Source organism: Aplidium turbinatum, chromosome 6, assembly GCF_918807975.1.
Source record: "Aplidium turbinatum chromosome 6, kaAplTurb1.1, whole genome shotgun sequence".
In the NCBI taxonomy this organism is placed as follows: domain Eukaryota; kingdom Metazoa; phylum Chordata; class Ascidiacea; order Aplousobranchia; family Polyclinidae; genus Aplidium; species Aplidium turbinatum.
In genome coordinates this window covers 18506450-18578538 of record NC_137477.1, presented here as the reverse complement: position 1 = coordinate 18578538, position 72089 = coordinate 18506450, and the positions used below count along the sequence as shown (strand labels likewise).

At 39.1% G+C, this 72089-nt stretch overlaps 2 protein-coding genes across 3 annotated transcripts in view; both read left to right on the top strand.

Moving 5' to 3' along the window:
* The window catches only part of LOC145772316 (uncharacterized), a 10838-nt gene extending 4752 nt beyond the window's left edge, over positions 1 to 6086 (top strand). The window contains exons 7-13 of the mRNA XM_082584194.1: positions 874 to 1532; positions 2496 to 2554; positions 3089 to 3153; positions 3310 to 3466; positions 3824 to 3903; positions 4115 to 4248; positions 4851 to 6086. Of these exons, the coding sequence (XP_082440320.1) occupies positions 874 to 1532; positions 2496 to 2554; positions 3089 to 3153; positions 3310 to 3466; positions 3824 to 3903; positions 4115 to 4248; positions 4851 to 4949 (1253 nt within the window). The 3' untranslated portion in view covers positions 4950 to 6086. The remainder of the gene's footprint in view (positions 1 to 873; positions 1533 to 2495; positions 2555 to 3088; positions 3154 to 3309; positions 3467 to 3823; positions 3904 to 4114; positions 4249 to 4850) is intronic.
* A 12822-nt stretch (positions 6087 to 18908) lies between these two features.
* Positions 18909 to 54528, top strand: LOC145771885 (uncharacterized). 2 transcript variants are annotated; one of them, XM_082583637.1, is made up of 19 exons: positions 18909 to 19384; positions 19923 to 20015; positions 25654 to 25805; positions 26119 to 26344; positions 26608 to 26747; positions 27850 to 28015; positions 28770 to 29014; positions 30335 to 30495; positions 30722 to 30807; positions 31114 to 31241; positions 32231 to 32297; positions 32657 to 32756; positions 32900 to 32946; positions 36087 to 36189; positions 41030 to 41169; positions 42871 to 43013; positions 43334 to 43493; positions 52607 to 52690; positions 53367 to 54528. In XM_082583637.1, exons 1-19 carry the CDS (start codon positions 18931 to 18933, stop codon positions 53603 to 53605), a joined length of 2934 nt encoding a protein of 977 aa, XP_082439763.1. In that variant the 5' UTR covers positions 18909 to 18930; the 3' UTR covers positions 53606 to 54528. The 2 variants fall into 2 exon arrangements, with proteins under 2 accessions (XP_082439763.1, XP_082439762.1); XM_082583636.1 differs by having other exon boundaries at positions 32900 to 32967.
* Positions 54529 to 72089: the final 17561 nt, after the last annotated feature.

The window sequence follows — 72089 nt, the reverse complement described above, 5'->3', positions numbered from 1 at the left end:
CAAATTTAATCTCCAGTACTTGAAGATTTAGATTAAGTGAACAGATAGGCAAGAAACTAATCTCCTTGCCCACTTTTGAACGTGTCACTAAGCGTTTTTCTGATAACACATGAGCATACTCTCTATAGGTGTCGAACCGCTACATAGTCCACATTTTGAAATAACTTATCTTGTAGTTTGCTGTGTATTCTTATCGGAGCGTTTTTCCTAGCAGTCAGAACAAGGTTGATTACCCACTGGAACAGCGAGCATTGGTATTGGCTAGTCATATCGGTGCAGCCTCTACGCCAGCCATTAAAACTATACAACCAACTTACTTGACCTTACGTTTTTCTGCAGCCGGTTGAAGCAAGAATTAACAGCGATACCCGCTTGTTTATATTTTACAGTGTACCTGTTGTATGTTTGTATTTAAATTTGATTTTTGTTACTGTTTTGAAAAGTCTGATTGTTTGTAAAAACATTTTGTACTTTAAGCCTAGCTTGAAAAGAAGTTAAATCTAGTTTATTTTTTTTTGTTGATTTGACGTGGTGGAAATTGCAAGTAAATGATAAGACACTCATAGACATTGAATGATGTCATAAATGGGAAAAGTTTCAGTTCGTGCATTTCACCTTTTTGCTTTCAAGAATTACATTTTGCAGAAGTGTAAAACCTTAATCGCCACACTAACCTAAACCTCTGCTTATTTAGTTATCATTATTTAAAAAAAATTCTTCTGTTGAATAAGACAAACTAAAAATATCACCTTTCCCGGTCAACGTAGGTTATTATCAGACGTTGGATCAATGTAAAACAAGCTAAGCTTGCTGGCTGCTGTGTGGCTTTGGTCAGCATGTTCACAATTATCGATTGTAATTTGTTGTCTCCAGACTTTCCAGAACCATCTGTTTCAACAGTCACTTCATTCAACGACACTGCCTCCACAGCGGTCAACCCTGATCCCACTGTTGCCACCGAAGCCCTGATCGACGAAACCACCGCAGTTGCGGAGAACACAACAGTCGTGTTTCCCTCGACAACGTTTGATACTATTGGGACCACCAATGACGCAGTGAGCGGCACTTCTATTGTTGGAAGTAGCACACTTTCCGTTGTGACCAACAGCACTTCTGGTTCAGATATCACAGCTTCGACTGATACTGAAATCCCTGCTGAAGATAATTTCACGTCCATATCCACCACTAATAGTGGACTTACAGAAGCAATGAGTGTAGCCTCTGAGATTGTTGCCACATCTGTTACAAATAGCACTTCCTCACTTCCTACTACCAGCTCTGCTCAACCAACCACCGATCTTGTGTCGAGTGCGTCTATTTTGACAGAAACAGGATTTTTCACTTGTGTCGATGTTTGTCCTGTTGACGCCATTCCTACGTGGGTGTGGATAGTTATCAGCATTCTCGCTCTTGTTTGTGTGATCTTGTTGATTGTCCTCATCATCTGTTGCATCCGGTTTAGAAAAGAAAAAGGAGCTTATAAAGTTCAAAGTTATAGAAAAGAAAAAAGAGCTTATAAAGTTCAAAGAAACGTGAGTGATGAACATCAAAGCAGAGTCGTTAATTTACAAAACTATCGTCGTGTTTTGAAGGCAAACGAAAAAAAGATGATACAGTAGTTAACTTTGCTTGCCCAGTGTTTTTTAAGTTTTTTGTTAGTGGAAATACCTTAGAAGTTTTTTAACGTAAGCATAATACCTTAAGTATGGCCTAGCCCTAGCGGCACAACGCATCAAATCAGTCGTTTTTAGACGTCTCTAGACGTTGGATCAATGTAAAAACAAATAATTTGCTGTCTGGGAATGTTACTAGCGATCACATGCTTGTACTGCAACTGCTTGATTAAACAGTTTGGTGAATACGATTTTTCTTGTGTATTTAAGATCGGCCCTTTCTCTAGTTCCTTTTCACAGCACAATAGGCTGTCGCTTGATACCAACAAAAAACTTCTCTTTAGAATTTGATTACAGACGCTGAAGCCCAACCAGCGTACGTACTCATCCACTCGCCACAAAGCAATTTGTTTGCTGCGCACGGTTGCACGAAACGTCTGGTACCATTACACCGAGATTGTGAAAACCAGGGCTGTAGAGTCGGGCGAAAAATATACGACTCCAACTCCTCAATTTATAACTGTCCAACTCCGGTTTCAATGTTGTCAATTTATTTAGGGTTGCTTGATTTCTTTTCATTTAATTTCACTTGAGTTGTGATCGAAATTAAAATGGCGACTTTTACAAAAACTGACAAGAACGAACACTTCTACTTTCTGGTAAAGTTTCGAGTGCAATACGGGAAAACAAGAAACAATATTTGAATAAAAAAATATCTTTATCGTCGGAGTCGGTCTTTTTTCAACGACTCCGACTACGGACACGCCCCACCGACTCCACAACTCTGCTGGTGAAAACACTGAAATCCCTTAAAAATGTCTGAAATTGCGCTTCATTATTATAAAACGTTATATCAACATTAATATACAAATTGCTTTACAGCCCCACCCTGATAGTGTTGACTCTCCCATTGTTCTCAACACTCCTTCCCCTAGCCCAGAGTAAGTTTGTTGTTGAAACAAGGAAGAATCTGATGACTGCTGTAGTGGATTGTTGTATTCTCTTGTAATATAACGTAATAATTCCTATCTTTAACTAAAAATTCATTTAGGCAATGCAGTGGTGCTCGAACGTCTGCCCTCGATAGCTCAGTTAGTTAAGCGCCTGACATGGTGCAATAATAAACGAAAAGATCAAGTAGCGCTGGTTCGACTTGCGCTCAAGCTGCGCATTTTAAGGACAGAAATCCATTCAGCACGCACTTAGTGGATGGAATAATTCGCAGGCAACAAACTTTACGCTCGCGGAAACTTTATTCTGCCAATCTTCTTAACCAGGCCAGGGTCAGTGGTTCGAAAATTCTACAAGTATGCAAAACTGTCAGGATTGAGCTCTGCATTCTCAGTCCGAAGATAAAGATTTCCACAATCAATTAATTCTGTTGTTCTGCACTGCGTTCATTTGCTTAGTTACCTGTAAAAATCTCTCGTGGCATCTTCAGTTTTCTATTCTATATTCTTTCCATCTGTTTGCAGGTTTCTAAACATCGAAAATGGCACGACACCTGTGCAGAACGAACCACCAGTAGCGACAAGGGAATGTAAGCTTCCTTGGCATCGTCTGTTTAGTTTGAAGGATATCACTGGAGCTTGATGCGGCATAAACTAAAATTTTCAATTTAACTCGTAAACATATCCACAAAACAATTGTGTGTAAGTGATAGGCTATCAAGTTTAAACGAATCTATTGCTTTCAGTGGCACCCACAGCGGAACCTAGGGAAAATGTTATCCATTTGGATCATCTTCCCCCTCTTCAAAGCCCGCCTAGACTCATAGAGGACTTTGCAGCAGCTCAAAACAGCATAGACGAGGCCTTCAACCCTCACCCATCTTTGTTTGATCATCTGCCTGGGTTGGTTATAATGAACTGAATCTTTAAAGTATTTTACACTGATTGACAGCGTTTTTAAAACTATAATGTGACACAGTAGCTACTTGTACTTGTTTAAAAATAAGTGGTTTTAATCAAAACCCTAAAAGTAACTTGTTGTTGTGACGAGTGCTCGACCTGTTTAAGATTATAATGTGTAACGTTGTCCATGTATAGTTAAAAGTTTATGAAGCAAAACTGATGCGCGTTTTTATCCTTTCAGGGTCATCAAGGTTTTGTTTCATTACTTATATAAGAAAGTAGTGAGGAGAATTCCCGAAAATATTTTCTTCCTTCCCAAATCGTTAGTTGATGATTCTATTAAAACATTTTCTACAGGCATTTTTCCTCAGGTGATGGAATTGAGTCGCCTAGTACGCCAAGTGATCGTGCGTTATCATTGCACCTGCCTCTTCAAGGTAGGCCTACTACAATTTTTTTTTAAATATTGGCGCTTATTATTGTGCACTACAATCAGAGCAAATGTTTATATCAGAGCTGTGGAGAAGGAGTCGGAGGATTTTTTCGTGTTCAGAGTCGGTCAGTTATAAATCGAGGAGTCGGAATCGTATATTTTTCCCCCGATTCCACTGTTTTGTCCACTCTCAATTTATTTTTCTCTACTTTCAGAGAGGCCGATTGACGACACAAGGAACACAATACATTCTTTGCTAAATGACGCTTACAGCTGGGCCAGACCGAATGCGACTGAATCTATGTTTGATCCAGCCTTAAACACAACAAGCCTACAGAATGGCCTGAGGGTTAGTATGTTGCTCTTCTGCATATCTTATGAAACATCCTTAATTCTCAATGTTTTTGTTTTAAAGCGCAAAAATTATTTGTGAAAAAATCCTCTGTGAAAATAATGTTTAAGAGTTACTTTTCCAAAGAAACTTGGTGTAGCAGAGGTATGACATTGCTTATTGAAGTTTTCTTTAAAGCGGAATTCCATAGCATTTTGAAACATTGCCCTTAAAGCTGTGTTTGGTGCCATTGAACAAGTATCCCATCTAGCAAATTAATCCTTTCATTATCGACTCAATATATGCAGACATGGTACAATAAAGATGATAAAGCGGGATATGGTTTGTAGACGTGATGAAAACTTAACATCTTCAGGGTTCATTGAATCTAAAAACGTCCACTTTTCCTTTTTATTATAATCTACAGTAGCCCAGGGTTTCCACATTAATATATCTTAGAATATAGACGCTGGGCATCTCACAATTCATTGATTTCTCTCTTATTATTTTTTTGTCAAATATATAAAGGTCCAATTTTCATGTTTTTTTACGATTTTATCTCAATTATTACCATTGTTAACAGTATTTGTTACTGATAATAATTACTCGCTTTCATGTAGGAACCTGGCTACTCTACCATGCCAGCGACTCACGGTCGCAACTCAACTCCATATCATTCGCGTTTACCTCAATCAAGTCATCGGTTTAGTCCAAGATGATTTATCATGTTTCGAAATCGAATTTTTGATATCTCTTTGAATTAATCTGGTTTTGCTGCAATTTATTTTAGATTTTAATCAGTTTCAAGAGTATTCTGACTAATCGTGTCAATTGAATGTCTTCAATCATTATGACTATCATCGATAAGTACCACCTTGGAAATCTGCGAAGACTTTCTTATGAATTTTTTTTCGTACATATTTTATATTGCTTCAGTTTTGCGGCACTCCCTTTTGTTATTAACCGTAGTCTATCAAATCTATAGCTTTCATATTCTAAACTCGTAGCTTTGACTCGTTTTCTTTTAAGCTGCACTTTTGATTGATATCTGCACCTATTTCTTCGATTTTTACTTCACTTTATATGCGCATACGTTTGTTTCATGGAGCTAAGCTTCCATTCATCCCTGATTAACACAAAACATTTTACCTTTGTCAATAAAATGTGATGATTATTGCTTTTTTGCTTTTATATTGCAAAACATGCCTAGTCCTGCTCATGCATAAATTCTCTCGTCATCTATACTACTTCGAGATAAGTTCCACTGTGTCCACTGTGGATGCATTTTTGAAATGCTGAATTATGAAACTACTAGTGCTTGATATTCATATCTGGATTTATTATCATTTTGCACTCAACGAATGATACATTCACTTCAGTTTTGATGATTTCTTTGTCGATCAATTTTGCTTTACGCTTTTCCCATTATAGCCTACATATTGCAGTTTTTAACTATTTGTTGGTAAGTTGCCTGAGATTTTGTATTCTTGTTTTTTTTATGGTATAGGCTATATGTCTATTCTGCTATATTATCCTGTAGCGCCGTTTTGTTTGCAGCCTGAGTATGTGTTGATTAGCGATAATCACAGAGCTTGTTTACACTGCAAATATACGATAACTTTTGCAAGCTAATCTGATTGATTGTATCCATTGACAATAACAACTACTGCAAAATGTGCTGAAAAAGATTTTACTTCGGTGTCAAAACGGAATTTTTATAATATACCTGCTTATACGTTTCGTCATTACGTCATCAATCAACGGTTTAATTGTAGGATCTTAGACAGTCGTACGATGGCGCTAGGCCACTACAGCCAAGAACATCGCTCTGTGCAAGAAATTTGCAGTTACTCCTTGTCCACCTTGTGCACTTTGGTTTAATTTCCTGTCAAGACCTGCTCAAGATGGAAAAAAATAAAAGTATAGCCAACCAATCATGTTTCTATTGCGTAAACCGCTGAGACTAAATTGTTGGCTAGTAGCCTAATAAAAGTAAGGCTAAAGAAATTACTGAACCAAATAAAATCGCAAAGATGTTTGTACCGGTATTGAAAATAATAAACCATATTGATATTATTAGTCAGCTCTAAAACCAAAACATAATGGTAAGTAGGCTATTTCTCTTCAGAAAAAGAGAAGTTTCATATTTAAAAATTGTGTTCATTCTATCACTCTACAAACTGAGCTTGCTGTAACCAAAATTCGGAGACTGGACATTCTTACAAAGTTGTTCTCACCAAAGTCTTTACCAAATGTTTTTTCTGCGAGCGAAATATCTTTGGACACTGAACGGGCGGGTTCACTTGAAGATCTCTGATGTAGCCCACAGCCCAGCAGTCAATGAAAGTTTAGGTTGAGTGAGAAGATATATTGGATTTCAGTTCAGTTGTTTTTATTTCTGACCATCACAGCAAAAACAATACACGCCAACATAACAAAGGTCGAGAAAAAGATAGAAGCGACAAAACACGAACGTTAAAACGCGCTTGAGACCGAAGTAAGTTATTAAGTTGAACGAAATTTGGCACAACACCTTCAGAAAAATTTAAGATAGAAAGGGAAATAAAAAAACAAAATGTTACAAACAAAAATAAAAAAACAGCGAATAATATTAGGTAGCTTTAGCTGTTATTTTCAATAATTGTATAAATAAATATTTGTTATGAAGATTGGTCATGGTGCGTTATCAAGAGTGCGATGGTCATGAGGGGAACACATCTTGATGGGTTTAGCTCATAGCAAAGAAAAGCAAGGCAAAGAAAACTCCACAAAGAAATCCTTCCATGGGCAAAGCCATTTCCAGCGCAACGCACCAGGCCTTGCACGACTAACAAAATAGTTACAGCTTGACACGAAAAAATCACAAATAAAACAAACAAGCAAAAACAACATCATCATCTTGCGGAAATCCATTATACCCAGGGAAGTTATGTCTTGCAGATATCAAGCATGCTTTGATATAAAGTTACGATAAAGCGATAATTATAAGATCCCAGCCAGCTAAACTCGTCACCTCTACACCGATCCAACGTCAGCAAACGTTGAATCAATGCAAAAACGACAAGCCCCGCTAACCGGGGTAGACCATCAGTGGCATGTCACAGTAATATGAGAAACTTGGGTTACCGTATGTTTTACGCGTTAAATAAAAAAGTAATCCAATTCGACATATTGCAGAAAAAAAATAGGAACCGATCAAACAACAAAGATTTGTCAGTTGAGACAAAGGTGGTCTGGAACAAAGGCCATCATGAATTGATATTGCTTGAATGTGTTTCGCTTTTCTCACCTTACCTGGCTTACTTTATTAGACGTTCTGTACCATTATCAAGAATTTACATAACAGTTGGTGGCCTCACTGACCTGTATCGTGCCTGTTACCGAAAAAATATGACGAGAAAAGGAATGCGGAGCTCTCCATTCAACAATATTTTGTAATGGAGTAATCCTTGAGATATGGATAACGTTGACAACGATTTAGCTACAAAAAATGAAATTTCCGACAAAACAGTTAAACCATGCTTCGAAATGAAATTTTTTAGTCCAAAAATTAATATTGCAAGTGATTCTTTTAAGTAGATTATGTAGGCTATGACCGGAAACAGAAGGATGACTATTTTAGAAAGACTTTCTCAATTAAAAACAAATTTCATTTTATTGCACATATTTACCAGCGTGGTTAACGCTATACGTAAATTCCATTACAATAAGCCTGCCTTAATTGCATTTTAATGCTAGTGATTGTTTTTTTGCTGTTTTGACGTCCTTTAAAATTACATCACCTGCTCACCGCTAAAAAATAAGCAGCCGACGTGAGATGTCGGTAACCACGATATCAGGTCAATTACCAGTGACATCTCAATTATAGCAACGACACCGCCAACCAATCAGAACATGTTTCAGTGGCTACCGTACAGTTGTGTCTTGTGACCCTTCTAGCACTCAGCCAGAGAGTTATCCTTAGCCTACTTTGAACTTTGTTTGGAAGCCTAATTATAGAAGAAAAAGAGTTAAGACAAAGGTGGGAATTAAGCTGAATTCATCAATTAATCAAGAATTAATTACGCTGCCGACGGGGAATTGTTCACATTTTTTTCTCTAACGGTTTGCGCAGCTCAAAGCGTATCATTTTGTTCGTCGTCGTCGTGTGAGCCTCTGGGGCCGAGGGTCTATCCTTTTTTGTTTGTGTAATGACCTTACGAACAACGCAACTTCTGGTTGGTTGGCAGTGTCATTGTTTAAGTAGGCTAACATGTTTAAGTGACTAGGCTATACCTGAGATGCCGACGGCGATCTTAGCGGTTGCTCTCTGGGTACGAAAGCTCACAGTCTACAAGTGACTTCTGGGATTTCACTGTTTTGTTTGTCTTCACGATTGGGACACTCGTTCGCAAAAGTACAATGAGAGGATTCAGTAATAAGATACTGGGAGATAGTGGTGTGAAGACATAAGCTTTCTTCTATAATTCCAATCAAACACCCTTTCAAACAATCAATTTCATTTTCAACACAAAAATTTAAGAATACAAACTTCTTTAATTCAAAGGGCTTTTTACATTTGTTCTCCTATATTATATGTCATCCTATTAGCAAAGCTACTGTTAAATGATTTCTTTTGTTTTCTCAAATAGAACTTTCATTATTGTTTTGTTGAAATCTTATGTTACAAATTCTTTAAACTTTTGTTTACAAAGGCGTTACAATCTCAACCGTTAGGTCTGTGTTGCTCGCAGAGAATAACGTTCAAACTTTCGTGAGCTTGTATAGCGTCTTCACAGGGATAGATTTCGTAAATTTGATAAAGCCTTACCCGTACCGTAGGCTACATTCAGAAGATCCAACCTAATATGTGATGACAAACTAGAAAGCAATTCAGTAGCATACGTAGGCTGAAAAAAATTATTTCAAGATGGAAATGAATGGAAGAAAGTCTTCATAAGTTAGAAACTCTGCATAGACTACTAGAATGAGGCACGACTGATCATTTTATCGTTTGTACAAACTATGTCGGCCTCGCATAAAGTTTCGCAGATTTGTTTCAAGGCATTTTTTTTAATATAAAACATGCATTACAAATTGAATTTGCGCATGTCATAAATTCTAAATTGTGGTCACCAAGCCGGCCAGAATTTCTCCCCAGTTCAGGAATGTAGTTTCTTCTTTTAAGCTCAGCTATTCATCATAAACATTTCATTTCTCTCTAAATTGACATTGGCTCTTTCAGTTAATTATATTAACTTGTATTTGTTATTAGTGGACGGCCTTATCTACAATCTTGGTTTTGTGATTTATTTGTAGCTTGTCGTGCCAATATCAGAACCAGATAAATGTTGTTACAAGAAGGGCCAAAAGGGCAGCAGTTGGTGAGGAAGTGTTTCAATGCTTGATTGCATATTAAGCTACAACCTACAGTTACACCTTAGATCGAAAGTCGTCTTCCAATGAAGGACGTTGCTATTATTTCTCACGACTTTGCAGCGGGCCCTGTTTGAGCAACACTACTCTCTTCTCTCAAAGGTGGGAACTTGTAGAAGACTATTGAAAGGACCTGGAATAGCAGGATGTTGTTTAATTATTTTGCATCGAACTCAGATGTCCTTTGTTTTAATAACCGCGCTAGTATGTTCTAATGGGCCAACTTTGACAAAGCTCTTCCGTGTCTTAAGCCTTGCCTGAAAAGGTTTATGTTCAAAAAGAGGGTGGTGTTTGTCGGATATTTGTTTTATTGTTTCTTTTTTTACAATTTTGGTAAAGAGGTCACTTTCTTCAACCACAGACATATACAACCAATTTCTTTTTGTTTCTTTTTTGGACCGACTTCTCTTCGGATGTAAGGTGATGTAGTAGTATTATAGGGCCTAATAGATTATAGAGGTCTGTAACTTAATTGGTGTTGCACAGAGGGGGGCAGTTATAATTCTACATGCATCGTTCAGTTCTGAGTCAATCACCTCTGTGTGGCTTGATCTGGACCATACCGGAGTTTAGCATATTGCGGTTAAACAGCATAGAGACAGTGCTGTTTGCTTTAGTGTGTGCTTGTCTACTCCCCAGTTTGAGTTTCCTAGGTTTTGTGGTTAAACGTTACGAGATGATGAGAAAAATTCTTGCATTTCTTTTTTTGTATATGAAGTGACGCTTAGTGGTTTTAGAAATTTTAGGTTGCATGGAAAAAGGGAAAGCAATTTTCATGCCCAACTGCAACACCTAAGTGTCACGTTACAGTTATATGCTTATTGCTTACTACGCCAAACAGCACTTTCAAGTGTCTGTCTGATACTCTCGCTAGTCAACCGCTCAGCCAGATTGTGATACAAAATTTCGAACTGTAAGCGTCTATTACTTTTCAGCCAATCTTAGGAGGAGGTGCGAGAACTGGTTGGTAATTTCAAGGTAGTGCCGACAAGGCAAAAGGTTAAGAACCACAGCTCTAGAAGCTTTGAATCACTGACGCAGGCACGGTAACCGAAATTGACAAAGTAAAGTTTCAGCTTGTTGTTGAAGTGTTGTCTGCGAATTAATTCATCCACTTGGGACCGCTGAATAGAGCGCTGCTTGATCTAGAAGTTTCTTTGTTCATAAAGTCAGGCACTTTAACCAACAGAGCTATCGGGGAGGCTTATCAATGTTAAAATTATGAATTTTTGGTGCTTTCTGCATTCAGATATTTTTGTACTGTTTCGTTTCAAATGCATAACGAAAAGAATGGGTTCGAACTTAATTATGACAATTCGGCGTTACCGGTATCGAACCTTTTACCAGCACTACCAAACACATCGGCTAACGTGTCTGCAGCGATTTTTAAATAAAGTTTTTGTTTTATAATTAATAATCGTTAGGCCTACGAAAAGTAAAGTTATGCTTCAGCATCTTGATAGTGAAGTGAACTTAATACACTTGTACAACAACCTGGATTAGGCTTTATTTTAATAAAGCCTAATCCAGGTTGTTATACAAGTGTATTAAGTTCACTTCAATTTATTAAAATAAAAGCTATGCACAAGTTTCTGCAACCTCAAGTGTTTGGAGTTGATACAAACTCACCGGAAGCTTCAAAGCTTTAAGTTTCGCCGCCAGGAGCATAACGTAGCCTACGCTTCGGCATTACGTTGGGCATCATAAACCGACCGAGCTTTTTCAAAGACTCTTTTTAGTTCCAAGACATTGTCTTCAAGAAGACTTTGTCGGATGTAACTTGAAGTAATTCCAGCGATAAAGGCGTCTCGAATGGCTGCTTCTTTGTTTTGAGCTGCAGAAACTTCATTAAAGTTGCAGTCAGCGCTGAGCTGTTTTAGTCTTTGAAGAAAACTTTCCAGGGGTTCGTCCACTTTTTGCTTGCATGTGTTAAGTCGGTGTCGCGCAAAATTCGTTGATAGGTTTATTGTAAAGGGTGTCCAACTGAGCAATGGCGTTATCGTAAATGTCACTTTTGCTGATGTGCGCATAAACATGCGACTCAAGTAGATTTACTAGAGTGTCAAGCTTGGCTTGTGCATCTGCACCCTCAATCCTTGCGATATAATTTTGAAACGTTCGTTTCCAATGCTGCCACTGTCTCGAAGCTTCCGGGGAGTTTGTATCAACTCCAAACACTTAAGGTTGCAGAAACTTATGCATAGCTTTTATTTTAATAAATTGAAGTGAACTTAATACACTTGTATAACAACCTGGATTAGGCTTTATTAAAATAAAAAGCAACTACATCTGCAAATGAAAAGAATACATAAATAACTCTTTCCTACAGTACACAACGCTGCAGCAACAGAACTGAACGAATGAATTGTCGAAGAAAGCGTAGGACCAAAGCGTGTAGAAAACAAGGCAATAATTAAAACTGAATAGAATGCTTGAGGAACAGAGCGCCATGCTCAGAAACACACGACACATAGTTGTAGATAGCAACGGTTTATTGATCTGTCTTGTTTTCAACAGGAAGTGCTTATGAATAAGCAAATTGGATCTTGTGCTTGGTTGAGTAGAAGATCGTATGACACCTTGAGCAAGACATCACCAAAAAGGAAAAAAGATGATGGGTCAGTCCAAAAGAATTCTTCTTGTTCTCTTTCTATTGCGGTGCTTCAGTCAAGCACAGGGACAAGGTGAGAGAAGTTGTAAAATGAAACGAGTCAATCGATGTTGACTCTTTGTTTTGCAAGATTAGTGACGTCACGCCATACAAGAACACGGCAGAATATGTTGCTATTTTGGAAAATTCTAAGAGTTTTAATTATTACAATCATAGTCATGACAAACCTATCATTTTCTCATTCCTAGAAGCATGCAAAAAAGCAGTATTTGCACTTGGAGATATTTTTGGCGTATTTAGCTGGAGATTGGATAGCTATGTAAATGTTGAGCACAATTTACGCAATAATAATGTAAAATATGTAAGATTTTCCAACTGTATCCTGGAGGTAGTCTCATCATGCAATCGTTAGGTTTTTTGCATTGTAAGACCTCTCGCCAATAATCATACTTTACCTGTAAATTAAAAATTGGTGTAAAACAACACAAACTAAAATCTACATGTGCACATCAGATGAACAGCTTACAACGTATAATAATCCATAAAAAATACTTGATATTTTAAATTGACATGCAATTGCGCCAAAAGAGATATACAAAATGATGATGCTACCTTCAGGGTGCAGTTGGAAAATATTACACATTTCACTATTATTGCGCAAAGTGTGCTCGATCTCGATCCTGATACCCGATCTCCAACTAAACACCCCAAAACTATGTCTAGCAGCAAACATTGCTTTTTAGATGCTTCTGGAATTGAAAAAAGAAAATGAAAGGTTTGTCATGGCTATGATTGTAACAATTAGGACTCTTAGAAATTTTTCGAAATAGTAACATATTCGGCTGTGTTCTAGGTCAGTGCTTTCCAATCTTTTTCAGTTCGCGATCCACTTTTAATGCAAGTTTTGTTGTGCGACCCACAATGAGATAAGACATCTTTATTATGGCATCTATACTACTGGCGTATGTACTAAAATAGTCAATGCTACACTACACATTTAATTGTTACATATTTGTTACATTGTTGCATAATTGTTACGTAATAATAATGCCCTAATTTCCCGATCTCATAGAAAACAGGGTGCATAATTCATGAAAATGGAAAGTCAACAAATGAAGTCGTCGTCGTGTGAGCCTCTGGGGCCGAGGGTCTATCCTTTTACCGCCCCAGATTCACGATGTTCCCGGACTACACTGGAAGGCTACTAGAGAGCAGCCAGTTTTTGGTTTCATCATCCATGACACGCAGACCTTCCACTCCGTTAGGTGGCTTGAAGATGGAACAGGCATTGATGATGTGGTCTGCGGTCTCTTCTTCGGCACCACATGTACAGGAGGAGGAAGAAGCCATTCCCCATTGGTGCATGTGTGAACGGAAAAGCCGGACGCCAGTACGGAGACGGTTGATGCGCACCCATGCCTGTCTTGGTAGTGTTAGGCCAATGGGGCGTGTGTCGGCGTCGGAGATGAACGAATAGAGTCTGGTGGCGCTTGACTTCCATTCAGAATTCCATTTATGGTCCGCCCAAGTAGCCGCAGAGATGTCTTGTGCATCAGCTTCGTTGATAAGAAGTTGAGCGGCTGGCACAAATGGGTGTCTTGATTTCAGTCGACGGGGTGCTCGTTTGAGAGAGCAGAGATCTTGTGGTAGAGAAGGTGGTTAAAGTAGGGTGGCTCGTTTTTGAACTTTTTTTAAAAATTCTCTCGGGGTAGTGGGGAAATGGTGCCAATGAGTAAGAAAACAATCATAACAAAATTTGAGATTCGTAACAAATTGTCTTCAGCCTCCTCATGGGGCCCAAAAATCGAAAAATAGGGTCAAAAACGCAATTTCTTTCAAAAATATTTTTAGTTTGGGTAGATACAATATTGTTTAGATATATCTAAATAACCCCCCCAAAAAAAATTGAAGTCATTTGAACTATTCCTTCAGCTTCCTCACGGCTTCTGAAAATTTTCATTTTGCTGAAAATTTCGCATTTTTGTTTGTGGTTACATAACTACAAACTTCGTCAGTGACGTAAATTCAAATAAAAGACGTCACTTTTTCCTACCAAATTAACCCAATTTCATTAAAAACTGACGCAACAGCTCAGGGCAGGTCTATAAAGAGAAATACAATGACGTTTTATAGCTGGCAAAATGTCTAACGCAATTATGTATCATGTAACCACCCACAAAAATGCAAAATTTTCAGCAAAATGGAAATTTTCAGAAGCTGTGAGGAAGCTGAAGGAATAGTTGAAATGACTCCAATTTTTTTTCTTATGCTAATTAGATATATCTAAACAATATTGTATCTACCCAAACTAAAAATATTTTTTAAAAAATGCGTTTTTGACCCTATTTTTCGATTTTTGGGCCCCATGAGGAGGCTGAAGACAATTTGTTACGAATCTCAAATTTTGTCATGATTGTTTTCTCACTCATTGGCACCATTTCCCCACTACCCCGAGAGAATTTTTAAAAAAGTTTAAAAACGAGCCACCCTAGTGGTTAGGCTCCACTGCCCGTCGACTGAAGGACAGAGTGGCTTCTTCGCGCCGAAGCTCAGCAGGTTGGATGCCAGCGAGAATGGGGAGATAGTCCAATGGTGTGGGACGCATGAATCCGGTCACTGCACGCAGGGCGCTCTTTATGGCAGTGTCGATGTCATTGCAGTGAGCACTGCGGCACCAAACAGGTGCACAGTACTCTGCTGAAGAGTAGACAAGGGCTAAGGCTGCTATACGCAAAGTGTCAGCTCTCGCCCCCCAGCTAGAGCCTGCCAGGCGCTTGAGTAGCGCAGCGCGGGATGTGAGTTTCTTGCGCAGTGACACAAAATGGTGGCGGTATGTGAGCGATCTGTCCAGTGTCACCCCAAGATATTTTGGTTCTGGGCAGAAGGACAGAGATTTTTCGTTGTTCTGGACGTGTAGCTCACGATCAGCTTCCCGATTGTGGAGGTGGAAAGCTGCTGCCACAGTTTTGGCTTCGCTGAGTTTCAGTCGCCAGTTCTGGAGATAAGCATTGACAAATGAAGTGAAGATAAGAGTAGCGATGGCGAAGACGCAGTACTGTTCAAGACCAAACTGCGGCTTGTGAGATCCATAGTAACGTTGGTATTTTTAGAAAATTTTAACATTCAGTAACATTTAGAAATGCTTTGTGACCCACCAGAAATAGCTTCGCGACCCACCGGTTGGGAAGCACTGTAGATTCTAGGTGGTTGTGGTGGCATTGATCGGGACATTGTGGGTAGTAGATGCTGAAGGTGCACCAATGTTAACGATTGGCAACAGAAGGTGATTGAACTTGATGTTGTATTCTGCTGAGTAACTACTGGGCACAATGTATATTGGGAATCATCCTATCTAACTGATTACATTAACCAGATGTCTTTACGAAATCTAGATGAGTATTCACTGTGCAGTCAGCACTTGAGGCGATCAACCCAAGTTTTCAGGCGACGACTACTACTTGCTGAGATGCCAATAGCAAGAAAGAGGCAGAAATGAAATCTGCAATAACTTAAGAGTAGACAGCAAAAAAGCAAGGACTGTATCTTTATGGCCTAAAATTTAGGGGCTTATACTAATGCTCCAGAGAGCAAGTAGTTGTGACGATGTGTGACGTAGCCTAGTGTCCAGAGTAATCGACCAGAAATTAATCATCGATTCCGAGTTAGAAGTCTATAGGAAACTACAAGTGCATGATGGAACTGAAATGTAAAACGCAAAAAACGAAAATAAAAATATGTGACAATGCTAAGTCACAGTCGGTACAGGTTCATTTATAAATTCATGAGAATGAAATAAAATCTTACTTCAGCTGAACGTTCAAAGAGCAATTATTGTAATGACAATAAGAGAAATAATGAACATCGCCAAAAGTAGATTAGGCCGCCCACCAATGCAGAATATAAATTCACATTTACACTAAGCGATGACCATAAACTTTTTTTGGACTGTTTTATTTTTAGAAACAACAATAGCTCCGCCTGCTGGTATCACTGAAGCCATGACTGACGACACAACTCCTGATGGCATAACTGAAGCAATGACTGAGGACGTAACTGCAGCTGCTCCTGATGGTATAACTAAAGCTATGATTGAGGATACAACTGAAGCTACTCCTGATGGTATAACTGAAGCTATGACTGACAACACAACTGAAACTACACCTGATGATATCACTGAAGCCATGACTGACGATACAACTAAGGCTATGCCTGATAGCGTCACTAAAGCTATAATTGACGACACAACTGAAGCTACCCCTGATGGTATCACTGAAGCTATAATTAACGACACAACTGAAGCTACCTCTGATGGCATCACGAAAGCTATAATTGACGATACAACTGAAGCTACCCCTGATGGTATCACTGAAGCTATGACTGACAACACAACTGAAGCTATCTCTGATGGTATCACTGAAGCTATGACTGAAGACACAAATGAAGGCACGCTTGATGGTATCATTGAAGCTATGACTGACGATGCAACTGAAGCTACACCTGATGGCATCACTGAAGCTATGACTGACGACACCACTGAAGTTACGCCTGGTGGCATCACTGAAGATATGACTGACGATGAAACTGAATCTACCTCTGATGGTATCACTGGAGCTATGACTAAAGACACAACTGAAGGCACGCTTGATGGTATCACTGAAGCTATGACTGACGATGCAACTGAAGCTATTCCTGATGGTATCACTGAAGCTATGACTGACGATACAACTAAAGCTACGCTTGGTATCACTGAAGCTATGACTGACGACACCACTGAAGTTACGCTTGATGGCATCACTGAAGCTATGACTGACGACACAACTGAATCTACACCTGATGGTATCACCGGAGCTATGACTGAAGACACAACTGAAGGCACGCTTCATGGTATCACTGAAGCTATAACTGACGATGCAACTGAAGCTATTCCTGATGGTATCACTGAAGCTATGACTGACGATACAACTAAAGCTACGCCTCGTGGTATCACCGAAGCTATGACTGAAGACCCAACTACAGCTACGCTTGATGATATCACTCAAGCTATGACTGACGATACAACTAAAGCTACGCCTGATGGCATCACTGAAGCTATGACTGACGACACAATTGAAGCTACCCCTGATGGGATCACTGGAGCTATGACTGAAGACACAAATGAAGGCACGCTTGAAGGTATCACTGAAGCTATGACTGACGATGCAACTGAAGCTACACCTGATGGCATCACCGAAGCTATGACTGACGACACAACTGAATCTACCCCTGATGATATCACTGGAGCTATGACTGAAGACACAACTGAAGGCACGCTTGATGGTATCACTGAAGGTATGATTGACGATACAACTGAAGCTACACCTGATGGTATCACTGAAGCTATGACTGAAGATACAACTGAAGGCACGCTTGATGGTATGACTGAAGCCATGACTGACGACACAACTGAAGGCACGCTTGATGGTATCACTGAAGGTATGACTGACGATACAACTGAAGCTACGCCTGATGGTATCTCTGAAGCTATGACTGATGATGCAACTGAAGGTACTCCTGATGGCATCACTGAAGCGGCGACTGATGACACAACTGAAGGTACCCCTGGTGGTATCACTGGAGCTATGACTGATGACACAACTGAAGCTACTCCTGATGATATCACTGAAGCTATGACTGACAACACAACTGAAGGTACTCCTGATAATATCACTGAAGCTATGACTGACAACACAACTGAAGGTACTCCTGATGATATCACTGAAGCTATGACTGACGATACAACTGAAGCTACGCTTGATGGTATTACTGAAGCTATGACTGACAATACAACCGAAACTAAGCCTGATGGTATCACCGAAGCTATGACTGACAACACAACTAAAGCTACGCTTGGTGGTATGTCTGAAGCTATGACTGACGATGCAACTGAAGCTACGCTTGATGGTATTACTGAAGCTATGACTGACAATACAACCGAAACTAAGCCTGATGGTATCACCGAAGCTATGACTGACGACACAACTAAAGCTACCCCTGATGGGATCACTAAAGCTATGACTGAAGACACAACTGAAGGCTCGCTTGATGGTATCACTGAAGCTATGACTGACGATGCAACTAAAGCTACACCTGATGGTATCACTGAAGCCATGACTGACGATACAACTGAAGCTACGCTTGATGGTATCACTAAAGCTATGACTGAAAACTCAACTGAAGGTACTCCTGATGGTATCACTGAAGCTATGACTGACGATACAACTGAAGGTACGCCTCATGGTATCACCGAAGCTATGACTGAGGACACAGCTGAAGCTACGCCTAATGGTATCACTGAAGCTATGACTGAGGACACAACTGAAGCTACTTCTAATGGTATCACTGAAGCTATGACTGACAACACAACTGAAGGTACTCCTGATGATATCACTGAAGCTATGACTGACGATACAACTGAAGGTACGCCTCATGGTATCACTGAAGCTATGACTGAGGACACAGCTGAAGCTACGCCTGATGGTATCACTGAAGCTATGACTGAAGATACAACTGAAGGCACGCTTGATGGTATCACTGAAGCTATGACTGACGATACAACTGAAGCTACGCTTGATGGTATCACCGAAGCTACGACTGAGGACACAGCTGAAGCTACGCCTGATGGTATCAGTGAAGCTATGACTGAAGATACAACTGAAGGCACGCTTGATGGTATCACTGAAGCTATGACTGACGATACAACTGAAGGCACGCTTGATGGTGTCACTGAAGCTATGACTAAAGATACAACTGAAGGCACGCTTGGTGGTATCACTGAAGCCATGACTGACGATACAACTGAAGCTACACCTGATGGTATCACTGAAGCTATGACTGACGATACAACTAAAGCTACGCCGGATGGTATCACTGAAGCTATGACTGACGACACAACCATAGCTTCGCCCGATGGTATCACTAAAGTTATGACTGACGACACTACTAAAGCTACACCTGATGGCATCACTGAAGCTATGACTGACGACACCACTAAAGCTACCCCTGATGGTACCACTGAAGCTATGACTGACAACACAACTGAAGGTACCCTTGATGGTATCACTGAAGCTTTGACTGACGACACAACTGAAGGTACGCCTGATGGTATGAGGTAACTAAAGTATGAAAGTAACATATAGGCACTATGTTTCTCGGCAGCCGATTTGTAGCAAGAATTGACAGCGACAGACACGTGTTTCGCCCATGAGGCTGGGCTCATCAGTATCGCACCGTATTCTGCCGTATTCTGCCGGGAAGAACGTCCCTTTCTTCACAATATAGGCACTATGTTCACTGTGTTTGTGAGGTCGGATTTGTGCAAACTACGCTTGATATGGCATCACCAAAACTACATTTCTTATGACAGTTGAAGGTATGATTGATGTCAGAGGTGGATGTGCTTGGTAGTTTGTGCTTTCGAGGTCTTGCATGATGTAAGCCTATCTATTGGGTGAGCTTCTCATCAGCCTTATAACTTGTATTGTTTCAGAGCTATAGATGCATGGTTTTTTCTAATGTGAATTCTATTAGATTTCAAGATTCACATGCATTACTTTTCTCGAATCTAAAAGGTTAAGCTAAGCCTTTTGTTGTGGCACGAGATCACATTGATAAAATGATTTACTTTCAGATTTTTCCAGCACAACTATACCTTTAACAGAGAACCCAACACCTACTTTACCGGTCGACCTAGTGATAACAACCGGTAATCTTGTCACTATTGGTAAGTCTCATTAGACTACTGGACATGGTCCCAACTCTGCATTTGTATTAATGTGGGTTTGACTATGCTTAGTGTGGGTGATAGTATGTTAATTAATGAGTCTACAGTAGCCTATTTTGTTGGATCTTTGAAAAATGAAACTTTTAAAAGTGATAGGAGATATGCGACTGCTTGACAAATTAATCAATATGTTGTCAGTGGTCACCTGATTCAGTGATCGTGTTACTTTGAAATCTTGCAACTAAGAAATCCGATTACATTATAAATAATACGGTAACCTAATCAAAACTAGTAAAAAGTGAGGTATTGTGAAGAAAGGGGCGTTTTTCCCGGCTATCAGCACAAGGCTGAGCGCTCACCAGTACAGCGAGCAGTTGTGATTAGCTAACCATAACGGTGTAGCTTCCACGCTAGCCATTCAGATCATCCAATCAACTATATGTTTCTCGGCAGCCGAGATCTTGCTTATAGTTGATTGGATGGTCTGAATGGCTAGCGTGGAAGCTACACCGTTATGGACATGGTTAGAAAATCGCAACTGCTCGCTGTACTATAGTGAGTGCTCAGCCTTGTACTAATAGCCGGGAAGAACGCCCCTTTCTTCACAATGTCTTCCCCTGGCGCTTGCTGGTTTTGTTGGCTCTTTTCTTTCCACAAAGAAATGAGTTAAACGGACTGGTAAACCGCCGGTCGAAAACCCTTGTGGCAAGAATACGGTGCAATACTGACGAGCCCAGCCTCATGCACGAGAAAAAAAAGCCTCATGGGCGAAACATGGTGTCCAACGTTAATTCTTGCCACAATCGGCTGTCGAGAAACAAAAAAATGAGGTAGGCCAACTTCAGCATGTTGTAAGCCTAACAGGGAAGACTCAAATAATGTTGTAGTAAATAACCAACTCTGCCACCAATCACTTCATTTTAATGCACAAAAAAACATCCCATAAACCAAATGAAAAAAATTAATAATTTTATTAAACTGGATTTTTCATCCTTATACTGAGGAGAAAAAAATCAATACGACTTATATCGACCTTTTGGGCTGAATGTAGATTGTAAAGAATCAAAGTCAAAAAAATTAGCGCGAATTTTACTTTTGAACTGTCAAACTTAAGCTAAAAATGTGCTAAAATTTTTATCCGTCGCTTTGAAATACTTGCATTGGTGCAGCATTATTTTACATGGAAATGTGTTGTTTTGTTAGTAAATAAATTTTGCTTATAGCAGCCGTAGCCCTTGTCTACTCTTCAGCAGAGTACTTTGCACTTGTTTGGTGTCGCAGTGTTCACTGCCACAACATCGACACTGCCATAAACAGCGCCCTGCGCACAGTAACCGGATGCATGCGTCCTACACCATTGGACAATCTCCCCATTCTCGCTGGCATCCAACCCGCTGAGCTTCGTCGCGAAGAAGCCACTCTGTCCTTCGGTCGACGGGTGGTCACAGCGGTAAACCATAATCTCTTCGTGGGAAAATTGTAACATAAGATTTCCGGATCCGTTCGTCTGTATGTAATGACCGAAAGAAACACTCCTTTGAAAACGTCTATTCAAAATTGTATTTCTGTAAAATTAGCCACCAGGCTGTTGAAATTGGGATGCAACACCGTACAGCACTAAAAACTTGTCACTACGATACAAACTACTTAGATAAAGACGGAATTTTCGTCCAGCTGGCAAGCACTAAGCAAACAGTTAAATATGCGACTAACTTTCAAGCAACCATTTTACGAATGACTAGAATACATTATTGCTATATCTCAAACTCACGTACGCAGTTACTGTGACGTCATCGTGAAACATTGTGAAGCAATTCTCAACAGGTGTGATACAAGTCTTACGAACGATGGTGCAAGCTTGGCTCATTTTTTAGGAAAAATTCCATGACGTAATACGCCAAGATTCAGTAGACCTGAACGGTTTTATATGACGTTTGATTTGGTGAACCATTGTCGGGAACAACGGGCACTGGAGCCTAACCACCTTCTCCACCACAAGATCTCTGCTCTCCCAAACGAGCACCCTGTCGACTGAAATCAAGACACCCATTCGTGCCAGCCGCTCAACTTCTTATCAACGAAGCTGATGTACAAGACATCTCTGCGGCTACTTGGGCGGACCATAAATGGAATTCTGAATGGAAGTCAAGCGCTACCAGACTCTATTCGTTCATCCCCGACGCCGACACACGCCCCATCGGCCTAACACTACCAAGACAGGCATGGGTGCGCATCAACCGTCTGCGTACGGGCGTCCGGCTTTTCCGCTCACACATGCACCAATGGGGAATGGCCTCTTCCTCCTCCTGTGAATGTGGTGCCGAGGAACAGACCGCAGACCATATCATCAATGACTGTTCCATCTTCAAGCCACCTAACGAAGTGGAAGGTCTGCGTGTCATGGATGATGAAACCAAAGACTGGTTGCTCTCTAGTAGCCTTCCAGTGTAGTTCGGAAGCATCGTGAATCTGGGGCGGTAAAAGGATAGACCCTCGGCCCCAGAGGCTCACACGACGACGACGACGAGTAAATAAACTAGTGAAAGCATAATAGCTTATAGTTTTGTCTGCATCACAATTGTAGGCCTATTCACATTTTGCATTTGGTTTTATGTTATTTTCCACGTTGTATTGCTTAAAGCGGCTTTTATCCGCAGATGTTTAACAACACAACAGCATTCCGACACAGATTCGGGGACATAGTGAGTATCCGGACGCGAAGGCGATTTCAGGCTTTGTTGGGAGAAGGGCGATTGTAGCAAACAACTATTTTTGCACAAATAGGTTGCTCGTAACCGTTCCAATGCTATTGTTCTGACAAATTAACTCTTGAAAGCTCTCACTACAATGACAAGGTTACATATCCAATGTACCGTAGGCCCACAAACTAATCATTTGTATAAAAAGTATCCTCAGACCTCAGTCATGTTTTTAATACAAAAAAGAAACCTTAACAATCTCAGAACCGCCTGTTTTGTTTCTTATTATTCCACTTTACACAGAAAAAAACACTGATCACACAAATTTGCTTCAATGGACAATACAAAATACCGTAATGTTTTATAAACCTAGTCTAAATCCACTTGTAAAGTATTTAGATGTGTATTTGCAGATAGCCTACAGAAAACCAGCATGCAAAAGACGTTCATTAGCCTTTCTGTCCCTATTGCACAACTAAAATTCATTACTAACTAGTCTTCAACGTGCAGCCCAACCCCCAACAGCCCTGCTTAAACTTTGAATACTTGCCAAACAGTGACACTACTGTGCGCAGAAGTGCTCTCGCGAGGTCACGTGATTTCGTATCCCGAGCTCACTATATCCCCGCACAGATTCTATTTTTTTCTGTCTTGTAAACTAACTTGCAAACAGTTAAGGATCGTTCTAGACAAGGTGTAGGCTACATCAGGGGTTCTTAACCGGGGGTAAATTTTACCTAGCGAGGGGGTAAATTTAATGCATGGTGAAAATACCGTGAAATTGAGATTGGTGAAATCGAACTACATGGTGAAATCGAGATTTTTCTTCGAGGGCACAAATCCCCGTTGAGTAAGCACTTTAGGGATAACAAATTTATTGGTGCATTGGCTTAGGCTACTTGACAGACATTTTTTCAAGTTTGAACCAGCTCAATATGCAAATGCAAGGAAAAAGTGTTACCATTATAGATGTACATGATAAAATTCAAGGCTTTCAGACAAAATTAGATCTGTGGAGTATAAGAGTTCAAAAAAGGAATTTACGCAAATTTTCCAACATTTGAAGATTAGAAAGTCAGTAGATGTCGCAACGAGATTTCTGACCTCGAAGTCGAAATATGCCAGCACCTTGCCGCCTTAAAACGTAACTTTGATGGTTACTTCGAAGGTGAAAGTTTTAACAGTAGGCTACTGCTCTTTGGATAACTCATCCCTTCGAATCCAAGTTAGAAAGTATTGCTGACAATACAATAATCTTTGCAAAGATGAATTGATTGATCTTCAATAATCAACAACGCTTTGTTCCAAATTCTTATCGTGCAATGGTGACTTCCAAGTTTTGGTGTGGATTAGTTGAAGTGTTTCCTACGCTGACTAAGCGTGCATTTGAAGTTATTATACCTTTTCCAACTACTTATCTGTGTGAAGCAGGGTTCTCTTCATTGTTGACTATAACAAAACATCGATCTCGCTTAGTTCCCAAAGACGACAAGCGAGTAGCTCTTTCAACGACTGTTCCGAGAATCTCCAAAATTGTTCGTGGAAAGTGGAAAGCAAGCACAAAAGTCTCACTGATTGACTGTTGAAATTGTGTGTCAGTCATTAATAAAAGAAAAAAACTTAAACATTCTTGTGTGCTTTTATCATAGTTATTTAGGACATTTGAGTAGACATTACTTTTCACAGGACCCCGTCAAGAACAATCGTGTCTTCGGCAAATAAACAGCTTGTTTTTGATATTTGCCAAGGTAAATCCAGACAAAAAAGGATGTTTTGCATTTCTTCGCATGGTTGACTAGACACGATGACATCACAAGGGGCCACCAAAACGGTGGAGTAAATTTTACTTTTTTCTTTCGGCAACGGGTAAACGAGACAAAAAAGGTTATGAACCCCTGGTGTACACTGTATACACAGTGTAACCTTCATACTTTCTATGATTTATTCAATGTTTAAAACATGCAATGAAGTAACAACACAAGATTTAACATGCTTCGTTTATATAATGAGCTACAGCGTTAAATATTGTACATATGCAGCAGAGGTGTTTAGGAGCCGGAGTCTCGGTTATCGGCTGGAGCCCGAGTACAGTCGGAGTCTGAAATTCTTGGCATAAACAGGAGCCTGACTGGAGCCAAAGTCTGATTTTTTGCCAGTTTATACTTTTGACATGCAAATATTTACGTTGTATTTGTATTACAAACATGCAAAACAAAATAACTAAAATTAGTTTAATATAATTTATTTTCATCGCACGAAATACAATATAATTCCAAAGTCCTGATAAGGACACAAGAACGTTTCGAAAACGTTTGAAGATTTTTTTAATTATGTTGTATTTCTTTGTGTGACAAAGATAAATAATGACCCATTGGTTCCTTTGTTTTCCATGGCTTTATTTTCGAAACAGTAATTTCTTCATTTAAAATATGCTTTTATTCATGACAAGAGATTAAAAGGATGTTTTTGCGTTGGAGTCGGGTTGGAGTTTGCAGTCAATATTCCCGAAATATTTGGAACAGGGGTGATTCGGATTCGGAGTGGAGAAAGAGTCCAGAAAACCTGACTCCGTACATTTTGATCTGTTTATTTGTTATACAAATCATTGTTATACAAGCCATTGATTGTTATATAAGTGTTAGGCTTACATTCTATTTCAACATAGGCTACATCGTATGCATGATTCACCACGAGTGGACAGTAAAATGCTTGATGGTTGCTTGACTGACGCTGAAAAGTGCGTTGAAAAGACATTGTCTATTAGACAACTAGTAAGAATAAGCTGTAATAAAAGCCTAAAAATAAAAACAATTTTACCTGATTCAATGATGTTGTATGATGATTAAATGGCATTATACTTGTTCTGCTGTAAAGCATAGAACATTTAATTCCAAACTGCACAAAATTCATGTTAAAATACTTTCTTGTTGCGTAATTAGAGATCGACAGCAGCTTGACAACTTTCGGTAACTTTGCAAAGGCCATTGCACAAGGTTACGCAAACCTTCTTGTTGCTGCTTCGTCTAACTCCAAAAGACGCAAGAGAACCATAGCAGAGGAAATCGTTGGAAACATCAAATATGTTGTAAACGTAAGAGAACTGAATTTTACTGAGTTAGTTTTTTCTTCTTTTTGAACATACAACCATTTTTCCATTAGCTTAATATCTTGGAGTAACCCCTTCAATTAATGTTGTGTGCAAACCAAAAGCGTATCCAACAGATACCTTTGGAGACAAAACACAAATTAATCCGACCTTGCAAATATACAGTGAACAAAGTTACTTTTTTGTGTTTTAAGGGATGATTGCCCCAATTGCCTCTTTAGATCCGCGACTGGCGTGAGCTCGTTCATTAAAGTTTCCAATGTCTTTTGTTTTTTTAAATCCATAACTTTTCTGACAGGTAACCAGCTTCAACGAGATGGCTAAGACGGTCACGTTTTATGTCGTGGAACAAGACCTAGCAACCGGTAGAGCCATCGTTCCCACAAGTTCGTTTGTTACTGGTTTGTTGATCAATAACAAGGAGGAAGTCGTCCAGTACTTTCGAAACAACAACGTTAATATCACATCTTTCAATGCAACAAACGAAGATGTTTGTCAAACCACAACTGAGCGGATTGCCATGGGTGAGTTTGAATCACAACAACCTGAAAATAGCAACACTGATATTGCACCAATATGAATGAATAAAAAGTTTATAAAGTTACGTTAAAATTTTATTTTGAAATGGTATAGGTGTATACTGTATAGACATTAAGTGTTATTGACTTTTTTTCTTTTCATAAACAATGAATTACAATTAAAGATACTCTGCGCTATTCATTGCTGAACGAATATTCTAACTATCATATAACTTATTTGTTAATCTTGTGATTTTCAAAACATGCAGACTTACGTTTACTGGACGCTGAGTTACAATACGTGAAAACGGATGCGTTTCTTCAGCAAGTGACGGAAGGTTTGCAAATGGTTGCAGGCTCTAATGGTTCGGAATTCTGCCAAACGACTTTTTCAAGCAAAGCTTACGATGTTCGTAATAGAAAAGAAAATTCATTCTCTTTTAGAAAGCAATCTTGTAAATATAGCGTACAATAATTGAAATCAAAGGCATAGTCTTCATCACAGTCATGTAAAAACCTGCTGTTTTATTGATGTGCAAAACGGTAGCAGGGTTGATTTATTTATGTGTTGCTAAAGCTACGTGCTTACAACTATCAAGTTTGACTGTTGTACCATAGCTGTTAAGATATTCACGATGCATCATGTATGCTAGCCAGACTTATCCTCACTAACTGAGTCAATAGTTTTTCTTTGTTTTGTTTTTTAATGAAATTCGTCTTCCTCCACTCTGGCTCAATTGGAGGGATACTAAAGGAAAAACCTGACTTAGCGATTTTCCACGTTCTTTCTGTTTAACATGCTACCATAAAACGATTTTCAATAAAATTTTGCCCCATTGCGGTCTGACCTTCATTGCGCGCGTGCTTTTGTCAGAGCTTTCAAAACGAGATTGGGCTTGAGCAGCGAAGCGTGCGACTGTACAGTCTGCGTTTATAGAGACTAGCAATCAGCTGATCTCGCAATAATTGCTACTGCCGGCAATTTGACTGTAGGCTATGTATGTATGTACATCAAAACATCAGATTTCAACATCAAAACATCAGACAGTTTGCTCAAAACATCAGATGTGGTAACGTGGTTTTGTTATTGCTGTCTTTTGTGACGTATTCTCGAGCAGTGTTTGCACTTTTGGTTATTTTGAAAAAAATGAAAATAAATGAAACATTGGACTTTGGGCCTTGCCAGCGCCATTGAAAACAATTTTTTTTCGGTAATTTTTCTTGAAATGTATTCTTGAATGTTCAGTTTACGCATTTTAATGCTTAATTCCCGTTTGAAATTTTCATTTAGTAGGCCTTTGAGCGCTAGACTCTGCACGAAGAAGCCACAAGATCAAGCAGAGCTGGTTCGACTCTCGGGTGTGCGCTTGAGCAACGCTTTTCAAGGAGTAGCGGCATATAGTAGTGTGCTATAATTAATTTAACCTCTCTGTGTATACTCGACCTACCTCATTCGTAGAGCCTCTTATGCCATAAACCAAGTCTTATTCTAATGATGTTGATTTTTGCAGATTTGTGAAACCGTAACTACAGGGAGTTGTGATGTAAGAATTACATTTCTCCAATCCGATGGTGCATCTGTTAGTCAAACCATACTAGAATATTTTTCCAATCCTGAAGTAGATTCTCAAATCTATGCAGCTTCATTACAAGCTTATGTCAGACGATTTCCTTTCTGTAAGTTGGTTTTTTTTATATAAAGAATAGTTTCAGATTAGATTTTTAAAATCAAGATTTCCTGGAATGTATGTCTTTGTCATTCAAAGGTTTCTTCATAATGCAAGAAAATAAAAGCCCTAATCAAATAAAATCAAATCAATTTCATTTTGTTATCTAAAACGAAACTTTAAAAAATTCAGACGGCAGAGATAAATGGTTAAATTGAAAGTGGCTATTCGTGTGCCATGTCCTTGGATTTTGGATAATGTTTTAATTCTTACATCAAAAATATCTTCTACTTTTTTATTCAAAATGAGTCCGTTGAAGAGAAATTTCATTTCAAACCATTCATAAAACAAAATGTCGTTTCGACCCAAGCAAATTCTTTTCAAACAGTTTACTGAAGCAAACATACAAGTGTTTGGATTCAGGATTTTGAGATTCAAATATAATTTTATCCACTTTAATAAAATGTAGCGCCAATCAGCTTGCTTACTCATGCTTAATAATTTTGTTTAATTGCTTAAATTTGCATATAAACTTTTCTTCATCTTTACTTCTTCTTTGTCCACCAGCTTATCTCATTTCTAGCTTTATCAGCTTTCTAGGTTGGTCTGGTAATTTTCAACTTTCTTTCGAGTCTCGAATGCACCAATTAGGCTACCTATACTACTAATTGTGTTACAATTTTATTAGAAAAATTGTATTACAAAATAGTGGTTGTGTTTTAGAGCTGTAATTCATTATTCTATTTTTTCACTTTAATTTTTAGTTTTGGATTTGTCGTCAAATACAACTCAAGCAACAAGCACCCCGTTACCCCCACTATCAAACAATCCTTCCGTGATTATCTTGTACGAAACGCCACCTTGGTGTTTACCAACTGTTATAGTACTCGCTGTGATTTGCTTTTTATTAGCATGCACTGTAGCTGGTTTGGTATATTATCTATGCTGCCAAAAGATCAAGCTAATTGATAATAGCACCAACCAATTATTCCGTGAAGCTCAACCAGAGGTAAAAAAATATTTTTTTTATCTTTTATTGTTTCGAAGTAGGCTAATTGCTAAAGCTTTTCAGAGATTGGACTGTGTGTTTATCAATGTTTATAATATACTGTATCATGTTTACGGCATAAACACATTATTATAACCCATCAAAGTACACATACTGGTTAACAGTTAACGTTCTCGGCAGTCAAGTGATTGAGAACTATGTGAGCAGCGGTTGAGAACTACAGTATGTGGCAAGAACTAGTGGTGCGGTACTGATGAGCCCAGCCTCATGGGCGAAACACGTGTCTATCGCTGAGTTCTTGCTCCACTCGACTGCCGAGAAACAAAGAACACGATTGTCAACATTTTTTTAAAGTGTTTGCTATGACCCGACTTGGTATAAAAAAAAACTTAGGCCGAACAAAATCAAAGAGGCGTAGGTTAAATCCAGTGGTAGAAGCATAGACTACGTACCGTACAACAAATATAGGTTACTTGTCATATTTCGATTCAAGTGTCATATTTTTATACAAACTGCAAGCTACGAAGAGAATCTTTCATTATATTTTTCTCGTAATTCTTGTCTCTGCCAGTTACGGCCGTGACGAATACGCAATCCAATTGAGACCTATTTCACAACAGAAGTAATTGTTGGTTGGTTTTGAATCTTTATCCTCGTACTGACAAAGCCTTGATTGATTATTTCTGGTAGTTTCGCATACTTGTAGAGGCTCTTGACGCAGGGCCGGTTACCGAGATTGGCACAGTAAAGTTTTCCGATTGTTGAAGTGTTGTTGCCAGGGAATTATTCCATTCACTACTACAGGTGCCGCTGAATGTACAGCAGTCCTGAAATGCGTTGCTCAAGCGCACACCCTGAGAGTCGAACTTGAGCCGCGTGATCTTGAGCCGGGCGCATAACCACTGAGTTAACGGGGCGGGCAATCAAACCATCAAAAGATGCTACAGGGCACCCGATAGGGACTGTGTATTTTGCCACATTTAACATCTAGAACTAGCAGTGGAACAAAGGACCCTAGGTTTGCTTTGGTTTGTACCAGATGTGGCAAAACTTTCAAAATGATAACCACTTGCTAATTTTTTTTTTGTGTAAAATCTATAGGCTAGTAAGTTTACACAAATAGGTGACTTAGTCTAAAATTTATACTCTTGTAACTTTGTGCCCACATGATCTCAATGAAAGTTTGACTGAGTTGTGCCAACAAAATGTAAAATTAAATACTTAGCCATTTGTACTTAGTAAGCAATATATAAAGTTATGACCTTGTTTTGCGTAAGTGCCTTGTTGGCTGCACAGACAATCAGACATTGGTTGTTTCAGAGAACAAGTATCAGGTCATCACCGGTCACTCTTTTGTCTGTTGGTGCGTTGGGAAGAGAGGAAACGACCAATTCACCTCAAACCAGTCATACCCAAACGGAACAGGTTTTTCAGTCGAAGCAGTCTCCACAAACCTCTCCAAGCGAGAGGCATCTTTCCGAGTAAGCACAATATACCGGTACAAAAAAGTTTACTTTAATACAGAAATATCTTATAGTCTATATATTATAGTCTTCTAAGCTTATAGCTTAGGCCTATAGTCTATGGTGTTCCTTGTTAAATTTCAGTCCTTCTCTCGACTGATCTCAAGATATTTCCATTAAGATATTTTCATAAAATCATCTTTCAAGGAATCTACAGTTAAAGGCTAATTTTTAATGTCGTTAGACGAGGCGTTTCAGACGGGGCTACCTCAGACGGGGCGTTTCCTCACCAAATGCAATCACTCGAACAGACAGACAAAAAAAGTTCAGGTAATTGTTGTAGAGTAGACATAAGCTCATATAGCTTTGGAAAATCATCGTAGTTTTGGTGGACCGCTTGACCATCGTCTTGTTTCTTGATTAAAATAGTTTAATTAACTTTAAAGCAACATTAGGCTAGGCTACTTACTTTTTAAAATTATTGTGAAACTTTCAGCAGGCTATAGATTTATTTGAACAGTTAAACTTAAGCAATTTCAGTCAAAAGTAAACTAACAACTTGAGCATTTTCTTTTAAAGCTTTGTTTTGTCTTGACTGCACTAATCAGTTAATAACAATCGTGTTTTTGTAACTAGAACGGTCACCAAGCAATGGCAGCAATTCCAGTCGCACAGGTCGCTTTTCAACGTCTGTTCATCCAATGTCTTTTCCTCCAATCTTTCCGGTATCCGAAAGAAAATCGCCTCAAACAGAAAACTCTCATGTAGGCTATGTTTGACTGATACCATACCATTATTGTAAACTTTGTGAAAAACTTTAAAAAGCCAAACATTTCATGAAAAAACAGAGAGAGACTGTTCACCAGGCATTTGGTAATAAAATTAATTTGCGTTCTTACTTGGACCAACGCCACCATTCTTAAAACTGAAAAGGATTATACAAAAATATTGTTCACAGAAAAATGGTACATAAACCAGAAGGCACAACATGCTCTTAACCAAAAAGATGGTCAGAATTTTCCCTCTGTGTACAAAAAATTACTTTAACTTTAGCTTCACCTTTTCCATTCTCAGTGCGTCTTCTCTACCATTGTTATTGCTAATCCCATTGTTTTCTGTCTTGTCTGATGTCTTTTCAACGTTTCTTGACAGTGGCCCAATAGATAGATAAATTTACGCTGTTGGAAAGTAGCCTACTGGTTTTAGGCATTCACCGCATTTAGTTTAACCTCTAGGTATCTTGTGGCGTGTTTTAATTCTGATTCTTGCTGCTTTACTCTATTCATTTTATCAGTATGTTTTTGTGTTGTGCCATCGTTGCTGAACAGGTTGTGTTAACCTGTTTTAGCCACCTTGATAAAGTCAGTCGTGCTGACTGACGAAACGTCGGAAATACAAAAGCTAGTTATCATCTTGAACATCACGAGGTAACCTAGTAAATAGTCACCAGAAGAACGCAAATTAATTTTATTTCATGAAAATGTAGACATCCCAAATACGAAATCATATTGAAGCAATGTGAATACAAATTTCCGATTGTAGTAGTCAGCCAGCTATATTGGTTCGAACCTGGCACTTACATGATAAAACTACTCCGTTGCAACTTTGAAACTGGAATTATGCAGTAGGCCTAATAACGCTTCTGTGCGACGTTATTCCTTGCAGTAGTGGCGTGTTACAACTGTTTTTTACGCTATTAACAAATCACTGTCTAGTCATATGAAAGATCAGGATACATTTTTTTATTTTTCAGAAAAATCATCAAAATGAAATATTTCCAAAACAAAGTCCTTCAATGCAAAAACCTATTGCAGCAGGCGGTGTGTGTGTAGCGTAATAATTTGGTACAAACTTACAGTCAAATAAAGATGCACATTTTCAAAGAAAAAATATTTTTGCATATAGTATAGTAGGCTATTTTGAAGTAATTCGAATTTGGTAAAGGTAATTAGCAGCAAGAAAAATATCTCATTATGAAGAACCATTGTAGATTCCTCAATCGGGTAAAAACAAAATTTTACTGATAAACACCAGTTGTGGCCAACTCTAAACAATTATGTAACAGGACTGCAGTTTATATGGACATGGACTGATCGTTATCTGTTGTCGAGTTTCGTAAAGACGCGAAATGCACTAGCTTGCCGATGTATCAAATTATTGTGATAAAGATATTTTTTAGGCGCTGGCAAGAAAATGGATAAAGCAACGTATGAAGAAGCACAACGAAACATTGACCTCGCTTTGAACCCCCCACTGCCGCCAGTGTTCGACTCCACAAAGTAAATTTGTGTACTAATAGCATAGCCATAGATGGTAGCCTACTGCAATAGCCTAATACGCTAGGACCATATACCGAAAAGAATAATAATTTTAAACTTTGGCACGGTCTCAACACACATTTATTGAGCATATTACTTTGCAGAGAAGAAAGAGTTCTTGAGCCGGATAAAGAAAAGCGAAATCCAGAAGGTGAACCTGGTGACAAAATAAGTAAATCTTTGTGATATGTTTTGCAGTAAATCTATAGCCTACCATGTGCTTCCAGACCATAAGATCTTAGAGACCAACCCATCAGGGGCGGATCCAGGTATTCACGTTAGGGGGGGCGATGTCATTGACATTCAGGCAAGTGATCAGCCAGGCACAAACAACGACGGGGGTCTCTCCTAGAAAATTTAAATCGAATTTGATGCGTTGAGAGCATTTCGAACACAAATTATGAGAAATTGAAATTCTATAACTTAAAAAGTCTTCAACAATGCTGTTGTTTAACAAAGGGAGGGATGAAGAGCTGATATGCCCTTGTCATGTCAAGTTGAAGCCTGAGCAACCTAGCCACATTTATAGTTGAGACTGAAGGTTTCACTCTTGATTGTTTCACGGCAATTTAAAAATGGACCTCGGAAAGATAATAACAGGTGATTCTGTCTTCCCAATATTGATACAAACATTGAGGTTATAGACTTACTGTATAACTTCGAGGTTTTATTCCTCTGACAAGTTTTGAATTGTTATAAAGAGCAATGAGGAAAAGTTATGCATACACTCAACATAATGAGTAACAAAAGTGGGGGCCAGGTCAATACACTGGGTCATGCTCCACCCCGTAGAATCGCCACTATAGGCTAGGTATCGATTGTAAATTTTTTTTTTGGACCAGCGAAACACTACAATTTGTACAATAGAATGGCAGTTAAACATAGTTAAATGACGACCAAAAGATATAGTCCTCCTTAAAACGTGTCATGCACGGTCGTTGCACCAGACAAAAAAAGAAACTAACAATAACAGAAACAACTATTTCTGTGGACTTCACAAATAAAACGAAAATAAAAAGCTACTTTGCCGGTACGGGTAATACTAACAGGTGTCGTACCTTTGACTACAACACTAAGTCAAGTTTACGGTTTCTACTGTTGGCAAATCGATTTATCACGGAGTCTGTGTCAATTAAAATGTCCCGATGCTGGTATAGTACGGCCAATCCATTCAGTCTTTCCTCGCCGATGTTGTTCCTCAGCCAGGTTTTCAACGACCGAAGAGATGAAAAGCTTCTTTCGGCTGATGCTACGCTGACTGGCAAGGTTAATAGTATTTTTAGAAGAGAGTCTACGATTGTGTACACATTTTCATCACACGGTCGTAAAGCTTCTTCCGCAGTCATCGGTAAGACTGCAGCAGTCGCCGAAACAGTTCTATTTTCCTACTTCTCCTTCCATAGTTGGATCTCTGAACCTAGAGCAGATTCCACACTATATATATGACGTAACAAGCCATTGTAGGTATTGCAAATGACTTTTGTCAATGCTATCGGGTCGGTACTTGAGCAATTTCGTGGTAGCAATGATGTTAGGTGTCAAGATGCTAAAGTCTCATTGAAAACAATTGAGCTTTGCTGTTTCTAGATGCAATTTCAAGATAGAATTTCAATGGTTTTAGTTCCACGTCTGACCGTCAAAGTTGTCAATAACCTGCTCTGTCAACCAACTTATCTAGGCTAAGGGATTTATCGCTATGCTCTACACAGTGCCGTCAAAAAGTTTAGAAACTTTTAAATTTTAGTAATTTTGTTCGGTAATTAGACTCTGCGACGAAATAATAGCCTTATACTATGTTATTATTATAGCCTACCCAGACCCTAGCCTAACCTAATCTTTGAACATGGCGAAAGACTTATTCAGCATTGCTTTCGATATGTTGTTTTCCAAATCATATACATATAAATGAAAAATAAAGCTACCGGTACTTTCTTGGGTGTTAGGGGGGCGATCGCCCCAATCGCCCCCCTCTGGATCCGCCTCTGCAACCCATCGCATTGTTGTGCGCATGACGATAACAACGACAGTTGAGAATTGACCATCAACATTATAGTATTTTATATTATGTATTTCCGGCTGCGTTTCTAATACCAACTCCTTTAAAAAAATGAACGGACATTCGGACAAACATCATGCACCCAACTTTAATAAATTTTTGATCGGTTATGGGGAATTTTTCGGCAGGCTTTAAATTATGTTGAAGATATTGAACAATATTCAATATTGGAAGTGAGTGAAATATTAACATTTTCCAAATAACAACAGCAATGTATTTTTCGCTGTGTCGTGATTTCTGTCAGGTAAACGTAAGTTTGTTTTAGATTGGAAGACAGGAAGCCTGAAGGAGTGTTGTTTACGAGAGACAACCTTGTAAATTTGACACCGACAAAAGTTTTTTCGCCTAGTTGTTAATTTCTATTATGGTTCAAAACAGCATTTTCGCTGAGTTACAAAGCTAACAATCCAATTCATGCAGGCGCGGATCTAGGAGCTTTTTTGGGGGGGGGCCAGAAAATTTGAAAATGAATTAAAAAGTAATAAAAGGATAAAACAGATATGTACAATCAATGGCGTAGCCTGGAATTTAAGGGGTTTGGGGAATTTGGGGGGCAGCGAAGCCCGACGGCGTGTTCGCCAAAGGCGACACCCAGCGGCGGGGGTCTGGGGGGCCTCCCCCAGAAAATTTTAAAAAATTACTTTGAATTTGGTGCATTCTGAGAGCATTTTTAACAACAAATGGGTAAAATATTCCTGTAAAATGGTGCTGTCCGGTGGCATAGCAAAAGGATAAGATCATGTTTTCTTCGGCATTTTTTTGGTAATAAAGCTAAGTCTCTATGTTTTCTTGTTGCTAATTCCTGGCTGAGATGTTTGAATGTTTGGTATCTGCAAAACTCGCTCTTTTAATGCAGTTTCGCTTAAAATTAGGCAAACTTTGTTTTAGAGACATAGAGACTGAAAGCATCATTCTCAATATCGTGACGTCACACGCGTGCCAAAGGGGGGGTTGCAAGTCCGCTGTGGGACTAATATCAGCTGTTTAGAAGCATATCAAACCATTCAACAATTTCTCACAAAATTTCGGGGGGGCTCGGGCCCCTTGGGCCCCCCATAGATCCGCGCCTGAATTCATGATATCTTGTATTTCTCACTCCAAACGAAGAATATATAGCCTAGTTAACTCTAAGAGTTGAAACAAAGGTCATACAATAGAATAGTCCTAACACTAACTTGCCAAGAAGTCATTTGTCTTACTACTACTACAGCCAAATTAAACGGGAATTGTTTTAGACGCTGGCAAAGGAAAAGATAATGCAACAAGCGAAGAAGTTCAACGCAGCAGCTTGGATCTCGCTCTCAAATCTCTACCGCCACCAGCGTTCAATTCTACACAGTGCGTTTGTATGATACATTTTTATAAACTTATTATTTTTGGATGATATAAAAATGCAAATTTGATTCACCATAGATAATATTGACTTGATCAACAGCCTACAAAGCGATAAGCTTAATCGTTGAAAATCGGAATTTTATTCAAATAAGATTTTGATTTAATTTTTATCTAATTCTAAGCTGTTCCTATTTTGAAGCATATTTTCACTTGTGTAACTCCAGCAATCTAGTTTGGAGAAAAAAAATGAATATACAAGTATAGGGGAAGGTGGGGTGAGTTGAGCAATGGGGTAAGTTGAGCAACCCCTAGTTCCGGGAAAATGGAAAAGCTAAAACGAATTTTTCCGTCACCAAGTTATTTTACCCATAATGCCTTTTAGGCCACTGTGTCGATCTAAACAGCTGGAAGCTTTGTTTAGAAATGGTTGCACTTTTTTGAGTTTATGTGCTTAGGAGTAAATATTTGGCAGCGGCGGAAATTTCTGTTTATTGAATTATTAGTAGAGATAGATGAAATTCGTTTTGCAACTGAAATAGACGTTACATCTGCCTCGGCTTGTAGCCAATAATGCAATATAGTTTTCTAGTAGTGTTTGAAAAAAAATGATGGAGACGGGGTAAGTTGAGCAATTACTCTTGAGGTAACTTGAGCAGTTGCTCAACTTACCCCAGTAAATAACTTAAGACAGCTGATCAGGTCAAGCCAGCTAATTGTCTTGTTTTTTTTCTTTCCTTTTCATGTTAAAGTTACAATTGATGTACAGGTTACCTTTTCAAATATATTGCTTGGTCAGTTAAATACAATGCTATGTATATATCAAAGGAAAACAAACAGACGAAACATTCAAGATGCTGTGCTGAGGAGTGCAGCAGATGATGTTACAAATGGAGAATCCGTAAATGCTGCTGCTATTGATCATGGTATTAAACGGATGACGCTGACTCGTTGCATGAATCGAGTGAAGAATGCTGTCGCTGCCGATAATGTTATATGGTGATATATTGAAAACTGGGGCAACCACCCCCTCCCTACATACGAAAACCAAAAACATATTCTGAGTGGTAAATCAATGGCTCAGTTGCAATAAAAACATGTATTAATACTAACTCTGCAACATAATAAATTGAAGTTGTCTTGATTTCTTATTAATGTAAGCAATCAACGCCTTAATTCATTGTTGCTCAACTTACCCCATGCTGTTGCTCAACTTACCCCATGCTGTTGCTCAACTTACCCCACCCTTTTTTGTGGGGTAAGTTGACTTTTACAAAACTACTCAGATCGGATGAAATATAACAGACAAGAAAAATGTTTTTGCTTTGAAGCAGGGCCAATTAGCATACCTTTAACATCCATAACAAAAATATTCTCTGAAGCCTGACACATTTTCAAGAAACGCGTTTTTATAAAAACGTGCTCAACTTAACCCCACCTTCTCCTACACGTATAAGCAGTAGGGTGGTCCCGAAAATTTTTTTTTAGAATTTTGTTACAACCACCTTACCTTTTTTTTACATTGCCTAAAAGAAGTTAATGTGCAAAATTTGGTTAAAATTGAACAATGTTTAGAGGTGCCACAAAGCCATTTAATTTTTCACTCAAGACACAATTAAAATAGTGTGACTTATTAACTGTTTCTAAACCCTTCTGTACTATGTTATACTGTAATGTCATCACGACCTTAACAAATGTTTATTCCATGGGCATTGGGCCAGCTTTAACCAAGTTTTTTAGCCCAGCAACAACAATTCTTTTTGTTGCATCTGGAAAGTTCTTGCGGTGATCTGCCACCACTTGAAGGAGGCATTGTCTTTGTTTCTCATCTTTTGTCAGAACATGGATATACTCCTGAATTAGAGCCACTCCTCTCTCAGCTGTGTCGTTAAGCACTCGAAACTGTGCTGCTTTCTTTTTTCCTGCAATGTAACCATCATTTGACAGCCACAGTGACGGTGGCAATGACAGAAATCTGTCGAAAAATTCAGAGCTTTGAAGAACTGCATAGATTTTACTGAAACAAAGTCTTCTATCTCACTTGCTTCAATTTCCTCCATCTTCAAGCTGGCTTTCACGGCACGACTACTCTTTCCAGGCTTTTTAAGGTTCTTAACCATTCTTTGCTTCCTCTCTTCAACAACACCATCATCAAAGAATGCAAATGCCACAACTTCTTCACTCAGGTACCAAAGATGGTTAAGGAATATTCTGCATGTGACTTTGGAGACACTGCTGTTGATGAAAGCATAAGCTTTCAAATTCTTCAAGAAGGCCAGGTCATTGGCTGGTGCTGAAACTGCTACTGGTGCATCAAACCAGGCTCTGAAATACACCAACACTGCGAACAGAACAACTTCTGCAAGCCCTTTCTTTTGCTTTGCTGTCAGCATTACTTGTGCCCGGAACATTCAAATCTTGAGAGAATAAAGGACCTTGCTCATCCACCGTGCTCTGTGGAAAGTTCCGGGCTTTCTGATAACTAAAACACCCTGATCTGGCAATTCACCAAGGAAGAGGATGATCAGTTCCAGAAATTCTCTGTAATCTTCTCTTGGTTGTTGTTTGCATAGATATTTCTTTGCAGACATCAACATTCAACAAGGAATCACGTTCTGGTGCGATAGAAATCTCCACTGAAGGTTCACTTGCTGCGGTTTCATAATCATCTTGCTTGAGATGTGGCCAGCACGCTTGAAACTGCTTGAAAATCTCGATGTCAGGCCCTGATGACGGTCCCACTGCATTGTTGAATACTGCACCTATCACTAGTTCAAATATATGGTGCCGACACGGCAACCATAGAAGTTCCTTCTCTAGCTGGACCTCAAGAAGATGACATGCTCCATTCCTTTTTCCTGTGTTGCTGCTAGTTGTATCAAAACTCATTGCTACAACATTGTCTTCTAGTACCCAATCATTTAGGACTTCTTTGACTGCCAAAGCCATCGATTGTCCAGATCCACTTGTCAACTTTGGTACAGCAAGCAACTTTTCTGTACCATCATATGATACAATCACTGGTAACCTATCGTATTTGTCCTGACACCCTGCTGTGTCTGGGATTAGCTTTCCATCCCAATGCACAACAACCTTAACTCCCGGGTCAAGAATGTCAAGACTGAAATTGTCCTTACTGGAAATAGCAGCTTCTTGTCTTAGTGACCTTCTTGACTGACGGATAGTTTTTCGATTAATGGCCAATTCATCCACATTGTGGCCTAAACTTTGAGCTGTTGCAGCAATGATATGAACAGCTGCTCTGTCACTGATTTTGGTTCAGTCCAGAGCTTGTGCTAGTCCTGGAGAGATCACATTCTTCGCTCTAGCTGTAATTGTACATTTCCGTTTTTTTTGGTGTCTGCACTTCTGAAGAACTGGACTGTTCACACTGTTCAGTATTTTCAGACTCTGACGACGATGTTGAGATATCTTCTTGATAACATGCTTGCACTGCAGAATATGATACTTTTGCCTTTTCAGCTCGAGCTTGCTCCTCTTGTTTCCGCTTGACAGATCGTGCTTCTTTTGCAGCAAGTTCGTGATCAACTGAACCTAGGAAACCTCTTCGTCCATCTCTTTGTGCCATCAGAAAAGCATGGTCTTCTTCAATAGTAGTCAGATCCAGTGCTTTCGCGTGTGCTATGTCAAACAGTTTGTCAAGATCGGCACTGAACTTTTTTTTCTTTCTTCATCTGTTCTCCTTAAAGCCGCCTTCTGGAGTCCTTTCCATTGCAGAAATAACTTCTCCAGACTTTCTCTTGCATGTATTTCTGTGCATGTTATAATCCTGGCTCTCTCCCAGAATGGAATACACAATTTGATAACTTCTTTGCAACTTTCTTTGATGGTTACCTTCTCAATCTTCTGGAGATGGAAGAACACACTAAGGACTTCCCTAGCAGAAGGAAGCTTTCTCCCAGACAGTTCCTTGGAAGTGGGACCAATCAACCAAACATAATTGTCCTTTCTGGTTTTTTGGCTTTGCACCACCGATAGGCCTACTACTATTATTACTGTTGCTAGCCATCTGAAAAACATAGAAAGAAAAACGTTCACAACTTCATCAGTACACTACGATCAGTGCTCATCGTTTAAGGACCCCTTAGTGCATGAAAGTTAACCTTCTGTCAGTCTATAAACTCCTCCTGCCTCTTCTTTTTCATAGAAGTAGCATATTCAATTTAGAACTGAAACTTGTTTGCTATGCTTGCTATCTTGCAAGTTCTTGGCTTTGCTTTCAAATTCTAGCCATCGAAGAAATCACGGAATACTCATTGATTTGGGTGTAAAAAGAATTTGCTTGAAGAGAAAAATTCTGCACTGGGGAATTTTTATTTCGAATCGGCAGTACCAAAAAAAAGATTTCGAATCATTAGGGAATCGTATCAAATCGAAATACTGAAATAAGCACCCTTAACCCGATTTGCAACCTCGTGTGGCACCTCTAAATATTAACCAAATTTTCTGAAATTTAGCTTGTTACCTTCTTTTAGCCTATGTAAAAAAATTGTAAGGTGGTCGTAATGTTTCGGATAAAAAAAAATTTTCCCATACATTTCAGGACCACCCTATTAAGCAGTAATTACAAAAATCTGACTTTCTTGAATAGCGGCTGTTTCTGGTGACAGAAAAAAGAGAGTGGTCGTTCTATTATAAATAGCTTTACTAGCTAGCTTCGTGGGCAAACATCGCTATTCATTACGGATTGAGATACATTCATTGGCGATCCTTAATTGATTGTAAAACTAATTATAGGAAGATCGCCTGCAATGATATAGCCACATGAGTGACAGCGAGCGCAGTAACGAAAATTTCCATCCAAAATGGCCATTTTGTATTGTAGGGAACATACGTTTCCTAAGCCAGAAACTGAAGCAATTCTTTCTGAACCGGTTGGCGCTGGTTTTGAAATGCTGATGGGGAATTTTGCTGATGGTTCCAACAACAATGCGTCAGCGAAACCGAGTGAAGAAAAGCCTGGTGGTGACGAAATGGATCTTTTTTTAGCTATGTTTTGTAGCACAACAATAAACTAATGCACTTCCCAATTATACGATCCTAGAGACGACCTATTGAAATCAGGGATATCTTAAGAGGATCTTTTAGATATCTCTGGCTTCGATAGGTTGTCGTAAAAGTCTTCTTTAGATATCCCTGATTGAAACATTTGGAATTAAACTTCATGGTTGTGCACAAAGAATCTAACAATTTGCTCATATCATACAACTAATTTTTCTAGCTGCGTTGAAAAACATCAAGATTTCTGGAAAACCAGAATAAACAAGCATAACAGCATAACTTCAAAAAAAATCTATTAGGCCTATTCAAGTTGGAAACTTAGGGTCATTTATGTGGAGTGGGCTTTTACCTCAACACAGTTCAATGCGGAAGGCAGAAATTTGTGGACGATTCAGCTAAAGCTCTGTTGTTTCAAAATCACCGTGTTTAACTGCTTGACAAAAAATCTATAGTTATTAATTTAGTCAGGCTACAGTAAAAGCAGTTTTAAAATGCTGCCTACATGCAACAGTAATACTGCCGCAAGACTATTTTAAATGCAACAACTCGATGGCAAAATCGGTCGGTGAATCTTGAAAAAACAAAAGTGATGGTGAGTGGAGCAGAAGGAACAGTTGTTGAGAGCAAAGTAGATCCCTGTGGAATATGTGGCAAGAGAGTGATGAGAAATTCAATGCAATGCAAGGAATGTGGAAAGTGGGTACATGCAAGATGTGCTAATGTCAAGAGAGCCGCAACAAGATTGGCGAAGTGTTTTGTTTGTGGGAAATGCAGTAAAGGAAGGAATGAAGTGGAAGGCCATGATGATGAGTTCTGCCATGGCATCGAAACAGTGACAGACTTCTGTTATCTGGGTGATCGGATAAATGGAAGTGGTGGATGTGAAGCAGCGGTGACAACAAGGGCAAGATTGGGCTGGGCAAAGTTCAGGGAATGTGGGGAAATGTTGCATGGCAGAAAATTTTCACTAAGGATGAAAGGAAAAGTATATCGGAGCTGTGTGCGGCCTGCAATGCTATATGGTAGCGAGACATGAGTATTGAGAGAGAGTGAACTGGCAATCCTGAGAAGAACGGAAAGGTCAATGGTGAGAGCAATGTGTGGGGTGAAAACGAGAAGGGAAAAAAGGACTGAAGAATTGTTGGATATGCTAGAGATGAGAGAGACCATAGACCAACTGGCAAGGGCAAATGGAGTAAGATGGTATGGACATGTGATAAGGAGGGAGGAAGGAAGTTTTATTAGAAAGGCACTAGATCTAAAGGTGGATGGGAAGAGGAAACGCGGTCGTCCAAGAAGAACGTGGAAACAACAAGTGAAGGATGAGTTTAAAAAAGTCGGACTGAAGGAGGAAGATGCAAGGGACAGGGTGAAATGGAGAAAAGGGATTAAGACAATTGCTGCGCGGAAACAATCGGCCACCCCCACTAGTGGGGAACAAACCGACGATGGATTATGATGATGATGATCTCGGTGATGATTCAAAAGAATAATCTTACATAGACATCGTCCACTCTTGATTCTCCTTGTTTATATCGGCTCAGTAATTTACTTTTAAATCTATATATTTTGATTGTATTTAATGTTCTTTTAATTTTAGCACACATTTTCAAATCCTAATGTTTTTTCCACATTCTGCTTACGCATCGTATTTATATTTCGTAGACCGCTACTCGCAGAAAGAAAATCTGAAACAACAAGAAGGATCAATGCCAGAAAATGATCGTAACCCAGAAAAGCATTTGTCCAAAATTACTGCTGTCGGTCCTGCTTTGAGTCTTCTTGCTCATGTTGAAGCAGCCAAGCAGGTTATCTGGAGTTAATGATACCAAATTATTATTAGGCCTACTAATTTTTTAACCATTCGTACAAGTGAACGTTTCTAGGCGATTGTTTTGCGCTGATTCCGCATCTGCGCTTGTGTTGGCATCTTTGTATTTTTAATATTTAAAATATTAGCTTTTCAATATCTTGTGTAGGCTATTTAACAATATTAGGCTAATAAACTTAGCCAGACTTTGTTTTATATTGGTTTTTGTGTAAGTAACGTATCCTACAATGTTGTGTAATTTTTTTTTAGTGAATAACTAAGAAAACAAAACTATGTTTTGTGTTTCCAATTTGTCAGAGCGACAACAAAGCTTCTGGTGAATTTTCCAAGAAGAAACGTCGCCCTTCTGTGCCACAATCGACTAAAACCCCCCACTCAAGTCAAGAATCGATTGCTTCAAATGGTGAAGATTATAACAGAAACAAACGACCTTCTCTCATTGATATTTCTAGACCAGGTAGCTAATGATTGTAGTTATTTTTCACAACATTCATCGTGCTTTGTGAGTTCTTTGCTTTGTTGGCTACAATTGTATTCATTTGTCAGCTTTTGAATTTTAATTAACTTATAACAATAGGGATCAGAGACTACGCAGCGCACATAAATTAAACATTGGTTGAGTTACTCGTACAAAACATTATGTAGGCTATATCAAGCAGACATAGTGACTACACAAAAAGAGCACCCACTAAAAACATATTGCCACTGCAATAAAATAGTGTTACCAGCAGGAAACCTCTTTTGGTGGAAGCTCTTTCGCATTTTTACAACTTGTCGTATCAAGCTTCTGTTTGTTTGTTGACTATTTAATCCATGCATCTGAGCATTATTATTTATTGAACACAAAAAGTTGTTAAAAGCGATTGCATTCGAAACTTTGGTTTAAAAAGTCGCGCTCGGTTTCGGCGTCAGCAATAGAGCTATTTGTATTATGAATGGAACTTTGTTGAGCTTTTATTTTGCGAGTGTACTACCAACCAATCTTTGTAACATGAATAAAAAAAATAAAAATAAAACATTTTCTTGGAAGAGAGGTGCTTTCATTTGGCCTACACCCTTTTCGTAAGCACAGGTAGTAGCTACAATGCTACATGGAATAATTTACAAACACATTGAGCAGAAACTTCAGTCTGTCAAGTAGGTGACCACTGACCAGGCCTGCGTCAGTGGTTCAAACCCTCTACAAGCAGGACCGGATTAAGGGTACTGTAGGTAGGCCTAAGGCTGTTTACTAGAGAAAGGCCTATTTTTGCAAACCAAGCTACAAAAAACAATAAAAATACATAGGCTACATGAAAAATTGAAATTATTTACTGCAAAATAACATAAACATAACAGAAAAATGGCCAGTGGCGCAGCCAGGAATTTGAATGGGGGGTTTTTCACGGCCGGCGGGCGAAGCCCGTCGGAGAGTTCGCTTAAGACGACACCTAGCGGCGGGGGGGCCTTCCCCAGAAAATTTTGAAAAATTACTTTGAATTTAGTGCATTCTGAGAGCATTTTCAACACAAATGTGGGTATGAATATTCCTGTATAATGGTGCTGTCCGGTGGCATAGTAAAAGGAGAAGATCCTGTTTTCTTCGGCATTTTTCGGAAATAAAGCTAAATCTCTATGTTTTCTTGTTGCTAATTCCTGGCTGAGATATTTGAATGTTTGGTATTGGCAAAACTCGCTCTTTTAATGCAGTTTCGTTTAAAATTAGGCAAACTTTGTTTTAGAGACATAAAGAGACTGAAAGCATCATTCTCAATATCGTGACGTCACACGCGTGCCAAAGGGAGGAGATTGAAACCCCCAAACCTCCTCTCCCCCTTGGCTACGCCACTGATGATGGCGCATAGGCCTAATTGGTTTTGGAAACAATCACAATTTTTATTGTCAAATTTGAAGCAAATGGAAAAGATTTTGAAAAGAAAAAAATGGATAGTAGGTAGGCCTACCTATGGTAATACTTTACCTAATGACCCTCTAAACCAGGGGTTTTCAACCTTTTTTCCATCGCGACCCCCTCAGAACAATCAATGTAGTCTCACGCCCCCATAAAAGTATTCAACAAAAGCATATCCAAAATTTAACCAAATTTGATTCTGAAATATTCGGAAGCATAAATTTCATGCCTACATCCAGTTATGTTTAGTTTTGCTGTTCCAACGTAAACTTCCGAAGCGAAAAACGTTTTTTGCGATGTTATCACGGCTTTTATTAGGGCAGATTGGGTTGAGTTGGAAAGTTTGTTTTCTTTAAAGTGGAATTTAAAACAATTGGTGCATAACCTGACAACTTGAAGCGGCTTAAATTATCACCTATGTTGTCCCCTATCATACAACTAAAAATAAGTATTCAGTCAATTTAACTTTTAATGCAAATTTAAAATAAACAAACATACAATTGATTTTCCAACTAACCTCATGCCTGGGGTTAGTTGAAAAATGTCAGTTTACTGCCCACTAATTAACTACATACTCTTTTTTCAACCAACAAACATTTACATGGGGTTGTAAGCAAATTGTATGTTTACTTGCTTTGAAATCAAAATGCAATAAATTCTACACCTAACCACCGTAAAAACGTTTTTTAATAAACTCATTCTTAAAACTTGTGATACCGGTACCGTAATTTTACCAGTATATCTGCTTAAAACAAGTACATTGGAGCTTATACTACGTAGGCTACTACCATACCACGACGATATACTCGCATCATATTACATTGTCATCTACTTGGTCACAGCGGTAAACCATAATCTCTTCGTGGGAAAATTGTAACATAAGATTCTCGGATCCGTTCGTCTGAATGTAATGACCGAAAGAAACACTCCTTTGAAACGTCTATTCAAAAAGTGTATTTCTGTAAAATTAGCCCGCGGCTATTGAAAATGGAGTGCAACGCGGTACACCACTAAAAACTTGTCACTACAATCCAAACTACTTAGATAAAGACGGAATTTTCGTCCAGCTGACAAGCACTAAGCAAACAGTTAAATATGCTACCAACTTTCAAGCAACCATTTTACGAATGACTAGAATCAAAGCTAGAATACATTGCTATATCTCAAACTCACGTACGCAGTTACTGTGACGTCATAGTGAAACATTGTGAAGCAATTCTCAACAGGTGTGATACAAGTCTTACGAACGATGGTGCAATCTTGGCTCATTTTTTGGGAAAAATTCCATGACATAATACGCTAAGATTCAGTAGACCTGAACGGTTTTATATGACGTTTGATTTGGTGAACTATTGTTGGGAACATAGTGGCCCCTAGTTATGACAGTCTGACATGGCATAACTAAAAAAGAATTGACGACAATTGTGAGCCAATGAATAAAAACACACGATACACAAATTGTTTGAGTCACTCACGTTTAAGTTAATACGCAAATACAAAGGGCATGCAAAGAATGAACAGCAATAAGAATAATACGTGACGATACATGAAATTGGTACCATAGGTACACGCTAAAATGTCGCTATATGCAATTGCTGCGATAACAACCGACTGTTCTGGGCTCAGACAAGTGTCGGCCACCGCAGACAAAACCAGGCTCAAACCCTAACACTTAAGTGTTCTTTACGTGGGCGAGGCACGAGATATCCCTCAACACGTAGTCTACTTTCACTTTCCCCGTACTCTCATCATAGTTGCAGACGGCAACTTTAGCTCTACGAACCACAGGCTTCCCTTTCCTAATTTGTGGAACTACCTCATGCACCCTCCCAAGTTGATACTTCCCACTTTTACCAATGTCTTGAAGAGAACCCACCACTACAAGTTGACCAGGCTCCAAATTCTCGGCAATGTTTAGCCATTTTTCCGGCCCTGAAGCCCTGGCAAGTAAAAATCTATCCATTTACTCCAAAACTGCTGAGAAAGTGACAAATTGAACCGATAGTCCCTTCTTAATTGGTCACGATCATTGGGTTTCCCAATAGCACAGTGTGGGTCTAAGTATGGGGTCAAAAGTGAGGCAGGGGTGATGACAGTAAAATTCCTAGGGTCGTCACTCAAAGGTACCAAAGGGCGTTCGTTCACGATCCGAACAGCACTGCCTGTGTACGTAAGCAGTTTAATAAAATTGGGCTTGCGTATTGAAGTGTCCGAAATGTGAAAAAATGCAATTTTAAATTGTTTTACCATTGCCTTCCAAGCGCCACCTTGCGCCGGAGCATACGGAGGTATAAAATCCCAGTTTATCTTCTTCTGTTTCAGGGCGTTGTGAAATTCAGCTGATTTTATCAACTCTGGTAACTTCTTAGATGCTGCCTGAAAGGTGCTTCCATTATCGGAATAGATAGGATTAACCTGCCCACGTAAATCTGTAAACCTAGTATAGGCAAGTAAAAATCACTCAGCGACAATTCATCTTTAAACTCTTTCAAATCACTGGAAGAGATCGAAGTTAATTTGCTACCATAGCGGTACTTTCTAATTTCTGGTTCGGCGAAAAGACCTCCACGAACTCCAAAACGTTGAGACAAGCGAGCTAATGACATTTCTATCCTGTCTTCCTCTGACAAGCCAGGAGTGTCAGAAACCAAATTAGCAATCGTTTGCGCAGCTGTCTTAACACAAGCTGCTTGTAACAAAGTCAAACGAGTCCCTTTAAAGGGCGAAGCTGCCATCAAGGCCGTAACACGATTTTTAAAGAAGATAAATGGCATATTGTTACCATCGTAACCAATCAAGGCCGCCTTATCGAAAAACGTCCTATTATTTTGGTATTCAAAAAAGCAATCCTGTTGTTGAGAACTCGATTTAGCGGGAGAAGACAAGCTATATCCCTTAAGGGGCTGAGGGGAGTCAGTCACATGCACAGCCCGATCACGATCCTCACACACGATAAAATCAGGAGACGCGATACGCCTCTCACAGCCACCCAAATTACGTGTAGCTGGGCGATCAAAAACTAGCGGCGCAGAAAACTGTAAAGGGGGCAAAACGTTACTTCTGATAGCGGCCCTGTGACCTGTACGCTCTGGGGGAGGAGTTCGGTTATAATTCGCAGACCTTGATTCTAGAGCCTTCGGAAGACCCTTAGCCGCGGCCCCGAGACATCCTAAAACAGCTTGAAAACGTGTGGATTGCACTGGTCCACCCACGGTTTGAACAGGCGTCTGGAAAAGGCTATGTAAATTAAACTGCAATTGATGTTCACTTCTGGAATGCCTAGAAGATCCCTTCTTAGAGCTACGCCGGGAGCCCACCTCCGATCGATATTCAGCTAAAGCTACCTCCTTACGTTGTTCAGCCCTCAACTGTGCGTCTTTGAGTGCGAACTCAGCAGCTCTCGCGGCGGCCTCAGCAGCTCTCGCTTCGGCCTCAGCTCTCGCGGCAGCCTCAGCTCGAATGGCCTCAGCTCTCGCGGCAGCCTCAGCAGCTCTCGCTTCGGCCTCAGCTCTCGCGGCAGCCTCAGCTTGTATCTGGAGCTTTTCTCGTCTTAGCTGCAGGTTAATTTGTGCCACTATCCGAGACGAAGTCCTAGACATCCTAGTGCTTACATTTGAGGCGCTATCCTCAGGATGTATGTCAGCGTTCAGCATATCTGAGAACTCACTTTCTTTTTGTTCAAAGTTATTTTTTAACGAGTTAAATTCGGGATCTACCCTATCACGAAGTTCTGCCAAAATTGCAGAGTTGAAAATTTTAGTCAAAAGAGCATGGAAATGCCGTAAATTCTCTTCCAAAGTAGAGAAGTTAGATCGAAAAATTAACAGTTCCTGCTTATCATTCAAAGAACCTAGGGCCACAGAAAGTTCCTCAATTTGAGTCAAAATATCCCTTCTAAGATGCCGAGCCTCTCGAACTGACTTAGCCTCATCGTTACTGGGTCCCTCCCCAGAATGGCCTGCCCGACCGCAAAGAACATCATCAGGCTTAAACTTAGTCGAGTCGACGGCGGCCGAGTCCCTGTCGCCACCGAGTGTAGACATATTAAATGTTGGGGCTAAATTTAACAATTAAAAAATTATGTTACACAAACACACAAAATTATTAAGTTATAAAACACTTAACTGCAAAGACCGTAAAATATACAAAAAGAATTTAAATGCACAATACCGTAGTTGTACGGGTATATCAAGTCCGACCAAAGTTTCACAAAAATTGCTTGGATTCGTCCACTTGAATCTTCAAGCACAGATCGATTGTCTTTAATCTTTTTTCTTGCCAATGTTGTTTTTTCTTCAAAACCAACAAAGAAACGCCTTTAATTTTCTTGTGCTTTAAGTTCTTCTGCACCAACTGAGAAGAGAGCGGCTTTAATCTTTTGCTTCTGTAGACTATACCAACCAACAACAATCTTCTTTATTATTTTGCTTCTGTAGCCTACCAACCAACAACTTCGTCTTTTATTATTTCTTTGCTTCTGTAGCCTACTAACCAACAACTCCGTCTTTATTATTTATGGTCACAGCGGTAAACCATAATCTCTTCGTGGGAAAATTGTAACATAAGATTCTCGGATCCGTTCGTCTGAATGTAATGACCGAAAGAAACACTCCTTTGAAACGTCTATTCAAAAAGTGTATTTCTGTAAAATTAGCCCGCGGCTATCGAAAATGGAGTGCAACGCGGTACACCACTAAAAACTTGTCACTACAATCCAAACTACTTAGATAAAGACGGAATTTTCGTCCAGCTGACAAGCACTAAGCAAACAGTTAAATATGCTACCAACTTTCAAGCAACCATTTTACGAATGACTAGAATCAAAGCTAGAATACATTGCTATATCTCAAACTCACGTACGCAGTTACTGTGACGTCATAGTGAAACATTGTGAAGCAATTCTCAACAGGTGTGATACAAGTCTTACGAACGATGGTGCAATCTTGGCTCATTTTTTAGAAAAAATTCCATGACATAATACGCTAAGACTCAGTAGACCTGAACGGTTTTATATGACGTTTGATTTGGTGAACCATTGTCGGAAACACTACTGGTATCAAAAATTTTTCAACTAACCCCACCCACTATTTTCCAACTAGCCCCATTAGCATATGACAAATTATTTTCCTAAAATATTCAAGCATGGTGCATTGGGCTAAAGTTTGTTTATTTCTTGGTGTTGTAAAACACCTACAGCTGACACACACCAAAAACTTCTGCCTTTCTTTCACGACATCGACGCAAAAAATGTTTCTACACCAGTGGTTCTCAAACTTTTTCAGCTTGTGGCACATTAGAAAAAATATAAAACGCACGCGGTAGGGGAAGGTGGGGTTAGTTGAGTCATGCTTCAGATTTTTCCTTATATTTTTTTACCTATTGTAGATACACCTATGAAACTCTAAGTGAAACAAAGGTAATGAAGTATGCTTGCTACTACCCATTTATCAAAATGCTATCTCATGTTTAATTGCCATTTTTATTACCTTAAACATGGAGCACCGTTTGACTCAACCAACCCCGCAGGCAGGGTTAGTTGAGTCAGTGGGTGGTGGGGTTAGTTGAGACGCAATGGCATTCATGAGATGCATAACTTTTGGGGTCTGTATTGGGCACCTCCCCCATCTGGCACCTCTGATATATACCATCAATGAACGTTTATTGTATTCAGGAGTGGAAAATAACCTACTTTGTAGGCCTACCGTGGGCCACAAGAATTATTAACAATACCAGGCGGGCCACATGACCCCAAATTTCCCCGTTTCAACAGTCTTTCCCTGAAAAAAGAATCTTCACTGCAACCAGACCCAAATTTTTCTCGGTTATTTTATCCGACTTAACTTTATGTCGTTTCTCTAAGAAAATAAAAATAGGTCTTCACTGCAACCAGGCCCTAATTTTCCTCGATTTCGCCCTACTTCATGCCATTTCTCTAAAAAAAGTCTTCATACCACCAAGACCCAAATTTCACACATTCTATCGAAAGTGACGTGAAATCTAATACTTTTCATGCTTTTCCCGCGGGCCACACTGTATTGCTTCGCGAACCAAATTTGGCAAAATTGGAAGTATTTCCATTGGAGACACATAAGTGGTCTCTGAACTAGCTAAATTTCGAGCAGGAGTTACGCTGGAACAAGCTTGATGTGCAGCACTAATGTTGGGTGTTTCGAAGGTTGCTGACCACTGATCCGTGTGTTCATTGATTTCTGAACCACAGCTTTCAGCTTGAATCCCAACACGTAACTCTAAAGGTCGGTTAGTCATTTCTGATGGAGCAAAATCTATGTCAGTGAAAATGTCTATGTACACAGCAGGATATATCCCTGTTGTCTCAAAACCGGCAGCAATATTTTTGTGGGAAAAGGCATTTTCATAGGCTTGGTTTGTAATGCCAGCCACATCATATATACTACAAACCTTTCCAGGATTATTTATTTTCCAGGAACTCAATGCTCTGTTGTAGTAGGCCTTAAACGGGCCATACACACTACACAGCCCTGTCCAAAGACTGTAATTTATGAGATGTGTGAGGGTGTAAAACTAAACAGAAAAGTAGGCCTAATAAATAATTTTAATCAAATAATAGCTCATTTTGTCCAAGTAACCGATTTAATAATGCGCGTTTAGCAATTCAAATTTTGAAGTAAGATTTCAGCAGCCTGCAACTTGAGGTAGGGTTAGTTGAGTCACTGCCTCAACTAACCCCGCAGCTATTGACTCAACCAACCCCAATCCTACCCCGTGACAAATATTGAACATATTATCTATACGTAAAGCTTTATCGGTCTTACACAAATTCACTGTGGTTAAGATAGCTATAAACTATATGAAACTTTGACGCTATGTTCGCTTACGCCTAGCATAGCTTCAGCATCCCAATCAACTTTGAGCTGAAAATATTTACTTTTTAGTCCAAAAAATGGTATTTTGCTGACTGTATAACCTGTATAACTTGCACGGCTGCTAAAGCAAGATGGACGCAGTTACCCATAATGCTTATTGTTTCTAGCAATTAATCTTCACGAAGTCATGCTTGGTTAGTCAGAAAACAATCGTGACTCAACTAACCCACTGACTCAACTAACCCCACCTTCCCCTACACTTACAAAACAAGAAAAGTTGCTTTATATCGATTTAATGGAAGGAAACGCAAGGAAGCTAATCTGAATTTCCACCTTCAATCGTGTCATTGAGTGTCTTGCTAAAGACGCAATTGCGTTCTGATGTCAAACTGAACTCTTTGCATGCGCTCACACCATTCGTCAAGCAACCGATGACTCAATAGCTCTTACTGGACGCCTTGAATGTAGCTGGGCGTTTTAAACTTTCTTTAGTCTACTTAAAAATTTGTTTCGTAACAAGCAATTGTTTTTTGCTTTTTATCTTGTATTGCCTTCTTGCATTGGCCAAGGCCGCCAGTAATCAATCAGCTAATACTCGACGCTCTCAGAGTTGGAAGCTATGACTTTTCAAGCATGTTGTACCCAGCATCATGATATATACTTACAAATAAAAATTGTCTTAGCCATTGTTTTTATGTACGAACGATTTTCACCTTTTGATAAGTTTGTAGAAGCTTTTAATTTGACAGCGCAGAGCTGGGTGGTATATGCTTTGTATTCAACCTTTGTCCTTTCGTTGGCGATAAAGCAAAACACTCATCTTTGTTTCCACAGGCGAAAAGCCGTTCTCATATCTTTCTGGCTCTTCAGGGACGTCTAGCGGGAACATTAGTCCTAGAAAAGCGTTTACTTCATCAGGTGAAGCCAAAATACATTGGGATGAACATCTCTTGAGGCCTGCTGATTCAAATTCCGAAATATTTGTTTTAGTTTCAGTTTAATAAGCTCTGGCTTTATCATTATAAACGTATACTTCAAATAATTGTAAAGTAGCCAACTGCAATTAGGTTATAAAATTCGGTTATTGCATTTGCGATTAATAGCCTACATCAATACATGGCTAAACACATCCACTTGCGATGATGACTCGTGCACAAAAATAGCTTACTTTATAAGAACGATGCTTTATTAAGTTACATTATAAACTATAACCCAATCCAACATGCTGATTGCTGATGCACTCAATACTATGACAGTAGAAGAGCATCCAGCCAGTAAGACCCTTTTTAACATTCAGTGCTGAAAAGAATTAATCTCCTGGCTTGTGTGAACACCTCAGGTTAAGCATTAGAACCTCATCAAATTTCAACAGGATAAATCAAACTGCAACATGCTTTTCCACGATGTAACTTTTTCTATATTGAGTGTTTAAAATAGCTAAAGTTGTTGAAAGATCTAATTGCTAAAAGAAGATATTTTATTTTTTATAAACAAATATTAGTTTACTGATAGACTATACTATTTTTGAAATCTCTGAAAAAGGCATAGGCTACAAGTTCAACTAACCATTATCTTTGTTATGGCTGCCTCACAGGTGGTGCAGACAACGAAAACATTTATCGTACTTTTGATGAGATATCCGAGATAAGAAGTGAGCTTGAAAATCTCACGTCGCCTGTCCGCCCTGAGCAAATCCCTTTCACCTCACCACTCGAAAACAATGACAGCGAGATGTCAACGTCATTTGTAGGGGTCTCACCTAGAAATACGGTGACCGCAGCATCTCCAACAAGTTCTCAAGATTTTTTAAAAGGTTTTTTGAAAAAGAAGTAGGAAGGCTCAAGCATGAAGTACGTTTAAGCCAACATTTTATAGCATTTTTTCGTTTAAACCCACATTTTATAAACCTCTGACAGTGGAGTAGTGAAACCAAATCCCGAATGCCAAAAACAGCGACAAAACAAATGTAGTCTCTCAACTGATAATTCCGATGATCGCCAGGCAGCAAAGAAGTCTCGCTGATCAGCTTAACTAGCAGTTTACAAGTGTACAAAACTACTTTCTGCACCAAAGATGTTTTGAATGTCTTGAATTCATAAAAGTGAGCTTATTCTCATTAGGTCTATATTTTTTTTCAAGTTTATTTCTTTTATGTTTATGAAGGTAGCTTAAAATATGTCAAATTTGCTACTGCATTCACTTGAAGATGATCGCTTTGAACTTACTCATCCTACTAATTTATTTTTTGAAGTCTCATAAAAAAAAATCTGTGGTTTGTATCGATTGAATGTAATTTGATTTGCAAGCAATTGTAAATAAGCTACAAAAATATTTTAATCCTTTAAATTGAATAGAAAACTGTTCAGATTGTCAAATCAGTCTATAATGTTTGAAACGATTGTTGATTGTAAATATTTCGTTAGGCCGTATGATTGATCATACGATTACGAACGTAGTTTCAAAAACGAGGCTATGGGCCTACAGGTAAATGCTAAAGATGAGTAGTCTTAATAGTTTTTTTGCAACTTTTTTCTAGCCTGAGCCTAGGTTAATTAATTTGGTCGTGATCTGCTCTTTTCAGTTTTGTTTGCACTTTTATTGGATAGCCTATAAGGCATCAGATTTTTTTTGCTATTTTCTGTTTATTAAAAATAAGTTATTTGAAGATACCGTCGCTTTTCCATTGTTTCAATCTTGTTACCTTTGATTGTATTTTGCATTCATAACAGTTGTATGAAAATAAAGTGATGACGTTCTTTGAATTTGTAGGGCAACATGTTTAAATCTGCCACCTTTGTCATGTAAAGAGAATGTAGCTTCAGCGTCACGTTTTTTATTTCGCCACGATCAAAGCAAAAAAACATAATACAGTACTGGACAAATTATTATGGATTTTATTTTTTTTGGACAATTTTACAGGAAATTTCAGATCTTTTTTTTATAACTGAGAGCACTACAATAAAAGTAATGGTGGTTCAAAGCAAAGAAGCTGCAATTCTCCAACATCGGTATTCAACATCACATAATAATGCCGGATTGTGACGTCATAATGGCGCAAGTTTCAGTTGAGCCTTTGTGACGTCTATTATGACGTCATAATGTGGCGCTGTTAAATACCGATTGTGTAGAATGGAAGCTTCTTTGCTTTGGGCCACCATTACAATTATTTCCGAGCTCTCAGTTATCGGAAAAACAAAAAAATTGAGATTTGCTGTAAAATTGTCCAAAAAAAATTCATAATAAATTGTCTAGTACTGTATCACTTGCGACAACATTTTAGGGGTCTACAAAAAAAAGGTAGCAGTGACAAAAAGTGAACTTAAAAGCGTAAAATTTCATTCAGATGTGGATGTTCCCGATTGGTGCCTTTACCTCAGTGGTTACGCGCCGACTCAAAATCACGCGGCGCTTGTTCGGCTCTCGGGGTGTGCGCTTGAGCAACGCATGAGCAATAACAATCGGGAAACTTCACTCTGCCTATCTTGATAACCGGCCCTGGGTCAAAAGACTACAAGTATGCAAAACTGCCAGGAATAACAAAGGCTTTATCAGTCCGTGAATAAAAATTCAAAAACCAAAAATTATTTGCACTTTCTGTGATCATGCAAATGAAAACTCACCAAGTTTGTGGCAATATGACGCTTTGACAACAACAGATTTATCTATTTGCTTGTCTGTCACGATATCTTAATCATATGGTTGTACAAAAGAAACAGTGATAGTCTATGAAAGAGTAATTTTAGCAAAGACAGTTCAATTTAGGCCTCGCTAAAATAGCTTTTCATCCAGTAGCGGTCAGTGTTGGTCCAGCATTCAGCTTAGGACTTAAAAAGTGGCGTCTACTGACAGATCCGTGACGTCTATGGCTCACACTCACACAGCAAGCTTGCATTTTATAAAACACGTCACCAGTGGCTAACATTTTCTTTTTTATATTTTCCTTTCTATCTTAAAATTTTCTGAAAGTGTTGCGACCGTGCCAAATTTCTTTCAATTAACTTATTTCGATCACAAGCACGTTTTAATGTTCGCGTTTTGTTGCTTTTACCTTTTTCTCAACCTTTGCTATGTTGTCGTGTAGGCCAGTGCTCTTCAACCTGTTTGTCCGTGGTACACCTTTTTTCAATTTTTAATAACTTTGTATACCTCACAAGTAGCAATGTTTAATTGTGCACAGGAAGTAAAAAAAACTAATAATTAAATAATTGTTTGGTAAAGTGATTATAGTAGTCTTGAACTGGGCACAAGAAACTACGCATGCAAAAGTGCAAAAAGCGTCAAAATTGAAGTTGATTTAATGGCTAGCTTGTTGTTGCATTTGTAGCGCCCTGCGCTTCACCTTAGGTCTTTTCAACTTTCCTTAGGTTTTTATTTCCTTAGGTTTGTTACGGTCGTAAAATTTACAATTGTGCTTCGGGATTTTCACCTTAGGTCTTTTCAACTTTTCTTAAACGCCTGTTACCGCCTTGAAATTATCGTTCTGTTGCATATATGTAATGTTACCCAGTAAGTCAAGTAATTCATGTAGTTTGGCAAGTGTGCTTTGGGCTTCCTGAAGTATGATTAGGAATCTGCTTGCCTCGAGAAATCGTATGCCAATCAGCTAAACGCATTCTTGCAACCGGCACCTTTCAATCACATATGCGTAATTTTTCGTCTTTTCAACGTTTTAGCTTACAGATGCTTCATTCCTCAGCGACTATGTATATCGCGTTCTGGCCTACAATTCATCACTCACAGACAGAGAATTTTACTTTTGGTGTAAGTAGTACGTCAGAGTACTGTATAATTTTGGTGCAGTTCACAATAATATGATTTTGGCACAGTAGTGATATTAATTCTGGCTCCGCTAGTCAACGTTCAGTGTGCAGTTTCCTGGGTTGGACTTATAATTTGGATTACGTTCTGTTGTGGAAAGACGATTGCAATCTTTTAAGTTATGTGGTGACAATAAAATCCTACTTGTAATAAAGAAGTACAGACCTCGTTCTCGGATCATTTCTGCCACATTTTTGTGCCCGAAATGTCGCTGTAGGCTAGTATCACAGCTAGGTATGGGCGGATAAGTTAAGTTACCCGTTGTCCGCTACACATTGTTTCGGCAAGTTGGACATAACGTGGTGTTAGCTCTTTCTCTATTCCTCCCCGCATTAAAGAATCAATGTCGTATCGAGTTTCGTCATTGGTTTCGTTTGTTTGACTTGATCTCAACAAGACTGGAAAATCCTTCTTCACACAAATAAGTGGTAGGCATCTGCACCAAGACATCAATGGCTTTTTGCGCGAGATTTTTGTATTCGGGAAATTAAAGAAGAGAAACCCAACATTCTGTGTAATCCACTTCTCGGAATGAGTATTTTTGATTTAAATCAGCCCGTAGTTCCAATAATTCCTCATCCTCAGTTGGTTCGTCATTAAATGGTTGGATAATCCACGAGTTTGCTTCTAAACATTGGTCGTTATCTTCAGGAAAATACCTAGTCAAATTGTCGGCAAGTAATTTCAGGCGACCAACAATAAAGGCAGACAAGTTATCTTCAGTAGAAACGTCCTCAAACTCCTAGCTGGGCTCTTTCATGTATTGACTTAATGCAGGAAAGTCATTGAAGTTTCTCGACAAACCATTCTCTTTCCAGAGTGCAATTTTCATCTTCAGCGCATTGATCTTGCTAGTTGACCGAAATATATCACCCCCTCTCCCTTGAAGACTGATGTTCACTTGGTTCAAACGACCAAAAATCGACGCCAAGTATGCCAATTTTGCAATCTAGAATATGTCACGAAACTTGGAAGCCCTTGGGTCTCCGTGTTCAGTGTAAAATGCCCCTAATTGTTCGCGAAGTTCAAACACGGGAAAGAACTTTCCCTCGCGATAGCCACCGTACCTCTATTGTGACTTCCACTATCACAGATCTTAGCTGTAGGCTATACCCTTCGTATACCCTTCTCCAGCTGTATACCCTAGTTTTGATCTAGTATACACTTGGGTATACAGTAGCCTATACCCGGTTGAAGAGCACTGGTGTAGGCTATTGTTTTTGCTGTGATGGTCAGAAATAAAAACAACTGAACTACCCGGTGAGAAAAGTTGTGGAAAAATTCAAGGGCAGCAGGTTTGTGGGGCACCAAAAAAGACAGATAACATAATTAATGAATAAGTTTAATCTACTGAATAAAACATTCAGTAGCCCACCGGTATTTGATAGGCCTATATAACTTAATCCTGTCGATGGTTGTAAAGGGGAGCAATGAGACAACTACGAGCAAATTTTAGTCCAAAAACTCGCATTACTCTGAGCTACACCTGGTAGCCTAGTAGGCTTAGGCTAGAAATCTTTTTTATCAACTAACTAGTAGCCAAAAGGCCTAGGTTACATTATGCCAAATGAATGCTGCGGTGCTGGATGTGCTGCAAAAGTTAACAAAATGTTGTTTACAGTAGGCTATGTGAATCAATTATGTACCGTATTTGTATTTGTCTTGAATTTTTTCTTTGGTAGCTAAACATTTGTACAAGCAAGCTACCAAGCCTCTCTGCTACCTTGGGGGAAAAAGTAGCGTCGCTACTGCAGTCGCTACTCTAAAAAAATGTAGCCCAGCAATTCTTGTTTCCGAATTTATTTTGTAAAACTGGTAGGCCTACGGGAGGTTAGTTTTTGTTATTATGGAAATTTCCATCAGCTTATTGCACATTTGAAAGGTATTGTTGCTGTGAGGGAGCGGTAGTTTTCACCAATACCATATCCAAGTGCGGCATATGGTGCTGCCACGTCACTGCACGCGCAAACTACTAGGCTACTCCACTACTAGCCTATGGTTTCCAATAATATTGCAAAGGAAGCGACGGTAACAACATAGATGACTTTAGCCACTAAATAAGTAACTTCTGGAAACAAGTGTTTACACAAAAGCCAGTACAAAAACCTCAAGATTAAGCAGCTCTGGTTCGAAATTAAATAATTTTCATACTGTATGTAGGCCCAGCCCAGTGCTGTATTCGTAAAAAAAAGCACAGGGTATAGGCTACTGTCAGATTTGCCAAAATGATAATACACAACTTGCAAAATACTAATCTTGATCTACCATAACATGAATTATCAAAATTGGACGAAAGGTATACCAAATTGTTTATTTTTCTATGAATAGGCCTACATTCCAAACAGCCTGCCGAGAGGAATCTATATCTTTATACTCTTTACAAATTTGAGATCTAGTATCCTTAGCTGATCGGTGGTTTAGCAGCCAGGATCTTACATATTTTTTAGCGGTAAATTGAGCCCAGGGCCGTAGCCAGACCGCAGAGCAAGGGGGGCCAACTTTTTTAAGGGGGGCCGAAAAAATTCAATCATTATAATTGTAGCTGCTGTTCGAGAATATTGGGATTTTTCCAGGGGGGGAGAGGCCCCCCTGGCCCCCGGCTGGCTACGGGCCTGATTGAGCCACAGGTGGTCCATTGCAATTAATAAACATCAAACAGCTCACATTATCAATGAGCAAAGATGCTCTTAAACCTGTGATAATATTGTTCATTAAACTGAAACCACGTTCACATTCTGCTGTCGAACAAGGTAAAGTTAAAATAGCTGTCAAGAGAGGCTTCAAATTATTGGGCACACTTTCAACTTTTTCACTAAAGTCTCTTAATCCTTGGATTGACTGTATTTTATCAATGTCAAAGCGTCTACAAATTCTTCTCACCTTTGCGCAGAGGCGTAGCAAGCGCCCTCCGATCCCTCCGACCGGAGGGGGCCCCACAAGGAATGAGGGCCCCAAAAATGTTTGGGCGGTGCCTAATAATCCTAACCGCTGTGCTGCGACTGCGAAAATATTCATCAAATTAAAGAACTTTCAAAGACCGCCACCAACAAGCTAAAACGTGCCAATTCTGCTGGTTGCCCTACAAAGCTCTTTCAATCGTGATCTGCCTTCTACTCGCTGTGACAAGAGCTAACAACAACACTGTGAAAGAGAATGTTTGATTACGAATGTGCTGATGACTCGAGTCGTCTTTCTGCTGAAGAAAAATTCAAATCGCAATATTTTCTTGTTCTCACTGATCAGGCCATATCTTCTGTTTCTTCGTTCTTTGACCAACTCGTGGAGTGGTAGGCCTACAAGTTGTTTCGATTTCTGTATAACGCGAAAAGCCTGAAGAAGTGTCTCCGAGAAAATAAACTGGAGAATAACTGCAAAATTTAAAAAGAAAAATGGGAGACATTGATGCCAACGAACTAATAATGGAATTGAATCGTTTTATCTATGTCATCGAGACAAAGACAGGACTTGTCACGGCAAGTAATCTTTTAACGTACATAATCAAGAACAGCCTTCTCAGCAGAATGAAACTGATCAAGAATACCATGACATATAGTTACAGCTACAGGCTTTATGCTATTGCAATTATCCCCAATTGAAATTAGGATTGCGAGATCCCTGAACTATGATGCATTGATTAAACTTTTTTTTTTTTGTTTGTTTGTTTATCTTTATCCTGCATTGCGGGAAAGCGGACTTGAGCGCTATGCATCGGTGTACGCCTTCCGACGTACACCTGACCCACGCTGCAGCCGACGGCAATGTCTGTTTCCGGTTGTCTACTCTGCTTATGACTTAAATTTGGTACTACCCATTACTCGAAATCGATGACTGGGTAGAGGCAATTATCGTAAAGTTTCTTGCTCAGAGAAACAACAGCAAGTGCGGGTGGCTGGAGTCGAACATGCAGGCTCTCGACTGCGAGCCCAACACACTAACCACTCGGCCACCACAGAATTCTGTAACAATTTGCGCAGAACAAGGCTCGAAAGAAGCGCTTTGCGTAATTATGGAATACATGTACACACTGTTACTGTAGACTGTTAGACCTATGTATACACAGTGTGGGCGCAGCTAACGTAAAAGTTAGCTTTCAACAAAGAAATCAGCGGATTTCCAATAACTTTCCTTTCGCTAACGAGTCCGCTAAAATTTCAAAATATTAGCGAAAATGCTTATCTGCTCGCCAAAGCGTTAGCTTTGCTAGTTAGCGGTCAGCGGAACTGTGCCATCTACTGTGTATAGGCTACATAAAATGAACCCTGCATTTTGTGTAGAATAAATACCGCATTCCAGTTTCTGCGTTGTAAGGGGCCCCGGAATAATGCTCGGAGGGAGCCACGTTCTTTGTTGCTACGGCCCTACGCTCTGCTTCTCCATGACGCAAATTTTCTTCTATCATTTTTTCAGGTTGCAAGTTAGCAATATCAGTCAGTACGGTAGCTGAACATTGTTAGTGTCGGCAATCGTGCAAAGTCTCATTTGCATTCTGTTAACAATGCTCTGAATAAATTGATTCGCGTTAATTGGTACCATTTTAGAATTCTGTATTAGATCATGATCAGATGAATGTTTCTGAACATTAAATTATCCTTCGCTGCTAAAACCAACTGTGATTTTTCTCCCGGATTTTCCTTGAAATTCTCAACAATTCGTATTGTCTTTTTTTTTAAAAATTCGGCTGTAGGTAAAGTTGTACTTCGAGACTGAAGTTCAATGGATAACACGGATAATTCTTGCAGAACATCATACATTAGTAATCAGTTAGGATAGCATAGGCACTCTCTTTGGAAAACCAGAGGATATACTATTAGTTGCTCGAAAAAGCAGAGAGTATACTGCGTATATCGCCGTATAAGCCTACCCTCGAATACAGCACTGTGTAGGCAGTGGCGTAGCCAAAAAAAAAATTGGGGGGGGGGGGCAACTATTTGATGAATTGAAGAGAACGACGAAGTGTTTGATTAAAGACATCGCCACCTGATGTGCAGTGGCGTATCCTGGTGAGTTGGGCAAGGGAAGCAATTAAGCTGGTGGGGGGTTAAAGCGTGCCGAAGGCACGCGTATTCTAGAGGACTCCGGGGGCATGCTCCCCCGGAAAATTTTTGCAAAATTACACTCAAATAATGGAGAATAGCGCTTTCTGGAAACACTTTCAGGGTGATATTTGTGTGAAATTTATAGGCAGATAAACAGATATTAATTTATTAAAGGTAGCTGTTACACACGAACGGGCAAAAACTGCGGCTAAAATTATAGAGAATACAAAAAACTCAGCTACACAAAAACCCAACAGAGTGAGTGATTCTGAATTTGCCTCAACAGATTAGTTAAAAGAAGCGTAAATCGCGTAACCTTTGCGCGATTTACGATTTGCAAAATTTATTGATGTCTTTCTGTATGTCTAAAACAAGTCCTTGGAAAACGATATAAATTTATACAAATTATATTAGGCTATATTTTCAACAAATGTTCAACTTCAGAATCCAAACTTTGAAAATTTTTGGGGGGGCATGGCCCCTTTCGCCCCCCCCTCCCTGGCTACGCCTATGTGTGTGGGCCTATAACAAAACTTCGACAAGCAGACATTTCACTCTGTCAATCTTAGTAATCGAGCCTGGCTTGCGTCGCAGTGATTCAAAGCCTCTAAAAGTATGCTAAACTATCATGAATAAGTTTATAGGGGCTTTCTGTATCTAAGAATAAAGATTCAACCGGTCAAGATGACGTGTGGCTATGCAATGGTAACTGAAAGGATAGCATTCGACCCGTAGGCTACGCAAGGCCTATGAAAGGGGAGTACGGAGGATACGGCGTACCCTTGGGGGCCCTGGACTGCGATTGTTTGGGGGCCCGAAATTGTGATTTTATAGTTTACCACAAACATGTTTGGTTAAAACCATCCCAAGCGACTAAGTTCAAGCATAAAAGTTGTTATTATTTATAATCCCGGGGGGCCCGAATGTAGAAAATGGGCCCGGAAAGGTAAGTGAATGCATTGCTGTGTCCAAAGTTGTAATTTAATACTTTACGTGCAAATGTTATGTTAAAAACACCCTAAATTAAATCATGAAAGTTGGTTATTCTCCTGTCCCGGGGAGGGGGCATAGTGTAGCAAAAGCAGGGTTGAAAAAAGGGCTTTTTTTTAAAGTCCAACCCGCTAGGTTTTTTTAAAAAAGCCCGGGTATTTTTAGGCTTTTTTGTGTTTTTTTAAAACTATTTCAAAAAGGTAGTTTCACGCTTATTTCACTTCAAAATGAATTTTGGAGCAGGAGCCGGAGTGAATACTTTCGGAGCAGGAGCGCAGCCAGAGTGAAAAAAATAAGTGACTTCGTTCACCTCTGCTAGGCAAGTGGTGAATGCTAGGCAAAGCAAGGCAAGTGGTGAATGCAAAAGTTAATGAATAAATATTGGTCAGATGATTAATTTGATTATATTTTAACAAGATGTTATATTTGAGCCTTGATAGAGAGCTTGACATGTTGTAGGCTACCAGATACATATAACACTCAATCCGTAGCCTAACGTTAACGGATTTAACATTTTTTATTAAACACACAAAAAAAACTACTAAATTCAACGTTTTCAACATCACATAGTGTCCTCATAGAATTATAGGCTACATCTAAGAGAAATAAATAAATGAATTTGAAGATTTTACATTAAAGCTGTACAGTGTACACTGTACAAGCAGTAGCGTACCTAGGGTATGGCAGGCATGGCTCGAGCCATGGGCGCCACATTGATAGGGGCGCAAAAATCGGTTGGTAAAATTTGAAATTTGTGCCTTAGGGGAGACTCAGGTAAGTTGGCCCAATGGGCAAGTTGGCCCAATGGGCAAGTTGGCCCACTCGAAATAATTTTTTTAAGTACAATAGTTACGGTGACGTATCATACGCTTACCGAAAAAATGCTGTTGAAACTACCTTATCACCAGGTTGGGAGGCTCTATCAAGCAATATAAACATGTGAGCACAATTTTTGTATGAAAATTTGTGATTTTTAATTTTTTTGGATTTTAGAATTTTTTAGATGTCGAGTGAGTTTTTTCTTACTATATAAGAAAAGTTATTATTCAGTGAGTGCAGCGCTAGAGTAGTTATTAAGGCTCACTTTGACAGTAAAGCCGTTGTTGGAAGCGCGATAGTTTGACATAAATGTTATTTTTTACAACATGGCTGCCATGCAGGGAAGTTGGCCCATTTCGTGGGTGGGTACGTTGGCCACCATGGCCAACTTGCCTTCATGAGGTATTATAGCCTATAGAATGAAAATGGACTAATTAATAAGATGACTTATTTTTTCAAGATTAAAGTATCAAGTATTCAAAGTAAGTAAATCACGGCTTTACATCAGCATTAAACGATCAATAACAATAATTCACTTCTCAACATCGTTTTTATGCCACAGATTGCGACAACTTATTCCTAACCCATATTGTAATAATGGTAAGTAATTAAATGAAAAAAACAATCGTGGACATGTGTCTCAGCAGGTGTATTAAGAAGGCTAAAGATATTGAGGAATGGTGTAAGTCAAAGAAAAATATGTAACCACTTCTCAAGCGACGGTCTAAAACGTACCTCGCTTCGGAGATACATTAAAAAGTGTTCCGATATTGGTACCTATGCAAAACGGGGTTTGTACTGCAAACAAGGTCCTACCTTTCAGTATAATTAGGAATATAAAGGCATGTCATTTCAACTACATGATATTGGATACAGCCTTCGTTATTATCGAAAGTTTATTCGGTGTATTCATGTAGCCTAATAGTTTACTGAGGTAATGAGGTAAAATACTGCATTATGATAGTAGACTATATTATAAACCATACCGATACATGAATGCATACAATGTATGTATGCCTGTATAAACCAAGCAATAATTAGAAAGAAAGTATAGTTGAGGAGAAAGAGAGCTTTTTTACTGTTTAGTATACCGAGAAATGGACACGTTGGCCACGTGGCCAACTTACCTTCCATGGTGGGCCAAATTATCTGCACAGGCGGCAAGATGGTCCATGTTATTTTTTTCGGAAAACTTCAAAAATTATATACCTAACAATGTTGGTTTGATGCAAGAATATGTCCACTTTTAGAGTGATAAATTCTCTACTCTTCAATAGCATTCGCTTTTACATAAGTTTTGTTATTAGCTCACAAATTCAATTTTACATTTTGCTGGGCCAACTTACCCAAGTCTCCCCTACATTTTCCTCAAAATCTAATTTGCGCCCAATACAATAATCCCTGACAAAGATCAAAAAGGAGTTTCTCTTTTACTGTAGCCATTGTTAAACAATGGAATTGTGACGTTGCAAAAGCAACATTGCAACTCTCCTGGTGGTCACAGCGGTAAACCATAATCTCTTCGTGGGAAAATTTTAACATAAAGTTCCCGAATCCGTTCGTCTGTATATAATGACCGAAGAAACACACACTTGAACTTCTTTTCAAACAGTGTATTTCTGTAAAATTAGCCCGCGGCTATCGAAATGGTGTGCAACGCGATACACCTCTAAAACTGTCACTACGATACAGATTACTTGGATAAAAGACGGAGAATTTGTCCAGCTAGCAAGCACCAAATAAACCAGTTAAATGTGCGACCGACTTCCAACACACAACTTCGAGAATGAATCAGAAAAATTTGTGATAACTCAAAGGCACGCCAGCAGTAGCGCGACGCAACATTTCATGTCCAAACAGGTTTCAAACTGAAACAGGTTTAAACCGGTTTGACACAGGTCTTACGGACGATGGTGCAATTTTGGCTCATGTTTTAGGAATTTCCATGACGTAATATTCAGTAGACCCGAACGGTTTCTACATGACGTTTGACCAGGCGAACAACCGTCTGGAACACCTGGCTCATTTTGGATTCAGTCAGCAACAATTGAAAGTTAAGTAATATCGCTAAGCAGCGATTAGTTGAAGCTTAGAAGTAGCACCAGAACTTACTTTTTCATTTTCAGTGAGGTTCGGTGGCTTAAACCGTTGGGAAAGCAACTTGGAAATATGCTGCAGCAAGGTAGTAGGCACGAAGGGCGTAATCATCCGGCGAAGCCCGAAGGCGTGTTGCCGGGCAACACTTCCAGCGGGGGGTCTGGGGGGACTCCCCCAGAAATTTTTGAAAAACACTTCCAATTTGGTGCACTCTGAGAGCATTTCCAAAACAAATCAAAAACAAAAATCTGTCAAATTGTGCTTCGCCTATGTCGTGATCATACATCCATTTAATGTTTAGAAGTCATGAACAATCTTAATTTTAACGTTGCAGGACCAAAATCCAGTGTTAACATGGAATAATAGTTGTCTAAATATTTAATTCGTCATGAATGTTCATTCTCAGATATTCAGTTAGGCCTACACTACAAAAACTAACACTGAGGCCCAGGGGCGCCGGAAGCGGAGGGGCAGGGGGGCGGATGCCCCCCCTGCCCTCAATTTTTCTGCAGATGGAGAGGCAGGGGGGGCAATGGTGCCCTTTTAAAGTCATGTAGGCCTAAGCTACTGCACATTTTCCAATATAACAATTTCTGCTATTCGCTCTTAGCCTAATTATAATCTTTCATTTTTGCCTCAAATAATATTTACGGCACAAAATTTTGCAACACAGTAGCCTACAGGTCTAAATACTCGTTTTTTTTTGGCAGCTATCGTGGCCTACCGGGAGCTCCTTCTCGGCTGCCAAATCTGCGTGCTTGGAGGCTAAAATACAAAATAAAAATAACGATAGCACAAGTAAATAGAATTAAACTTGCAACAATACAAAAATGATCACTTAGCGTTGTTGAAGTAGGGGGGTGCTTAAAAATTGTTTTTGTGTGAGTACACCTGAAAAGTATGCTACAGGTCATCAGATAACACACTAAAAAAAGTTTTATGTGAAAATATTAAAGTTACCCCCCCCCAAGTGCAAACTGAAAAATTTGGGGGGCGCGCCTAAAAAAATCCAGATTTTTCAAGATATTTCTTGAACTACTTATCACAAACACTTCACATTGGTATCAAATGATGCCCAAATTTGATTGCTTGTACATAATTAAACTTTTGACATAACTAAACTTCTTCATGATATAGTTTTAACAAAAAAGGTGTTATTTTTAGCATAAAATTTACATTTTTTTTAAATTTTCTCTGCATTATGCTTGATATGCACTCTAACAACATAGTATAACTATATTTAACCCTTGTTTGAAAACTTGGGACTTCAGCAGTAATTTCAAATACAAAAAGCAGCTTTTGAAGGGCCAAAATCTAAGGAGTTATTACAGTTACTGTACTGTATAAGAAATAGTACGATTGAACGATTTGTGGGCCCCTCCTTATATGTATATTAGGGTGGCTCTTAAAATTGAGTTTTTGAATTTTGCTTGGGACACCCTTTCAAATGGTGAGGTTGTCAGAAAAAATAACTCTTGCAAATTTTTTTAAAATTTGAAGTTGATTTAGAGGTGGCCCTCCCCCCCTAAAGTTCTGTGCCCTCCCTCGAAATACCAAATCTGTGTATCTCGAAAACCACTTGAGCTAGAGATACAGTTTTTGTGTTAAAAGATGCAGAAAACATGGTTTTCTGTCTGCTTTCTGAACATTGAATGCATCTATCTTGAGTAGAAAAGCAGTTATTTAGAAAAAACTCATTTGACCAAATCTTGATTTTACAACCTTTTTTGTGACCACAAAACCGTATACGGAATTTCGTTTTTTTGTCTTAATTTTTGCACCTTAGAGGGGACACTGGTAGCGATATTCATTTCAAAATGTAATTCTGGTCAGTACTGGAAGAAGCGATATTATCGACAATATTTTACATATTGCCTTGCATATCGTGACAGGATGTCTACGACCTACACCATCGGACAATTTCCCTGTCCTTGCAGGCAACCAACCAGCTGAGTTTCATCGCGAAGAAGCCATCCTGTCTCTTTCTCGCCGCACTACGGACCCCAACCACTTGCTCCACTCAAGTCTCTACGAGTCTGTGAGTGAGCAATCGAGCATCCTCGGCAACTGAAATCGAGACAACCATTTGTATGTGACGCACAACTCCTGATGAAAACCGCTGAAGACCAATCCATCAGCGCGGCTACCTGGGAGGACAACAAATGGAGCTCAGAGTGGAAGAAAAAATCCTCAAGACTCTAAAGTTGTATCTTCGACACCAGCCCCCATCCAACCGGAATGCATAATTTGCCAAGGAAGGCTTGGGTGCAGCTCAACCGCCTGCGTACTGGGCTAGCCTACTAGAGTCAGACTATTCTGCTCTAACATGCACAAATGGGGGATGGCTCCATTCGCAATCTGTGAGTGTGGCAAAGAGGAACAAACCACAGACCACACCATCTGTAACTGCGCCAAATGGTGTGCGTGGTCTGCTTGAACTGGATGACGAATCAATGGATCAATGGACAAATCAAAGGATTGCTGCTCGACATCTGCTCAAGCATCTAAACCACATCGCCACTGCCCAAGAGTGGTAAAAGACAGAGCCCTTGACCCCTGGAGTAACAAAGAAGGTTTAAACGAAGAAGAATCGACAATATTGTTCTTGTTGGAATTTGGAAACAAACTTTTCCTGTGTTCAGTAACAACTTGCAAAAGAAACTGAAGTTGGTACTCATCTTCAGTTAAGATTTTGTTAAAATCCTGGATTAGACTTAGAGCAACCCCTCTCTCTGCTCTGTCATTCACTAAACTGAAAGTCCCTTCGCCATGTGTAAAGCTTGAATAAATGCACATTCTTCAGTCCAATGAGCAGGATCCTTTGAAAGTATATTTATTGCTTCATCTTCACCCAACAGCTGAAGAAACCATTTTGAATTAGAGTGCAATACTGTTCTAGACCCTTATTGCTAAGAAACGCATCTACTTTGATGCTTGGTCTCCTTGGTGGACGTTTTCCTGTTTCATCTAACATGGTTGCCATCATTAGCTTTTTACTTTCCACAGACAAACGAGAGTCAAACAAGGCTAGTCCAACCATTTCTTCGGACAGATACCATAAATGCAGACCAAGCTTTTTGCATAAATCGCCTTCGCCATCCAACAAGTGCGATGCATAGCACCTGAAGCTTGAAAGCGGATTCCACGCTCAGGAGTTTCTCCAAGGAATATGATAAAAACGGGCATTTTAGCTATGCATGAATGCATAAAAGTTTAGGAATACTTATTTCGTTTATTGCTTTACCAGTTTTACAGGTTAGTTTATGAACTTTGTTTATTGAATAGTTTGGGCCACAATACTTGTTTAGCACTGTTTTGTGCTAGAATACCGAAAACAGATTTTTTCTAAATAACTGCTTTTCTACTCAAGATAGACGCAATCACTGTTCAGAAAGCAGATAGGAAATCATGCTTTCTGCATCTTTTGACACAAAAACTGTATCTCTAGCTCAAGCAGTTTTTGAGATATGCAGGTTTGGTATTTTGGAGGAGGGCGCAAAACTGTAGGGGGAGAGGGCCACCTCTAAATCAATTTGAAATTCAAAAATTTTTTACAGGAGTTATTTTTTCTGACAACCTCACCTTTTAAAAGGGTGTCCCACACAACATTCAAATTTTTTTCATTTTTTGCCAAATAAGAGCCACCCTAATGTATATGCTGTTAGATTTATCATGTGTCTGTTTGGGACCCTTTACTTTAGTTATAATATATATTTGAGCTTCATAGTGGCCCAAAATGAGGAGTATAGCGGCCCAAAATGAGGGTTTTTTTCCTCATTCCAAAATGAAATGAGGAAAACTTGTACAAAGTAAAGCTGAACTACTGTGAGCAAAACTTCTACAGTTGATCACATCCCACAGCATCTGATGTGTCTCACTCATCCCTGCTTAATGTTTAGCCGGAAGATTGTTGAAGTTGCTCGAAAGGTGGATAGCTGGATAATGAGTTGGGTTCAGAAAAAATTTATTCAAGCTTTTTAATCAATGCAACCACGCAGTATGATACAGTTATTGAACAGTATCTTCATCGTATCTCGCGACTGATATCACTTGATTTTGATCATAAGCCTTGGAACTATTCAAAAATGTTTAGTGTCTTCATTGCACCTAAAAAGAACTTGGCTGTGTGATTAAAAATGGAGCGTTTTAATAGATTTGTGTGGGGTTGCATTGAGCATGCAGGACGATGTTCATGCTTTCCTCCACAAATATGACCACATTACCAACACTCTAGCTTGTACTGTTAGATCGTTTGCTAATTTAGATTTTCTGAGTGTTTTTTGTGTTGTTGGAGCAATCATTGGCATACATATAAGTCAACCTTACCTCAGTATCACTTATTTTGACCCTTTGGTTTACAGTGATTTGATCCAAACTATGCAAACACTGTACCATGACTTGTAAACATGCAAAGCAGAATATTTGATGGACTTGTCTTGACCAGCTTTAAATTTTGTCAGTACTGAACGATTCGCACATTGCAATATAATATAATTGGTGAACAGTATTGATCCATGAAGTACAATCTTGCTCAAGAGTGCAAGAAAATCGAATTGCCCCATTGTGCAAAGTGTACTTCGTCGTATGGCGGATGGTTTTTTAAAGAAGAGAGGAAACGTTTTTGGCTTTGGAAACTTCAATGCAGAAAGTTGTTTCTATCTTCAATTCTTCAACCTGGAGATTCAAATTTAGATTCAGCACCAATTAACAATATGGACAGTGAAAAAGACGTTAGTTATGTCAATTATGAACTCAAAACTTGTGGTGCAAAACAGCTAGCAAGCAGCAGCAAGTCTCATGTAAAAGAAAAATTGGTAGACCTCATTGAGCTCAAAGATGCTGGTGAATTTAGAAAACATTCACAAAGGGTTTCAATAATGATGCAAGTTTGGGACTTGGCACAACAAAATCTTGTGAAACAAGACGCTTATCTTCTAAAAAAGCAAAAAGTGGATGACTTGGAGTTTTTGAGAAAGTTTGGTGGTCCATTTGCTAAGGAAGAAGATGTAGATAGTTTTCTCACAAATGAACTTTCAGCAGAAGCACAAGCAACTGTGATGTACAGTCAAGTGCGATATGCTCTTGATACTTCACTGTCCTTGCCAAGATCTAGTGAAATTTTCGCCTTATGAAAAATCGTCAACGTTTATCCGTTGATGTGTACAGTTCGCACTTGAAAACATATGTCAGCAAAGTGCAGAGCTGTGCAATGGCAACTTGGAATGACTTTGACACTGCAGTTAAACGTTTGACATCATGAATAAACATTTGCATAGAATGATCACTGATCAGTACTGAATCAAAAGTCCATTCCTACATGTTATTGTTACGAGTGTATATATATTTATTCTTATTGTCAATTTGTTATTATTGATTATTATTTCTTATACAATAAGTGTCATAACTGGTTAGATTTTAGCCTTTTAAAAAGTGTTTTTCTAATTTAGAATCACTGCTGAGGTCCGAAGTTTTCATAAATAGCTAAATGTGGTTATACTTTGTTGTTAGAGTGCATAGCCAATCAAGCATAATGCAGAGAAAATTTAAAAAAAAATGTAGGGGAAGCTTGGGAGAGTTGGGTCATTTTTTGCATTTGAACATGTAACAGAATCTCTGTTCACAAGAGAGAATTTTTTCCTAGCTTGTAATATACACAGACCTATGGCGCTTACATAGCAGGGATGTTGTTACAAAACAATGTAAATTAAAACAACTAGAATACATTTTCTAAAGGCAATGATTTGACCCAACTCTCCTACGTAGTGGGGAGAGTTGAGCCATGCTATTGGGTGAGTTGGGACATGCAGGGGAGACTTGGGACAGTGAAATTTTCTATAGATGAAACACATCCATGTTCACGAAAGACGTTATATTTTGCGCCAATCTGTATCTCAGCAAAATACGCAAACTCGAGATAAGAAAGAATGAAGAGAACTGCTTTGCAAAAAGTTTCAAATCCGGATGCTTAATAAAATGATGAGAAAAAATCCCATCTTGAAAAGTCACATGAAAATGTAAATTTTTCTGCCTTTCGAGCTGTACCACCGAATTGACAAGGAGCAGGAAGCTTCATAACAATGTCGTGTTTAGAAAATGACGCTTTGTCATTTTCAATGATGACAAAAAGAAATGCACTTTGAACAAGACTGCTTTCCCGTTTGAGAAACACACCTTCATACTCGTTCACATCAACCACATCAATTCGTGCTATGTAATGGGCAATCGTCGATTTGGCTGACACCAGTTTCACAACAACGAAATCACATTCTATAAATTCTTCTTCCTTAACATCACTGTCACCACTTTCTGCAAATACCATAGCGATATCACTTTCCTCTGATGAGCTAGGTGTTTTTTCTTTTCTTGCTCGAGCTTGATATAACGCTTGTTTGGATTTGCGTTTCACTTTTTTGTCGTTAGCCCTACTCTTTTTGGCAGCAATTTTTTCCGCAATAGTAGGCTATTTCGAATCGGAGTATTTGTCAGAATTCTTGTATCACCTCTCTTCCTTCCTCTCCTGGAAACCTTTCTTTGACCAGCTTGTGGTAATGGAATGA

Excerpts from the sequence above, each read along its gene's own strand:
- LOC145771885 (XM_082583636.1), top strand. The coding sequence starts at position 18,931 with ATGACTGAAGATACAACTGAAGGCACGCTTGATGGTATCACTGAAGCT. Across the intron at positions 19,385-19,922 it reads GACTGACGACACAACTGAAG|ATTTTTCCAGCACAACTATA; the intron begins GTACGCCTGATG and ends ATTTACTTTCAG. Across the intron at positions 32,757-32,899 it reads CCAGTGTTCGACTCCACAAA|AGAAGAAAGAGTTCTTGAGC; the intron begins GTAAATTTGTGT and ends ATTACTTTGCAG.